Source organism: Mustela nivalis (assembly GCF_964662115.1).
Source record: "Mustela nivalis genome assembly, contig: HAP1_SCAFFOLD_1103, whole genome shotgun sequence".
In the NCBI taxonomy this organism is placed as follows: Eukaryota; Metazoa; Chordata; class Mammalia; order Carnivora; family Mustelidae; genus Mustela; species Mustela nivalis.
In genome coordinates, this window is record NW_028135561.1 from 639 (window position 1) to 72,727 (window position 72,089).

The 72,089-nt window shown below is 38.6% G+C and overlaps 2 protein-coding genes and 2 pseudogenes across 4 annotated transcripts; 1 reads left to right on the forward strand and 3 right to left on the reverse strand.

The window, feature by feature from the left end:
* Positions 1–2,898: 2,898 nt before the first annotated feature.
* LOC309857710 (ankyrin repeat domain-containing protein 26-like) lies at positions 2,899–38,300 on the reverse strand. Its single transcript, XM_082750441.1, has 11 exons — positions 38,138–38,300; positions 35,476–35,582; positions 33,654–33,791; positions 31,495–31,562; positions 20,987–21,023; positions 15,489–15,564; positions 12,924–12,981; positions 12,617–12,816; positions 7,729–7,852; positions 7,369–7,427; positions 2,899–3,976 (listed from the first exon to the last, which is right to left on the reverse strand). The coding sequence occupies exons 2-11, from the start codon at positions 35,532–35,534 to the stop codon at positions 3,746–3,748; spliced, it is 1,050 nt and encodes a 349-aa protein (XP_082606567.1). The 5' UTR covers positions 35,535–35,582; positions 38,138–38,300; the 3' UTR covers positions 2,899–3,745.
* LOC309857708 (RAD51-associated protein 1 pseudogene) lies at positions 19,553–20,937 on the reverse strand (annotated as a pseudogene). The gene is made up of 2 exons: positions 20,913–20,937; positions 19,553–20,646 (listed from the first exon to the last, which is right to left on the reverse strand). The product of its transcript is annotated as an RAD51-associated protein 1 pseudogene (transcript).
* Positions 38,301–38,423: 123 nt separating the features above from the next.
* On the reverse strand, positions 38,424–40,861 carry LOC309857711 (ankyrin repeat domain-containing protein 7-like; the record flags this gene model as incomplete). Its single annotated transcript, XM_082750442.1, has 2 exons — positions 40,542–40,861; positions 38,424–38,577 (listed from the first exon to the last, which is right to left on the reverse strand). Exons 1-2 carry the CDS (start codon positions 40,784–40,786, stop codon positions 38,424–38,426), a joined length of 399 nt encoding a protein of 132 aa, XP_082606568.1. The 5' UTR covers positions 40,787–40,861.
* A 29,729-nt stretch (positions 40,862–70,590) lies between these two features.
* Positions 70,591–70,939, forward strand: LOC309857707 (H/ACA ribonucleoprotein complex subunit 3 pseudogene; annotated as a pseudogene). Its single transcript has one exon. The product of its transcript is annotated as an H/ACA ribonucleoprotein complex subunit 3 pseudogene (transcript).
* The last annotated feature ends 1,150 nt before the right edge of the window (positions 70,940–72,089 follow it).

Below are 72,089 nucleotides of genomic sequence, written 5' to 3' on the forward strand. Positions count from 1 at the left end.
CAGTCAGTTAAACGGCTGCTTTCAGCTCAGGGCATGACTGGGTCCTGGGATGGAGTCCTGCATCGGGCTCACACGTCAGTGAGGAGTCTGCTTCTCCCACTTTTTCTCTCAATCTCTTTCAAATCAATAAAATAATTAAAAATAATAACAACAACAACAACAACAATAATAAAGGGGCATCTGGGTGGCTCAGTGAGTTAAGTGTTTGACTCTGGATGTCAGCTCAGGTCATGATCTCAGGGTCATGAGATCGAGCCCCGCATCAGACCTCATGATAAGCATGAAGCCTGCTGCTTAGGGTTCTCTCACTCCCTCTCTTTCTGCCTTCCCTCCCTGCCTCCCCAATTTCTTGCTCTCTAAAAAAAAAAAATAAAAATAATAAAACAAGGAGATAGACAATGCGTACATAGTTGAGAAGATGGTACTGTATACTAAATTCTCAGTGATTCCCATTATTGCTGGGAAAGCCAACTCTAAATAAAGTTGTAGAGAATATAGGAAATATTTTAATATTTGGCTTGGGAAGATGCTTTTTCTAGTAACATTGAATATAATTTGACCAATACTTGTAAATTTAAAGCTATAAATATAAGGCTAAGAAACTTTATTTTCAATAAGCAATCTTTAGACCTCTACCTAGTATTCCCAGCTGGGCACAAACATCTAAATATAATCCTGCCACCCACTCTCAAGTGAATGCTAAAAAAAGCCTAAAAGAAATTATTTTCTCCTAATTCTTTTCTTAAAAAATATTCTATTTATTAAAATTTAAAAAATAGGTATTTCAGAATTAGTGTCACACTTACTGATAATAAAAATTTTAACATTTAGGGAATAATCCTGTAATTCTATAGTTTCCAAAAGGAGTTTGGTTTGGTAGATCATATCAGTCTTTCAAGGTTTTTTGGAAACAGCTATCCTATCAAAAAATTAAATATCTTTACAGAAAAAAAGCCATAGCTTCCAAATCGCAATGAATAATAAATACCAACATAACCTCTATCTTTGATGTCCAATAGACCTGAGGAGGATGAATATGTGGCTATGATTTACCCCATGTCTAGCACTCCATCTGCTTTCAGTATTCTTTGTGGTGCTGCTGTGATTAAATCTGTTCTAGTGCAAATACCCTGAGGCCATCACAAGTGAATTCTCTGGCGTTTCCTGCTCAACTCCAAAACTTCTCAGCTAACGTGCCTTTCTTTTTCCCTTTTCCCATCACTGTCCCCTTCCTCAAAAATAATTTCTGAAAAAAAGAAAAAAAAAGTAGTTTCTGAGGACACGTGAATCGAGCCTCAGATTGCACATCCGGCTCTTGATTTCAGCTCCCATCATGATCGAAAGGTCCCTGGATACAGTCGCACATCTGCCTCCAGGCTTGGAAGCCAGTCTCCTTGAGGAATCCCTACCCTTCTCATTGCCCCTCCCCTGATCACTCTCTGCCTTTCTCATTCTCTCTCCATAGAATAAATACAGAAATCCTTACAACAGAGTTACTGCTGGAACTATGGTATTGATTTTTCTGCTTTTACACCCCTTTTATTATGGATTACTTCCACCATTTCTCTCCTCCTTATTTAGCACTGATATTTTACATTTATGACAACTCCTTCTACATCCCCTTGCTCCTCTCAAGCTGAAAACATGCTTACAAATAAAAAGAAAATAATGATTTCCTTCATCCTGTGGTGCTTTGAAGTATCCAGGGCCTTTCCAGGTGTCTGTAGGTGGTAGTCTACACCCTTGCGATGCAGCACATGGCCCAAGGACCACTGGCATTCGCATCACCTGACAGGTCAGAATGCAGGATCCCAGACCTGTGGTCATACTGTTCATTATTTTTTGAAAGATTTTATTTATTTCTTTGACAGACAGAGATCTCAAGTAGTCAGAAAGGCAGGCAGAGAGAGAGGTGGAAGCAGGCTCCCTGTGGAGCAGAGAGCCAGATGTGGGGCTCAATCCCAGGATCCTGAGATTATGACCTGAGCCCAAGGCAGAGGATTAAGCCACTGAGCCACACACGCGCCCCTCACCATGTGCATTTTTAATAAGGTCTCCGAGGATTCAGTAAAATTGGAGAAATTCTGGCCCATACTGAGTCACTGCCACATTCTGTTACCTTAACTTCAACTTCTAGAGCAAGCCTCATGTTCGTCACTATCAATTCTTCAAAAGTGGAAATGTATTAAAAGTCATTAACTTTCTAAGCTTCCCTGATCCCCACGAACTGACCCTGCTCTCTTTCTCCTTCCAATTCTCTTACTTTGCACTCAATGATACTACTTAGGAAGTACCACTGTTTTATAAGCCATTAAGTAAAGTAATTCAGGGGGCGCCTGGGTGGAGCAGCGAATTGGTCATCCAGCTGTTGATTTTGGCTCAAGTCATGATGGCACCATCTTGGGATTGAGCCCCGCATCGGGCTCTAGTCTCAGAAGTGAACCTGTTTGAGGCATCTCTCTCCCTCTCCCTTTGCCCGTCCCCCTAATCACTCACTGTCTCTCTCATTCTCTCTCCCTAAAATAAATCTTTAAAACAGAGTTATTTCTGGATCTATGGTCTTGATTGTTCTGCTTTTACACCCATTTTACTAGGGTTTATCTTCACCACTTCTTTCCTCTTTATTCAGCACTAGTATCTCACATCTATTACCTCTCTTTCTGCATCTCCTTGCTCCCCCCTAGCTAAAAACATGCTCACAAATAAAAACAAAATAATGCTTTTCCTTGATCCCATGGTGTCTTGAACTATCCACTGGCCCTTCCAGACTTTTCTGCAGAAACCCCTTGCTACAGAGCACATGACACAGGGACCACAGACACTGGCATCACCTGAGAGGTCAGAATGCAGAATCCCAGACCTTTTGCTCACAATCTGCATTTTTAGCAATGTCTCTGATTACTAAAGTTGGAGAAATTCTAGTCCATACTGTATCTGCTACCACATTCCTTTACCTTAACTTCACCTTCTAGAAGCAAGCCTTATGTGCATCACTATCAATTCTTCGAAACTGGAAATGTCTTAAAAGTCGTAAGCTTTCTAATGGACTTCTTATCATGGCTAAAGTTTCCTTGATTTCCCCCGAACTGACCCTCCTCCCTTCTTCCTTCCAATACTCTTACTTTGCACTCAATGATACTATTTATGAAGTACCACCATTTTTATGCCATTAAGATACACACACTTATTGGTGACTAGAACATCGCTCTGCATCATCAACTAGGGCAGTCCTGAATGTCTTCCCAACCATGAGGAAAGCAGTAAGAGCAGGAAAATTTCGGTATCCTACTCTGACAGGTTTTGGTACTGGAAGCTCACCTGATATTATTCCTGCATTTCAAATAGTCTGCTCCTCATTTAAAAGAATTATTTTGGTGGGGTTATGGACATTGGGGAGAATATGTGCTTTGGCCAATGCTGTGCAGTGTGTAAACCTGGAGATTCACAGACCTGTACCCCTGTAGCTAAGAACATATTATATGTTAATAAAAAATAAAAAAATTTTAAAAAGAAAATAAAAAATAAAGAATTGTTCTACTTTACCACCTTCCACTCTGACAGCTGCTTATTGTCCTTCATTTACTCCCCGTATTCTTGACTTTCTCGTCAGTCACCCTTTTTATCCTTTCCACTTATTTCCTGGCGTTCCTTTGGTCTTAGAGTACCTTGACATGGAACCACTAAGTAAGCTCCTTTGTGGCACCCTCAATTTCATGTGTTACCGACACTGACACCTGATAAGACTTCAACTTATCACCTTTTCAATCTTTCTCTTTATCTCTAATTCAATAGATGATTTTCTTTGGATATTGAAATATGTCAGTGCTCCCATTTTACACCAATATTTTATCAAATGACTTTTTAATAAAATACAAGTCTTACCTTCTACTTGCTCATTTAATGTACTTTCCCCTTTCTGATCTGCATGCCCAGATAAATGATCAAGGTATGTCTCTGGGAGACTCTCAGAATTACTCTGTTAAAATGAACAACAAAAATGAGTTGCATAAAGATTTCCTAATCCTTTTCTAAGAAAATATCTGAACTTCCTACTTTCATAGTAATCAGACTCACAAATAAGAAAAGCATATACTGAAAACCAAAACATTTTAAAAACTCATATATGCTTTCTAAATTAAATATAATGTTTAATCTTCATTTGGCCACTGGCTGTAAACTGAGCATCAAATGCTAGAGTAAATATTTTCTTGGACAGAACACTGACTTATATGTACATTTCCACAGGAACTAACAAAACACCTAACTCTCCTTTGCATTCCCCACCAAATTAAAGGATATTAAAAATATGTATTTAAATAAATTCTTTAGTAAGTATATTTGCTACAAATTTAAGCTGTTCCGAACAGCAGAACCTTTTTCCATGTAAAAATAGGACACCTGACATAAGAAACCTTGGAGTAGATCATGTTGAGTATAAAGAATACAGTGTGGTAACTGCTGCTTCATTTGTATAAACAAAGGCTTGGAAACTTTATTGACAGGATAATGGTTAAATGCAATGCCAAAGTAGGAAGAAAAACTTTTCATGAAATTATGTTTAAATAATAGTAAAAAGTTTTAGATATAGGTATGAAACTCTCCAAAAAGTATAATAAGCTTTCATAAGGGAATAATAAGAACATTTATTTATTAATTACCTAAAAGGTACCAGGCACTTATTTTAGTATACCCATTTTCTTTTCTACAAACAACAATAATACCAATGGTTATGACAATGGGGTGGATCTTCCTGCTTCCTGGTCATTCCAAGACATTAGAGTGAAATGATGAACAGGTGTGATCCACGGTTCTGTCTGTCTAGAATGTCTAGAAGGTCTCCAAGACCTTCACACAACTGGTCCTTCTCATCCTTTACTTGACAGCTCTTGCCACACTCAGAGAGATTGTTTCTGACCAACAAAATTCTGCTTGTATTCTCATCCCCATTCTAACTGCAAACTCCCCCACTGTTCCCTAACCTAACATTCCTATTTTCTTATATGAACCACTAACAGTGACTTACAGTGGGTTGTTATTCTTCATTTTTCTGCATCAACCACTACAGCCTAACCCCTCAACTTGTACAGCCTGGTATATAGCTGGTATTCAATAACAAATATATTTAAGTTCAAAACACCTAAAATAATCTCACTGAGGAGTCACCTATATGGCTCAGTCAGTTAAGCAACTGACTGTTGATTTCAGTTCAGTTCATGATCTCTGGGTTGGGAGATTAAGCCCCATGTTGGGCTCCATCATGTGCACAAAGCCTACTTGGGAATCTTTCTGTTTCTCTTCTTCTGCCCCTCCTCACCCCTCTCACATGCTCTCTCTTTCTTTTTCTCTAAAAGTAACAACAACAAGCTCACTGAGGAGGTCTCAAGTACCAAGTCACTATACTAGGTATCGACCCTAGCACAATGCAAGGGTTAAGGGCATTGATAGCCGTGCAGTCCAAACTTCACATATAACTTTGGATTCCCCCAAAACTTTACTCATCTCCTATTGAACTTCCTACTTCAAAAGCAATTAGACTTAAAAATAGCAAAAGTGTATATTAAAAACCAAAATATTTAAATAGAAGACCTTAGATCTCTAGAGTAGAGATCATTAGATCTGTAGATCTCATCTACTTCTTAATCCTCATTTGAATATTGACTCTGTAAACTAAGCACGGAAGGTCAGAGTAAATTATAACCTAATGCTGACCTTATCAATAACGTAAAGTCAATTAACACATTTTGTATGTCCTATATATTATATACTGTACTCCTACAATATAAACTAAAGAAGAGGTTATGAAGAAAATCATAAGGAAGAGGAAAATACATTAACAGTACTGTACTGTATCAAAAAAATCTGAGTGTAAGTGGACAAACAATTCAAACCCATCTTGTTCAAGGGTCAACTGTATACCTAACACAATGTCACTGAAATTTAACATAGCCCAAATTAGAAATCCACCTGCCCATTCTAACTTTCCCCTTCTTTTCTTAACACTACTGCTATTTATTTTATTGCCCTTCAGAAATCTTCACATTTCAAAAAAGGGTCCTCGATATTTAGTAAATCACTAATACTGCTGTGATCATTTTTGTCTCATGTTTCTATAGTGCCCTTAACAGTTTACAAAGTGTTTCCATACTTGTTCATTACACATACCTGAGAGGTAGGTATTAGAACCATTTTTATGAATGAGGTCTGTGACATTCAAACAGGTTAAACAAGTTTTTCTGGGATACCACAGCTACCAAGTGACAGAATCTGGATGCCACTGTATCTTTTGACTTCAAACACAGTGCTTGCCGTACTGTATAGCACCTACCTGTCCTAAGAGATCAGGCCCTTTTAAGCTCCCTCCATACTCTGTCACCTTAGAAAAGGTCATCGTTACCTTACACTTACGTTTCTGTAAGTAAGGCTGCCACAAAGATACTCAAGGCATACTATTTTAACTATCTGAAATAGTTTTTACCTATTGAAAGCACCACTAAACCAGGGATGCCTAGGCATTTCTGGGATAGAGCCCCAGAAATGGGGAGTGGAGAGCCTGCTTCTCCCTTGCCCTCTGCCCCTCCCCCACTCATGCTCCCTTTCTCTCTCTCTCTCTCAAATAAATAAATAAAATCTTTTAAAAAATAAAAAAACACCACTAAACCAGTGGTAATAATACCACTAATACCATTATATTACTATAATTTTTATTATAATCACAATGCTCCTTGTAAATCTACTTAACAATCCAAATATAATAGTTTCAGGGGCCCCCCATGGTTCAGTTGAGCTCTGTGCTCAGACTGGAGTCTGCTTCAGATTCTCCCTCTCCCTCCCACTCACTAACTCTCTCTCTCAACTACATAGATACACACATATGCATATACATACATACAGATAGATAGATAGACAGACAGATAGATAGATACACTTTCAAGTCCCAGGTATCATCTTTTCAAATTCCAACTTGTGAAAAACTAAAATCTAAACTCTTTCTAGATCTCATTAGGAGTTTTGCACATCCATATACACCACAGAATCATATATCTGGCCATAAGCTGGCCTGGAGTAATTCTTTGGTTATTTAGATAACTTAATTTCAAAACACAAACTAATTCCTAATCATGTCTAAGCCTCCGTTTTCTGCAATACTACTACTACACAGTTTTCATTAGGTTAAGTTTGTAAATTAATAGAACTATATTTGCTGGATTATTATATTTAGCACAGAAATATTTTATCAATTACAGGTAAAAAGTATAAGGAAATAGTTTTTATAGGCAAATGCAGAGATGAGAGTGTAAAGTCTAAGCATCCCTTTTACGTTTGAAAATCACTCCTTGCTTTTATTTTAAAATAATAATAAAACGGTACCTCAGAATCCCAAGGTGATTCTTCATTTTGTTCTGCAAATCCTAATGCTGACAGCATAACTATAAAATACAGTCACAGATACATTAATGAGAACGTGTATTATGAATTTTAAACGTATATACAAGCCTATGCCCCCTTCATGAATACTTCAATAAAATAAAAGTAAAAGCAGTAAAGATTTTCAGAGGGTTGAAGAATTTTCAGGAACCAAAAGCTGGTATACTTAAAAAGTAAGACAGCAAAAAGAAAAAGAAAAATATCTTAATGAAATGGGGGAACATAACTGGATCTACATACTGTGATATTTCTTATACTAGCATTTAGGCCTAGAAAAAAATGTGGAGATGTTCACTAACTTACCATGTCTATCATTTTTACCTGCCCTGTCAGCAGAAGTCAAACAGTCATTAATTGTTTGTGCTTGTGGAACACTTTCAGTGATACCATCGTCCTTTGTTCCAATCCCTGGCCGCTCCTCTCCTTCCTATAAAAACAATACAAAACAAAAGCCCGACTTCAGAAAACATCACATCAATTCACGTGCTCACCCACTCACTCAGAAAGACAAATGCGTCCATCAAGTCATAGGCACTATCCTGGGAGAAGCTGGAAATATAAATAAAAGAGACTGTCATGTATCCTAGTAGGGGTAGAGATGGACAAAAACGAGAACAGAAGAGTATCATTTACTAGTTCTACAGGTGAAGTGAATAAAGCACAGTGAAGGCACAAAGGGGAAAACAGTTGTATATGGGAAGCTCAGGAAATGCTGCAAAGGTAGGGCTGTATCTGGAGAGAGAGACTACACAAAGACAGTGTGAAGGGCATTCTAGAAAAGGTAGAATGAGCAAAAGGATGACGTATGGAATAACACAGTAAGTGACTATAGCTACAGAAGGTGGCAAAACTGGAACACAATTTTTGGGAGTGGGATAGAGAGACAGAATTGGAAAACCAGGACTGAAACAAAAAAGGCAAGTGTGATGCTGGAATATAAACTTTCTCCTTCAGGTAATGGGCATCCACTAAAGAAGCAGAGGAGTTACATCACCACAAATATATTCTAGAAAGGTCACTCTCATAGCAATGTAGAGATGAACATAAAGGAACCCAAGGGGCACTTGGGTGGCTCAGTGGGTTAAAGCCTCTGCCTTTGGCTCAGGGATCATCAGGTCATGATCCCTGATGCGGGTGATCGAACCCCGCATCAGGCTTTCTGCTCAGCGAGGAGCCTGCTTTCTCTTCTTCGCTCTGCCTACTTGTGATCTGTCTGTCAAGTAAATAAATAAAATCTTTGAATTAAAAAAAAGGAACCCAAGCCAGAAGAGGATTTCAAATTATAGGACAGAGAGAGAGGGAATTATATTAAGATATGAAAAATGGGAAGCAGATACAAAATAGTGCATGCAGAGAGTGACTGAATGTGGTGATTTTTTCTTTTTTTGCTTTTTAATATTTTTTAAAGGTTTTATATTTATTTGTCAGAGAGAGAGAGCACAAGCAGGAAGAGAAGCAGGCAGAGAGAGAAGCAGACTCCTCGCTGAGCAAGGAGCCCAATGAGGGACTCAAGCCCAGAGCCCTGAGATCCTGACCTGAGCTGAAGGCAGATGCTTAACTGACTAAGCCACCCAGGTGCCCCTTTTTCTAATTTAAATTCAATTAATTAACATATAATGTATTATTGGATTCAAAGGTAGAGATGTGATGTTTTTTTCTAAAAGATTTAATTTATTTATATTTAGAAGGAGAGGGTGTGCATGCAGGTGGAGGGGCAGAGGAAGAGAAACACAGAGAAACCTCAAGTAGACTCCCTACTCAGTATGGGGGCCGACCAGGGGCTTCATACCAGGACCCTGAGATCATGACCAGAGCAACACCAACAGTCAGATGCTTAACCAAGCAAGCCACCGAAGTGTCCCTGGATGTAGTAATTTCAGGGAAGTTTGGAGTCCAGGATTTTTCCTACTTCAGTGTTTCAGTGGTGCTATCTACTAGGAAGGGGAAAACAAATGACAGAGCAAATTACAGAAAGCCAGGGAAGAAGAAAGCATCAGAAACAATGTCTTCAATCTGGGACATACCAAATTTGAAGCACCCCAGAGCCTTTTTTTTTTAAAGATTTTATTTATTTGTTTGTTGGAGACAGGGAGTACAAGTAGAGGGAGGGGCAGGCAGAGAGAGAAGCAGGCTACCCGCTGAACAAGAAGCCCAATGCAGGACTCAATCCCAGCACCCTGGGATCAAAACTTGAACCAAAGATAGATGCTTAACTAACTGAGCCACCCAGACATCCTGAAGCACCCAGAAGACTTATGAAGAAATTTCTAGACAAATACATTTGGAGTAGGAAAAATGACATTACTCATGATGTTAAAAAGATAAATATCGGGTGCCTGGGTAGCTCAGTGGGTTGAGCCTCTGCCTTCAGCTCAGGTCACGATCCCAGGGTTCTGGGATCGAGCCTCGCATTGGGCTCTCTGCTCAGCAGAGAGCCTGCCTCCACTCTCTCTCTGCCTGCCTCTCTGCCTACTTGTGATCTCTGTCTGTCAAATAAATAAATAAAATTTTATTAAAAAGATTAATAAAGATTTAACTGCAAAACACCAAGATTTTGTAGGAATACTCATTTTTGAAAATTAATCTTAAAAGATTTCTATTATATAAAAGAAATAATAGGATTTTAAAATTCTGAGGCATTTTTAAGTACTACTATGATATATGAGAAAAATATAAAACTCTATTTTAAAATTCACATCATTTTCTTATTCCACTGTGAACAGCATATTTCACCAGTAGGTAATGACCAGAGAAAGAATCTAATATTAAAAAAAATCATGATCGGGGCGCCTGGGTGGTTCAGTGGGTTAAGCCTCTGCCTTTGGCTCAGGTCATGGTCTCAGGGTCCTGGGATAGAGCCCCGCATCGGGCTCTCTGCTCGGCAGGGAGCATGGTTCCCTTCCTCTCTCTCTCTCTGCCTGCTTCTCTGTGATCTCCATCTGTCAAATAAATAAATAAAATCTTTAACAAATAATAATAATTATGATCATCCAAGTTGAAGGTTTTAAAGTCTCCAAATACATGTGTCATTATCAAGCAGGACCCAATATTCACATGAGGAAAGAAGAAAGGGACATAAATAAATTAAAAAAAAAATCACCAGCATTTCTGGATTTCAGATATGAAAGAATTCACATGATAAATTTAACAAATATGGAGCTCCTGGCTGGCTCAGTGGGAAGAGAGTGTGACTCTTGATCTCCATGCTGGGTATAGAGATTACTTAAAATTTTTTAAATTTAAAAAGAACCCCCCAAAACTAATAGCTATGAATACTAACGTTTCCTGATAATATAAAATGTATCCACTGTTGGAGATATTTGAAAAAGTAAAAATCATCTTCCAGAAATAATTCTGTATACTCTGTTAGCAACCTTTGCTTCCTTATGATTCTATAATGACAACTAGTTCATATTAGGAAAAAAACTATAAATTGTTAGTTTATTCATTTGATCTGTGTGCATGTGTCTATTGCAGATACAATTAAAAATAAATCAGAATCAAAAAACAAGATGTTAGGGGCACCTGGGTGGCTTAGTGGGTTAAAGCCTATGCCTTCAACTAAGCTCATGATCCCAGGGTCCTGGGATTGAGCCCCACTTCAGGCTCTCTGCTGAGCAGGGAGCCTGCTTCCCCCCGCTACTCTCTCTGCCTGCCTCTCTGCCTACTTGTGATCTCTGTCTGTCAAATAAATAAATAAAATCTTTAAAAAATTATATTTTTTCTTTAAGAGTGTTGCACCTTAAAATTTATTTCATTTAATGGATAAAGATTAAGAACCTCACTTACATAGTCATAAATTTCAGTTTTGCGTAATGAAAAGACTACGTAAGGTGTTTACTTCTCTCCTCTCTTTATTCTCAAAAAGATCTAAAACTTTCCAAGATTACACCACACAGTACATAAATTAGAAGCCACAAGAAAGAGCACCTGGTTGGCTCAGTTGGTTAAGCATCTGCCCTCAGCTCATGAAGGTCATGATCCCAGGCTCATGGGATCAAGTCCTTCATCAGGCTCCCTACTCAGTAGGGAGTCTGCTTCTCCACTTCCCCTCCCCCTGCTCTTGTACTCTCTCTCACACACACAGAAAAATAAATAAAATCCAAGATGCCCTTCAACGGATGAATGGATAAGGAAGTTGTGGTCCATATACATTATGGAGTATTATGCCTCCATCAGAAAGGATGAATACCCGACTTTTGTAGCAACATGGACAGGACTGGAAGAGATTATGCTGAGTGAAATAAATCAAGCAGAGAGAGTCAATTATCATATGGTTTCACTTATTTGTGGAGCATAACAAATATCATGGAGGACAAGGAGTGTTAGAGAGGAGAAGGGAGTTGGGGTAAATTGGAAGGGGAGGTGAATCATGAGAGACTATGGACTCTGAAAAACAATCTGAGGGATTAAAGTGGCAGGGGGGTGTGGGAGGTTGGGGTACCAGGTGGTGGGTATTATAGAGGGCACGGATTGCATAGAGCACTGGGTTGGTAAAAAAAATAATGAATACTGTTTTTCTGAAAATAAATAAATTGAAAAAATTTTTTAAAAAAGGATAATGGCCAAAATTCAAAATTCATAATAAGTCTGATTAAGGCCTAAAACAGATTTCACTTTGCATTATCTATAAACACAGGTTTTGCTAAATTACATATACAATATCACACTTTATCAACTTAAAAGAATAAAATTTTCTTCCACTTCTTCATAGAAATAAGCTGTAATCATTCAGATGAGTGAGCATTTTTTTTAATTACCTGACTCCGTTTTCTTAATTCGCACTTAAAATAATTTCTACCATATTTTATAATGTAGAGTATCTGCTGTCCCGTAGCCCCACAACTGCTATTGTGTTTTTATAATAATCTCTCTCAACTCTGCAAGCTTTACAGTCATATAGCCCTTCTTAAATGAATTCTTTCCCTTCACCTCCTCCCTCATCTTCATATTCCATCTATAGCTGTTCTTTCCAGTTGCTCTGTAATTCTTTCCTCCCATAATGGCATACCTAAGAACTGTTCACTCCCACCAGACTTTATAAATCTCAATCCAATTACCTCTCTTCCAGTATGACACTGCTTTCTCTTATGATCTTGAGGACTTCCCTTTCTTCCTAAGATTCTTTTCATTAGAAGGATCAAGACGATAAAATATGAACGGGGAAAAAGTTTAAAATGAAACAACTTACCTTTGTAAGACCAAGGCCTAACGATGTGAAAGGAGGTTTTAGAATAGAATCAGGCGATGGCAAAGCAGGAGGAGAAGAGTCACAGATGTCAGCAGATGGTTTGGAAAAAACACCAACTGTATCTTCACATTTGTTTTCAGAATTATCATGCTCAGATAAAGTTTTATCTCCTGGTGATAGAAGGCCAAGTTCTATTTCCACTTAGTAAAAAAACAAAATAAAGAGTATATGAAAATATCTGTAATTTCAAGTTACTAACACAAGAATGGACAAAAATCAGTGCATAACAAGTCTTCAAACAGCTTACATTTCTTGAAAAGCTGAGAAGCATTCATTAATTTTCTTAAGTTTGGTTTTGAGGTGTTCTAGAAAAGAAATTAATAGTATTAAGGATTACAAATAACACATTTGGTAAAATAATTATAATATTCACCATTGTCAAATGAGCACCATTACACAAAGAACATGGGTTTTGGAATCATTCAAATGTAGATTCAAATCTCAGTTCTGCCATTTACTAGCCTACATTTTCTCCTGGGGTTAGGATTATGAGAGATGCGTGTGTTCCAAAATTCATTGTTTATGCACCACACCCAGTGCTCCATGCAATACGTGCCCTCTTTAAAACCCACCACCAAGCTCAACCAACCTCCCATGCCAGCCCCTACAAAACCCTCCAATTGTTTTTCAGAGTCCATAGTCTCTCATGGTTCTTCTCCCCTTCCAATTTCTCTCAACTCCCTTCTCCTCTCCATCTCTCTATGTCCTCCATGTTAGTTCTTATGCTCCACAAGTAAGTGAAACCATATGATAATTGACTCTCTCTGCTTGATTTATTTCATGCAGAATAATCTCCTCTAGTCCCATCCATGTTCATACAAAAGTTGGGTACACATCCTTTCTGATGGAGGCATAATACTCCATCTTGTATATGGACCACATCTTCTTTATCCATTCAACCGTTGAAGGGCATCTTGGTTCTTTCCACAGTTTGGCGACTGTGGCCATTGCTGCTATGAACATTGGGGTACAGATGGCCCTTCTGTTCACTACATCTGTATCTTTGGGGTAAATATCCAGCAGTGCAACTGCAGGGTCATTGGGTAGCACAGTTTTCCAATGTGGCTGCACCAACTTGCATTCCCACCAACACTGTAAGAAGTTTCCCCTTTCTCCACATCTTCTCCAACACTTGTTGTTTACTGTCTTCTTGATTTTGGCCATTCTAACTGGTGGAAGGTGGTATCTCAATGTGTTTTTGCTTTGAATCTCTCTGATGTCTAATGATGATGAACACATGGAACTGGCACAAAAAGAGACACATAGACCAGTGGAACAGAATAGAGTCCATATATGGACCCTCGACTCTATGGTCAAATAATCTTCAACAAAGCAGGAAAAAAAAATACAGGAGAAAAAAGACTCTCTATCTAAAATTCTAAGCTCACAATTAAAGAATAGTAAAAAATAGATTGTAACCTTCTTTCTCATTTATTTCCTCAACATAATTCATTTGCACTTATAAATCCTAAACATGAAGAGGGAATATAAATTTTTAAATTATGTATTTCAAAAATTTTTTATATTTAATTATGACATATTATGCACATTACATTATTTATATAACATTCCATTATACAGAATTCCATCTGTCTGCTCATTAATTCACATTCAAAAAATATTAAAATTAATTCTTCAAGCAAGCTTTTACTCTAGGTGTTCCAGGAGATGCACAATTATGTTTCCTAAAATCCAATAGCTTATAATGATGCAGGAGCTTTTTATTTTATTTTATTTTATTTTAAAGATTTTATTTATTTATTTGTCAGAGAGAGAGAGAGAGGGCGAGAGCGAGCACAGGCAGACAGCGTGGCAGGCAGAGTCAGAGGGAGAAGCAGGCTCCCTGCAGAGCAAGGAGCCCGATGTGGGACTCGATCCCAGGACGCTGGGATCATGACCTGAGCTGAAAGCAGCTGCTTAACCAACTGAGCCACCCAGGCGTCCCATGATGCAGGAGCTTTATCATGAATATTTAAATAAATATAAAGTGACTAAAAGTTTGAATCTTAGAATCTGATACAAAGATTATGAGTAGATATTTTTGAAAAACTGTAATATAAAAGATTTGTGAAATTAGACATTTTACCATATGGGTATGAAAAGCCTCTGCTTCTAGTGTTAATTATTTTTTTAGGCAAAACGTGTATTCTTCACTTAGATAAAGAGTTTTAACTAAACTCTTTATGGAATTATTTTGAAAACACAGTAGAATGTGTTAAGTAGAATTTAAATTTCTAAATTTCCACAATTTCCAATCTTATTTTGGTCTAAATGTAGAACAAGGGAAAGAAATAGCAAAAAAAAAAAAAAAAAAAAAAAAAACCTTTCATAAAACTGTATGCTACCAAAATAAAAAATGTCCAAGAAAAAACAATCTGTAATAAATAACTGGGTCCACTAAAGATTCATTTAGGAATGAGTATTATAAAAGTCATGTTAGAAGAAAAGAGAAAGAGAGATAAAGAGAAAAAGAGAAAGGAAAAGAAAGAAAAGTCATGATAAGATAATTTAAAACTCACAGTAAGAATCCTTATCCTTGACCAAATGTCATATTTCCTCCATCATGGGAAAGCTTTTCCCAATATAATTTTCCTGTCATTATATATTTCCAGCCCATTTTTTCTAACTTTGATATTTAACAGAGTTAAAAAAAATTCAACTTGTCATATTTCTATAAAGTGGTTTGTTCTGACCAACTTTCCACTTCAAACATAAAATGATGATAGGCAGGCCACTGCTAAGTTTTAAGAGAAAATAATACACAAAACTAAATTCAGAGCAGAAAAATTAATTTCACAAGAGAGTATATTACCTTCATATTGAAACTTAAGTCTTCATCATCTGATGTAGGCCATGAAGCATTATCATCACCAGGTTTAACAGAAATACTTTAGAGCAAAAATATACAACAAAAACAAGTTAATGAAAAAGAAAAATCAAGTGAAAGGTCATCTATTTATTTATTGAATAAAGTTTCTTGATGTAATTGAACTTTAGCCTCTGTTTTTGTTATTAAGTTTTTATTTTAATTCCAGTATCACACAGTGCTGTATTAGTTTCATGTATACAATATAATGATTTGGTAATTCCATCACCCAGCGCTCAGCACGACAAGTGCATTCCTTAACCCTTAGCTCCTATTTCACCTGTTTCCCTACCCATCTCCCCTCTGGTAACCATCAACTTGTTCACTATGGTTAAGAGTCAGTTTCTTCGTTGTCTGTCTCTCGCTTTTTGTTGTTTTATTTTTCTTTGCTCATTTCTATTGTTTCTTAAATTCCACATATGAGTAAAATCATATGGTATTTGTCTTTCTCTGACTTAACTCCACTTAGCACAATACTCTCTAGTTCCCTCTATTTCACTGAAATGGCAAAACTTCATTCTTTTCTATGGCTGAATATTCCATTGTATATATATGTGCCACTTCTTTATCCATTCATCTCTCAATGGACACTCGGGCTGACTATTATAACTAATGCTGTAGTAACCATAGGGGTACATGTATCCATTCAAATTGGTATTTTCCTATTTTGGGGCATAAATACCCAATAGTGTGATTACTGGATTGTAGGGTAGTTCAGTTTTTACCTTTTGGAGGAAACGCCATACTGTTTCCACAGTGGCTGCATTAGTTTGCATTCGCACCGATAATCCAAGGGGATACCTTTTTCTCCACATACATGCCAACATTGTTATTTATGTTTTTTATTTTAGCCATTCTGACAGGTAGGCAGTGCTATCTCGTTGTAGTTTTGATTTCCATTTCCCTGATGCTGAGTGATGCTGAGAATCTTCTTAGGTGCCTGTTGGTCATTGTGTGTTTTCTTTGGAAAAATGTCTGTTCATGTCTTCTGATAATTTTTAAATTGGGTTGTGTTTTTGGTGCTGAGTTCTATCAGTTCTTTTTATTTGTATACTAACCCTTTATTGGCTATGTCATTGGCAAATATCTGCTCCTATTCCATAGGTTGCCTTTTCATTGTGTGGACTGATCCCTTCACTGTGTAAAAGCTTTTGATTTTGATGTAGTCCCCACAGTTTGCTTTGCTTTTACTGCTCCTGAGGCAAGAGCAGTAAAAGCAAAAATAAACAGAAACAGACCCAGAAATACAGAGAATTCTGTATCACCAGAAGAGAATGGGGTGGGAAGATGGACAAAATGGGTAAAGGGGAATGGAAGGTTCAGGATTCCAGTTACAGTAAGTCACAGGGATACAAGTACAGCATAGCCCTACAACAAGTGCAGGGCTCAGTGGTACCCTCCAAACTTTTAAATCTTTAGCCTATGAAAGCAGATTCCCAAAACAAGCACAGCATCAAATGATCAAGAGTAGAAGCCATTTCCTGCTAAACTGAAAGTCATCCTTGTAATCATCGCAATGTAGACATGTTACCAACTACCCAAATGAAGCTCTGTTACTGATTTGACAGCCAGTCTTAGCCCACCAAACTGTACAAGTACATGGGAAGGACATCAGAGTATTAGAAAAAGAGGTGGAGTGAGGAGACCCCTACCTTGGGCCATATATCTGTGTGGTTCAGAATCTCCATTCCCCCATTACTCGAGAGGATCTAATCCAAGATTGGGCTGGAAGTAGTAGTAGTACAGCATTCCTATATGCTGTAAAAAGCCTTCCCTGTGGCTCAAATGATTTTAATACCTCTCAACAGAAAACCTGAAGTATGCTAGTTCATTCAATTCAACCAACCAACAAAAAAACTGCTCATGACTCTCTTGAACCCTCTATTTTAATGTGCTTTTCTAAACTCCCAATATCCCATATCCTTCATTCCTTTCTGTGTGTGTGTGTCCCTCATTTCTGTAAGCCATCTTGATCTAACTTATAAGCCCAAATATTCTGACATCTTTTCTAAAACTCTTATTCCCATCCAACCCAGTGTCGTTATTCTTGAAACTCGACCTCTCCTGCCAATTCCTTCCTTACGCACCTTCACTGTGTTCACTAGACCCACTCCCCATCTTTCTATTATTAAAACATTCACCTATTAAGATGAGGAAAAAAGGAAAAAACCTGAATGTAAATATCATTTCTGTCACTTATCATATCCAAGTAAGTCACTTTAGTCTCTTCTGCATTTCAAATTCTCCATTTAAATAATCACTTGGTGAGGATGTTAAACACAGGTTGTAGAACCAGAGGGTATTTTGATTAATTCATCTCTAAGATGCCCTAAAATCATGAAATTCTATGTGCTTTTGATTTTGTCTACAGAAAAACAGAGAATACTTAGCTGGCAGAAAGGGAAAAAATTAATGGAATAAAAGAAACACCAAGAAAAGCAGAGAAGAAAGAAAAAAGAAAAATACAAGAAAAGATTATAGAAAAGTCAAGAGAGAAAAGGAAAAAAATCTACAAAAAAAGAAAAGGCTTCAAGGAACTGGTCAAGGGACTAGTCTAAAGGGAAAACTAGACGGGGAAGTCAGTAAACAGGAATCATTTAGAAATATCCTCTAAATAGATGATAAAATTAATTAACGTATCATGGCCTACACCTAGATTACATATCCATCACTTCTGGAAAAAGCATTCATCTCAAGGAGAGCAGACATCTCTTTATCTAAGAACTTGCCTGATTAGGTCATGCTTATGTAAAAGCTATGTACTATGGCCATAGGTAATGAGAGCCATTCTAAAATCTTGGACAGTAAAAACAAGAGACTAGTTGCCACTGCACTAATTACCCCTAGTTATCACTAGTTGTCAAATATAATAGAACAAATGCTTGGACTAACCTGGTTTCTTAGGAAAACTCTAAATCAGCAAACACATAACTAAATCTGACTTTCTGAGCTGATCTGACTGGGATCTGTTCCTTAACCTCAGTGCTGCTGAGGGACAAAAGAATTGATGTGGGAGTCATGCAGGCTGACAGTCAATTCGTGGGTCTACTACTCTTTTTTTTTTTTAACATTAAATGATTTGTTTATATTATGATACTTCTTTTTTGTTTGTTTGCTTTTTTATTTTTTTACTTTTTTAATTTTTTTTAATTTTTTATTTTTTATAAACATATATTTTTATCCCCAGGGGTACAGGTCTGTGAATCACCAGGTTTACACACTTCACAGCACTCACCAAAGCACATACCCTCCCCAATGTCCATAATCCTACCCCCTTCTCACAACCCCCCCCCCCCAGCAACCCTCAGTTTGTTTTGTGAGATTAAGAGTCACTTATGGTTTGTCTCCCTCCCAATCCCATCTTGTTTCATTGATTCTTCTCCTACCCACTTAAGCCCCCATGTTGCATCACCACTTCCTCATATCAGCGAGATCATATGATAGTTGTCTTTCTCTGCTTGACTTATTTCGCTAAGCATGATACGCTCTAGTTCCATCCATGTTGTCGCAAATGGCAAGATTTCATTTCTTTTGATGGCTGCATAGTATTCCATTGTGTATATATACCACTTCTTCTTGATCCATTCATCTGTTGATGGACATCTAGGTTCTTTCCATAGTTTGGCTATTGTGGACATTGCTGCTATAAACATTCGGGTGAACGTGCCCCTTTGGATCACTACGTTTGTATCTTTAGGGTAAATACCCAATAGTGCAATTGCTGGGTCATAGGGCAGTTCTATTTTCAACATTTTGAGGAACCTCCATGCTGTTTTCCAGAGTGGCTGCACCAGCTTGCATTCCCACCAACAGTGTAGGAGTGTTCCCCTTTCTCCGCATCCTCGCCAGCATCTATCATTTCCTGACTTGTTTATTTTAGCCATTCTGACTGGTGTGAGGTGATATCGCATTGTGGTTTTGATTTGTATTTCCCTGATGCCGAGTGATATGGAGCACTTTTTCATGTGTCTGTTGGCCATCTGGATGTCTTCTTTGCAGAAATGTTATGATACTTCTTCAACAGAAACACAATTCAAATATAAACACACTTGTAAAACTCTTATTCTCTTAATCAAACCTTTGTTGACTACCACACTTAGCTACTAGCAGCATTTGGATGCAAAGGTTTCACTTGTTTTAATCTAGACAAGCCAAAGCAGAGACTCTGATTTGGAGACTTAACAGACACCCCTGCCAGTGGGCTCCTGCTGCTGTTGCTGCTGCTGTTGCTACTTCCAGACAGCGCTGGTGGCATCTACTTAGGTTTTCTGCTTCCAGCTGAAGGTTTGCATATTTGTAATGGTTTCCGAGTGGCCTCTTCACTGATAAAGCCTTTTTTGGTGAAGGCTGAGATTCTGATTTCAGGGCAACTGGAGCACAGTCTCTTGAAGTCACTTCCAAAGTGACTTTGGATCATGTTTGGATTGAGGTTTCTTCTCCTTTTTTTCAAGTGGGGATTTTACTTTCACTTCTTTCTTTTTAATTTCTTCCACTTTATTTTCTCCCACAGTGAAGTTTGCATCATCATCTTCACTCTCCCTAAAATCAGACTCATCCTCAGACTCTCCACCAGGGGGTTGGTTCAGAGTCGTCAGCACTACCGCCATGACTGCCTTCCTAAAGACTCTTCCTCTGCTGTACCACAGCTTTTGATGCTGCTTTTCTTTTCCCTTGAGCACCGCACACATCATCTCCCTCGGTAAGCTTATCTCAATCTAAATCATCACTGGCTACACTGCAATCGGAGAGATGGGGAGCCTTAGTCATTATCCCAATTTCGCTGCTGCCACATTTTTTGGTGCTTGTATCTCGAGCCTCTCCCACATCAATGGTGACCCCTGGAAGTTCCTTCACTGATAAAGCTAGCGCCACTTCTAAGTCTCGCTGGTAAAGTTCGTCACGTAAAGCCATCCTTTTTTAGGTGTTTTCTCTTGTAGTGGGATATCTTCTTTCTGGACATTCTTCAGTTTAGGTTTTCTTGTTTCTAGTATTAACTCTTTTGGTATTGTTCTGGGCTTCTAATTCAAAGGTGTGGTTGCAGAAACAAAGTCATCATCACATTTGAAAATTTGAAGAATTTTCAAACTGAGTAACTGACTAGTTTCTTAGGCCTCATGGGGGGGCACCATGGCCCCCTCCAAGACCAAAAATTCACAGTGTTCAAGCTCTTGTTAGCAGCAGTGGCGGTTTCTGGGTCTGCTACTCTTTAACTATAGAATCATAGGTCAATTAATCAATGTTCCTGAACCACAGCTGACTAAATAATAAAAAAATAGGCTGTAACAGCACATTTACTTTGTGATGCTATTGTAATGACTATATAATAATAAATGTCAAGCACATAATATAGTGCCTAACACACAGTAGGACTCTCAACAAATGCTTTTCTCTGCATTCCCTTGTTAACACAGAATTTGTTAAAAAAAAATCCACAAAAATCCTACCTGCTTAAAGAGTCTTCTTCAGAAGTCTTATTCGCCACTAAAGAAAAAAGCAAAGTACATTTTAAATCAACAACAGAAAAATACAGAATATTCAAATTGCGAGACTGATGTTGTATTAAAAAGTATTCTTCGGGACCAAACCTGGCAACCACACTGGAGTGAATATTAATTATACTATTGGTAGGCAGTAAACTCGCTAAAAAATGTTACTTTCTCCTCTACATTTACCAAATGGAAGAAAAGAATGGTATTTATTGGAATTTGATACCTACAAGTGGATGTTTATAATGACCACAATTTTAACCAAACCCTTGAGACTAACAGAAAATGGTGTCATTAGCAGAATCATCCTCATAGACTGACAAAGTCAGGATTCTTCTGGATTCTTCAGGACTTTCACTATGAGGTACAGTTAAAAGAGACTATAATTATTTTGCTGTAACACAACAGAACTTCTCCAGATCTCCAGCAGGGGCTGTTAAGTTTAGGGTGAAACACCTCATCACAAAGTTTGGTCTACAGACACTCTACTTTGCAGCATGGCAAAACATAGCAAACAGACTCTCTCTGGCCTTATTTCCAATTGCAAGGTAAGTATGAAAGCTTTTAGTGATTATAGTGATTCTGGTTCTATAAAGTATAACCTCTTGAGTCGACCTACTTTCATTGCTGGAGAGTCTATCTGGATCCAACTCTTAGACCAGAATGGTACCAAAGATTAGTGCTAGGTAGCAGGATATGATGTCATTGTTCTCAACCTTCCCCACTATGTGACAAACATCTGTAGAAATCACACTTTTTCAGTCTGTAAGGCATATGTCATCAGATCCTACACTGATGAACATAACAAAGGACAAAGATTATCTTGAATCACTATATTCAATTACCTCGGAATTTTAATTTTTTAAACATTCGAGAAGATATCCACTGTATGATTGCAACTATATGACATTCTGGTAAAAGTAAAACTTTTTAAGTTAGGAGACAAGGGTTGTGACAAGGGGAACAGGCACAGCACAGAGAACTTTTAAGGCAGTGAAACTATTCTATGTGATACCACATGGTAGATACATGTCATCACACATTTGTTAAAACCCATAGAATGTACAACACCAAGAATGAACCCTGATGTAAATTATGGACTGTGGATGATAAAGATGACCTAATATAAATATAACAATGTACCACTGTGGTTCAGGATGTTGACAACAAGAAGGCTACGCGTGTAGAGGAACATGCGGTAAATGGAAACTCTCTGTACTTTCTGCGATATTTTGCAATGGACTTGAAAATGCTGTAAAAAATAAGGTCTATTTACTGTGAAGGAAAAAAAGAAAAGGTATCCATTGAGACTGTTAAGTGTTGGTACAAACCAGGTGATTTATCAAGCATTTACTATTTGATTTCCTTCCGGGAACCATAATTTTGATATATGCTAGGGAGAAGATGCCTACATGATTATCACTTAAAGAAAACTTCAGGCACTGAGTATCTATGAGATTCTTGTATTGGCAGACGACATCTCACACGAGTTGTCGTGATTTAATGCTGGAGGAATTAAGCACACCCATAGGCCGAGGATTCATAGAAGCCTGCACTTGGCTTCCTCTAGACTTCACTCCATGCACCTTTTCTCTGCTGATTTTGCTTTGTATCATTTCACTGTAATAACCGCAGGCATGCGTACAAATATATTGAGACGTGCGAGTTCCTCCAGTGAATAACCAAACCTGGGTGTCATTTTGGGAGCCTCTAATACCAATGCATCATATGCAATTTTTATGATTAAGTTTGATGTTTTAAGACATGATTACAGTTAGAAGGTTATTTCACAGAATACCTTTCCTTGAATCTGTTTTTCTTAGAATTTGCCTGGGGGACTACTGTATTTCTATATCCATTTGAATAAAGGCATAAAAGGAATAGATGAAATAATGTCAGAAAATAATGTGAAACAAGCAACAATCGTATTTTAATTGGGGAAAAAAAGAGAATTCTGCTGATTTCCAATATGTCCTACAGTATAAAAGTTCCTATAAAAAAACTAAAAGGTCACATAAATTTTCTGCAACTAAATAGGGCTTAATTCACTTCTATTGTAGTTATGAATCGATAAGGGATAATTATAGAAAAAAATATATATATTATATATATATAAAATATATAAAAATATATAGAAAAATATATCATACACAGTATAATAACACACTATTGGTTCTAGAGGTTTTTTGTTTCCACTCATTTTATTAATTTCTTATAGAATTAGAAACAGTTCACCTATTAAAGGCAGTTGTTGACAATCTGCTCAAAAACTCAGAAATACTACATTCGAAATGTAGGATGAGTTATCCACTCCAGCCTGAAAATAGTGGATTTGATCGTTAGAGATCAACAGAATTCATTTGGGGGAAAACAAAGTGAGTTATCTTATATACATAGATGGTTAAAAACTTGTCAATCTATTTGGCCACATATTCTTGTTAAGCCATAGTTTACCAATTTCTGAAAAAGTACAAAAGCATGTCACATTAAAACTGTTATAAGGTAAAAATTTCCGATAATCCAGAAAATGCTTTCAATCTTGGCTAAACATCATCACTAACTCTGTCACTGTGGTACAGGTACAAAGAAGTTAAGCACAAGAAACAACAAAATATGAAATACATTTTAGATGGGGTAGCCTGTTACCTTAGGAGGAAATATACATATAGTAGAAATGTGTTCCAATAGTGATAGATTCCAAGACAGTTTTCCTTAGTGCTTTCTTTACAGATGAAATTCAGAAAGAAGCAGTAAAAGTAAAGATATAAGAAGAAGGCAAATTAAAGAGGATGGAGAGAGACAGCACTAACAAAAATAGTCCAGTACTGACGTTTTTTACTGACACAGAATCCCTAGCAAGTGACAACTGGTTTATTCAGCATATCACCTTATATTTCCTCCTTGATATTATACTAGTTTTCTGCAATAAAATACTTAACAGAGGTCAGTTTCTCCCAAACTGCAGGTCTGTATAAAGTATTTCTGATCAAATTTAAAACTGTCAAAAGACAGCTGCATCGTGATTCCATTTCAGAGATAGGGCCTGACAGCGGCTTCCTGCCTATTGCTTCCAGATTTTTGTCCTAGTATTCATCCACGAGAGTGTATCAGGGACTTGAAGAAAAGCTCAAGTATCTCTACACAAAACAGGTAAGAAAGACAACACTTTTCCTCACACTTGACCCCTAGGTTTTGACAATTATGGAAAAATGTTGGCCAGTCTACTCACCAGGCCAGACCATATCCCCTTGACCCTGTCCAGGTAGATACTGCAGTTAGAAAAAATAACACTTGTTGTGTTATTTTTTCATATTTGAACACAGAATAGACCAGTCACATAAATAACAGACCTTACAACTCAAAAATGGTTCTTTTGAAAAGGTTACCACCAAAGAACTTTTAAAAGTTAAATCCAACTTTTTTTAGTGATTTTGATACAATTAATACTCCATGAAATATTTTTTTTCAAAATTTTCAACAACATTTCCTCTAATTCCTCTCCTAAGTTTCCCCAGCCACTTCTCAGTCTTCTCTACCAAGTCTTACACCTCCATCCACACTTTATATACTGGTATTGCCAGGCTTTGTTCACTGGCCTTCGTCTATTTCTATATGTTTTCCATCATGGACAAGCTCAATCTTTGTCCAAGCTATGACTTAGCCTAATAATTCTAATCAATTTATTTCAAATCAGCACCTACAAACTTGAGGCTCTGTCTCCAGCTAGAAACTCCTAGTATTCAATTATCCAGTTACTAAAAATATTCTACATGGATAGTCCATCAAATTCAACATATACAGAAAATCCCTGGTCTTCCCTATTCCCACTGCACTCCGATAAAGTCCTACTCATTCTTCATGGGCAAGTTTAAATGTTAGTGCACAACCTGGAAAGATATGACTCTTCTACGATTTCTTCCTCCCCCTCCCCTTTTTAAAGATTTTATTTGACAGAGAGACAGCGAGAGGGGGAACACAAGCAGGGGGAGTGGGAGAGGGAGAAGCAAGTTTCCCATGGAACAGGGACCCCAATGTGGGGCTTCATCCCAGGACCTTGGGATCATGACCTGAGCTGAAGGCAGCTACTTAATGACTGAGCCACCCAGGCATCCCCCTCTCTCCTCTTTCTACATTCAATAATCATGAAACTGTATTAACTATACTTCTTTTCTATCATTGATTTATATTTCCCCTGCCACTGCCCTACACAAACATGAGCTCTTAATTGAGGACTTCCAGAAGGGGAAAAAAAATAACCCCACCAACTAGTATTGCTATTTATTAAATGAATAAAAAGTTTTTAAGCAAAACAAATGGGAAAGGCAGCACCTGGGTGACTCAGTTAAGCATCTGCCTTCCCCTCAAGTCACGGTCTCAGGGTCCTGGGATCAAGCCCCATTCCAGGCTCCCTGCTCAATGGGGAGTCTGCTTCTCCCTCTCCCTCTGCCCCTCTGCCCCACTTGTGCTCTCTCTCAAATAAATAAAATCTTTTGAAAAGTTTTAAATTTTTAAAAAATGAGAAAGATATAAGGCCTAGAAAAGAACAACATTGTAAATTGAATAAATTGAGCCTCCTGACTTTTTGAGTATAGAGGAGTGAACATTTCATAATGGACTGATACTAGACTAAGGAAATATAAGCGTCCTTTATCTTCCAGTCTCTTTACATGGTTTTTTTCCAATCTATCCTCCACATGAGGGTTGACCAAACTATGGCCACAGGCCAAGTCAGACCAGTCATGTGCCTGTGCCCCCATAAAACTTTATTTACAGAACCAGATGGTTGGCTCTTGCTATTCACCTACGTGTTGCTACAGCTGCTTTCACACTATAGTGGTAGTTGTAGTTGAAAAACCACAGGGCCTAAAATATTCACTATCTGGACCTTTAGAGAAAAATCTTGGTGATCACTATTTTGTGCCACAACCAGAAGACCCTAATTCAAATCTAATCTTGTTACCCTTCTGCTTCACATTCTCCAGTGAAGTACTGCTCCATCAAGTACTGCTGGCTCCCTCCCCAATAACCATGCCATATTCTTCATTCTTGCTGGAAAACCACAACTTTATTTGGATATTTATTGTCCCAAACACGAAGCCGCCATACCGTAGCTTCAAAAGAAAAAAAGATTATTCTAAGCTAATCACTGTACCTGGTTTACCAGTGGCTGGTTTAGGAACAAGCATGTGATATAACCTAGCTTATAAGATGTTAGAGGAAAGTTGCTGCAAGCCTCGGAGTTTTCTTCCTATTTTAAGAAACATATAGCGGAGCCTGGGTGGTTCAGTTGTTAAGCGTCAGCCTTCAGCTCGGGTCATGATTTCAGGGTCCTTGGATCCAGCCCCACATCAGGCTCCCTGCTCAGAAAGAGGCCTGCTTCTCCCTCTGCGACTTCCCCCTGCTTGTATTCCCTCTCTGTCTGTCTCTCTCTGTCAAATAAATAAAAAAAATCTTAAAAAAAAAAAAAGAAAAGAAACATATAAAGAAAAACAGTCCTTCCAGTCACTGGATATTGTTGCTAATTAGCCAATCAGGAAAGGACATATAAAATACTGCCAACCTCAAAGCTAAAAAGAGACAACTGGCATCCTGGAGACATCACTGAACCATCAAAAGAATTCTGGTTCTGACCGTTTTAGTCACTGTTTGGTTTGGTTTGCTTTTTTTAGATTTGTTTATTTGACAGAGAGTGAACGCATGCAAGAGAGAGTGCACAAATGGGAGGAATGGCAGAGGAAGAGAATCGTCAAGCAGACTCCATGCTGAGCATGGAGCCCTGTGGGATGTGGGGCTTGATCTCATGACCCATGAGACTGTGACCTGAGCTAAAACTAAGAGTCAACGTGTAACTGACTAAGCCATCCAGGTGGCCCTGTTTTAGTCACTATTATAAGTCACCTGTTATTTGCAGCTTAAAGCATTCAACCTGATAAATTTCCCAAGGTCTACATGGTAAGATCTACACCTTTCTATGGTACTGAAAAACTTTCATTAGCTTGCCTTAGCTAAGTATTCACTCATTCCAACCATTCCCATAGCACACTTTTTGCACCAGCAAAACTGAACTGCTCATAAGTGCTCCAAAGTTCACTCATACATCTGAGCGTCTGCACTGCTGTTCCCTCTGCAAAACATGTAATCTTGATGGACGTTCCTCCTGTTAAACATGGTTCTTCTGCTTATTTACCTGGCAAACTTACTACTCAGTCTGCATACTATTGACTTACATATTAAATACGAATAAAAACCTAACAATGAGAATTATAAACACGAAGGGGCTCTGGCACATAGTAAGCACGGAATAAACTAAATAATTAAAATAAAGTAGTAAAAATGGAGTAGATAATAAAAATGACAATGATAATAACAAACTCCTGGAGGGCAAGGATTGTGTTTTTTGAATGTCTGTATTCTACATCAGAGTGACAGTAGCTAAAATACACTTGATAGTTATTTGCTAAGTGAACAAATGAAAATGAGTAAATTGCAAAACCGAACCAACCTACAGATTTTCTTTGATAAAAGTCTACTAAATTAAATGTTTCTTCATGCATTTCAGATTGTACAACACTAGGTGCCATATGTAGGGACAAATGGTAGCATTTTTGTTATTGTGAATCATTTTTCTGCTTTTAGTATAATCTGTTGAGCCTCAGCTGCCCCATTTGAATTTTTATTATGATAATCTCTTTACTAATGGCAACAGAGTATCATGTTCTAACAAAATTACACTATCCCGGGGTGCCTGGGTGGCTCAGTGGGTTAAAGCCTCTGCCTTCGGCTCGGGTCATGATTCCAGGGTCCTGGTATTGCTGCATACTAGCTAAGTTTTCCAGTTCATATTTTTTGCCATTTGTTTATGGTACCACGAATGTATTGTAGAGTTCCCAGTTTTAAGTTCTCCTTTTTTAATGAGACAAATCACTATGTAATAATATTTACTAAATGTAATCCACTTGAAAAAATTAAAAGATCCATTTACATAACAAGTTCAATTTGTTTTAATATGCCTAAAGAGGAAGTATAAAACATACTAACTTAAAAATCTTTCTCTTATTGACACAAAGATATAAGGGATTTTAGGGGTCATGACTATAATAATGAATTTCTTTTCAAACAATAATGTCTTGTATTTTAAATTGCCTAAAGTTAACTTCCTTTTTTGTTGTTGTCCACACTGAGATACTTTTTAAAAAAATTATGTTCAGTAGCCAGCATATACTACATCGTAAGTTTCGGATGTAGTGTTCAATGATTAATTAGCTGCGTATAACACCCAGTGCTCATCACGATACGTGCCCTCCTTAATACTCATCACCCAGTACCCGCATACCCCAATCCCCTCCCTTCCGTAACCCTCAGTTTATTTCCTGGAGTCCAGTCTCTCTCATGGATTTGTTCTTATTGTTCATGACAGTATTTAAATTCTTAAATAATTCTGAATACTGGATTATTAAGAAAGATATTAAGGAGGTGGGAGGTTGGGGTACCAGGTGGTGGGTATTATAGAGGGCACGGATTACATGGAACACTGGATGTGGTGAAAAAATAATGAATACTGTTTTTCTGAAAATAAACTAAAAAAATTTTTAAAAAAAGAGTGTCTTTTTTCCACTGTGTATTTTTTCCTGCTTTGTCGAAGATTAATTGACCATAGAGTTGAGGGTCCATATCTGGGCTCTCTACTCTGTTCTACTGGTCTATGTGTCTGTTTTTATGCCAGTACCATGCTGCCTTGGTGATCACAGCTTTGTAGTAAAGCTTGAAATCAAATGTGATGCAGCCAGTTTTGTTTTTCTTTTTCAACATTTCCTTAGCAATTTGGGGTCTCTTCTGATTCCATACAAATTTTAGGATTATTTGCTTCAGCTCTTTGAAAAATACTGATGGAATTTTGATCAGAATGGCCTTCTGATTGCTCTAGACAGTATACACATTTTAACAATGTTTATTCTTCTGATCCAAGAGCATGGAATGGTCTTCCATCTTTCTGTGTCTTCGAGTTCTTTCATGAGTGTTCTGCAGTTCCTTGAGTACAGATCCTTTGCCTTTTTGGTTAGGTTTATTCCCAGGTATCTTATGGTTCTTGGTGCTATAGTAAATGCAATTGATTCTCTAATTTCCCTTTCTGTGTTTTCATTGTTAGTGTATAAGAAAGCCCCTGATTTCTGTACATTAACTTTGTATCCTGCCATGTTACAGAATTGCCGAATGAGTTCTAGTAGTTTGGGGATGGAGTCTTTTGGGTTTTCCATATAAAGTATTATGTCATCTGCGAAGAGAGAGAGTTTGACTTCCTCACTGCCAATTTGGATACCTTTTATTTCTCTTTGTTGTCTGATTGCTGTTGCTAGGACTTCTAATACTATGTTGTACATGAGTGGGGAGAGTGGGCCTCCTTTTCATGTTCCTGATCTCAACGGGAAGGCTGCAAGCTTTTTCCCATTGAGGATGATATCTACTGTGGGTTTTCCATAGACAGATTTTATGAAGTTGAGGAATGTTCCCTCTCTCCCTATACTTTAAGCGTCTTAATCAGGAATGGATGCTGAGTTTTTTCAAATGCTTTTTCCTGCATCAACTGTGAGGACCTCTTCTATTATTGATTTGCTCTATCACATTGATTGATTTGCAAATGATGAATCATCCTTCCAACCCAGGGATGAATCCCACCTGGTCATGGTAGATAATCTTTTTAATGTGCTGTTGGATCCTATTTGCTAGGATCTTGTTGAGAATCTTAGCACCCATAATCATCAGTGATATCAGTCTGAAATTCTCCTTTTTGGTGGGGTCTTTGCTGGCTTTGGGGATCTGGTTAATGCTGGCTTAGAGACAGTCTCTTCAATAAATGGTGCTGGGAAAATTGGACAGCTATATGTAGAAGAATGAAACTCAACCATTCTCTTACATCGTACACAAAGATAAACTCAAAGTGGACAAAAGACCTCAACATGAGACAGGAATCCATCAGAATCCTAGAGGAGAACATAAGCAGTAATGTCTTCAACATTGGCCACAGCAACTTCTTTCAAGATGTCTCCAAAGGCAAAGGAAACAAAAGTGCAAATGAAATTTTGGGACTTCATCAAGATCAAAAGCTTCTGCACAGCAAAGAAAAGAGTCAACAAAACAGAGAGGCAACCCATGGAATGGGAGAAGATATTTGCAAATGACAGTACCCAGGATCTATAAAGAACTTCTCAAACTCAGCACAGACAAAACAGATAACCATGTCAAAAAATGTGCAGAAGATATAAACACACTTCTCCGATGAAGACATACAGATGGCTATCATACACATGAAAAAATATTCATCAGCACTAGCCATCAGGGAGATGCAAATTAAAACCACATTGTGATACCACCTTACACCAGTTAGAATGGCCAAAATTAGCAAGACAAGAAACAACATGTGTTGGAGAGCATGTGGAGGAAGGGGAACCTTCTTACACTGTTGGTGGGAATGCAAGTTGGTGCAGCCACTTTGGAAAATGGTGTGGAGTTTACTTAAGAAATCAAAAATAGAGCCTCCCCATGACCCTGCAATTGCACTCCTGGGTATTTACCCCAAAGATATAGGTGTAGTGAAAAGAAGGGCCATCTATACCCCAATGTTCATAGCACAAATGGCCACAGTCACCAAACACTGGAAACAACCAAGATGCCCTTCAATGGATGAATGGATAAAGAAGAAGCGGTCCATATTCACTATGGAGTATTATGCCTCCATCAGAAAGGATGAATACCCACCTTTTGTAGCAACATGGACGGGACTAGAAGAGATTATGCTAAGTGAAATAAGTCAAGCAGAGAGAGTCAATTATCATATGGTTTCACTTATTTCTAGAGCATAACAAATAACATGGAAGACATGGGGATACAGAGAGGAGAAGGGAGTTGAGGGAAATTGGAGGGGGAAATGAACCATGAGAGACTATGGACTCTGAAAAACAATCTGAGGCTTTTGAAGGGGTGGGGAGTAGGAGGTTGGGGGATCCAGGTGGTGGGTATTATAGAAGGCACGTATTACATGAAGCACTGGGTAGAGTGCATACACAATGAATTCTGTTACACTGAAAAGAAATTTAAAAAACAATAGAAAGATATTAAAAAAGAAAAAAAAATAGGGGCTCCTGGGTGGCTCAGTTGGGTAAGCATCCTCCTTCAGCTCAGGTCAAAATCCCTGGACCCTGGGATTGAGCCCCCCATTGCGCTCCCTGCTCAGTGGGAAACCTGCTTCTCCCTGTCCCTCTGCCTGTGCTCTCTCACTTTTCTCTCTCTCTGTCAAATAAGTAAAATTGAGAGGTGAGGGAGAGAAAGAGAAAGAAAGCAAGAAAGTGAACTTATACAATTTACACATTCAGGTTTTTTTTTTTCCCCCACTGTTCTTTCTTTATCAAAACTTTTTTACTCTGACTTCATCTATGTGACCACCAAAAGTACTTCACTCTGAAAAGTCTTACCTGGGTTGTTATTTTGCGAAAAATTTTTAAGTCTTTCTTCTGTATGTTTGGCAATTGTTTGGTGATTGCTACATATAAAAAGGGTGATAGACAACGTTACTATTTTAATACTGATATGAAAAATATTTACCAAATATATCAAATTCATAAGTGTATTTGAAATAATATCAGAGCTAATATCAAAACTTAAAATACCCCATATACTTCAAAGTAAGGTGAACTAGTCATGAAGTAGTAATTTAGCAATTAGTAGTGTTAGCTTGCCATAATGGAACGTGTTTTGAACTCAGTGGTCCTAACTCTCTAACCACAGCTATTTGCTCTTGGAGGAGCCACTTCTCTCTATCTCAAGTCTTCCTCTATAAAACAGGCATCTTACTGCCTTATTTCACAATGTTGTTAAGAGGATTTAATGAAATATTTTACCCAAAACATGGCCTCTTGGGAAAGATGATGCCCACCACTCCAAGAAGGTCAGTATGACACCTTTCATCACCTCATAAGAAAAGGCGCTCTGCAGGATTTAAATCAGGCTTGAGATACAGGCCTAGTAACAAAGGAGAAAGGAAAGCCCAGGCTCTTCCTGTAGCATTATTTGAACCTCTTTAACAGCTTAGAAGGGTCCCAACTATCATCTGCTAGCAGGATAGACAAGCAAAATCCTCAAGTGGTACTTCATTATGAAGGTCAGCACAAACATATGGGCTTCACGTAAGACTTTTGAGTGTGAAGGGAAGGGTGTTTGTGGCTAAAGCCAGGGGGCCCGGCAGCCAGAACAGGGTGCTGGTGCCTTGGAATAACAGCTGAGCATATAAGCATATGTCGTAAACTAAAAAATGTTGTGACTTTGAAGTCTCATTGTGGGTCACCATGGAGACTGGGGAATGTGGATCAGCAAGGGCTTCCTGGGAGCAAAGGTCAATCATAACCAGACTGCAGGGGGAAAAAATTGCCTTCTAGAGAACAGGTCTGTATAAAAAGTTATTTGCAGGGGTGCCAGGGTGGCTCAGTCATTTAAGTGTCTGCCTTCAGCTCCATCATGATCTTGGGGTCCTGGAATTGAGCCCCACATCTGGCTCCCTACTCAACCTCTCCCCCTGCTCATGCTCATGCTCTTGTTCTCTCTCTCTCACAAATAATTAATTCTATATTTTTCTTTCTTTCTTTTTTTAAGATATTTATTTATTTATTTATTTATTTGAGAGAGAAAATGAGAGAGGGAGAGAGAGAAGATGAGAGGGGGGAGGGTCAGGAGGAGAAGCAGACTCCCCTCTGAGCAGGGAGCCCACCTGGGGGGACTCAATCCTGGGACTTCAGGATCATGACCTGAGCCAAAGACAGTCGCTTAACCAACTGAGTCAAGAAGGCACCACACAGCAATATTGCAGCAATAGAATCAAAGGAAACAAGGCAATGATAAGAATGTCCTTTTTTCCCTCCAAATGACTTGAAGAAAGAGGATGGTCTCTTTGGTCTTTGGGAACTCTTTAGGTTCTTGGAAAATTCAAAGGGGAAAGAATAGGAGATAACCCTCAAGGAAAAGGATAGGGCTTTCTACTAAACTGAGCATCTCAGGACCCAAGTAACTAGTTGGGGGGGCGTGATGTTGGGGTACCTAGGTGGCTCACTTGGCACTTGGTTAAGCATTTGCATTCAGCTCGGGTCACAGTCTTGGGGTCCTGGGATTGAGACCCACATCAGGCTCCCTGCGCAGCAGGAAATCTGCTTCTTCCTCTGTCCCTACTCTGCCCCTCTCTGAAATAATTATAACTGAAATCTACAAAGAAAGGAAAGGAGGAGAGGGAGGGAGGAGAGGGAGGAAGGGAGGGAGGCAGGAAGGAGTAAACACACAAATGTAACATTCTTTGTACCCCATGCATAACAGTTATCCTTGGAATGAAACAGATACAGTTAGGGTCCCTAAAGATAAAGGTCTCGATAGTCCTGAGATTAAAAAAAAAAAAAATCCCACACTCATTTTTAATGCTGACTAGTCTAGCCTTTGTCTTGGTTTCTGGCAAGTGACATGGGCTAACTCACTACAGTCCCCAAATTGCCGGAATCAAACTACGAACGCTCATCTGTTACATAAGAACTAAGAGTTCAATTATTTTAAACTTCACTTTAGTAATAACTAACATTTTAATGTAAACACTTACCCATCAAATCCACTAAAAAGAGCATAGTCTCCTGCCGTCCATCCACGTTCATCTCGAGAAGAGGTATTAACACCTTGCTGAAGAAGAAGCCTGACTACATCTGGAGATGTAGAGGGTGCAGCAAGCATGAGGGCTGTTCTAAAATAACAGAGACATAACTTCACCCTTAGGAACTTAGGGTTATCTAAACAGCAAATTTCATATACTTTACCAGGTTAATATCTTTCCTGTCAGTACAGAATTGACCATTAACAACTTCAAGTGTTTATCTTTGTAAATTACCTCCATGGCTAAAATTAAAAGGCAAAAGAGAAGCCTCTTGTCCCACCTGGGTATGACAGTAGAAGTTGCTAGTTTAAAGTCATTTGATGAACAAGAAACTATGCTGAGGTCACTTAACTGAACGAGTGAAGATTTTAAAAAAGAATTCCCCATTTTTTTTTCCTTAAGCTGATTCGGTGTATTTCCAAGTCTTCTAGAGGACAGGTCTGTATAAAAAGTTATTTGCAGGGGTGCCTGGGTGGCTCAGTGGGTTAAGCCTCTGCCTTCAGTTCAGGTCATGATCTTAGGGTCCTGGGATCGAGCCCCACATTGGCCTCTCTGCTCAGTGTGGAGCCTGCTTTCCCTCCCTCTCTGCCTGCCTCTCTGGCTACCTATGATCCCTGCCTGTCAGATAAATAAATAAAATCTTTTTTAAAAAAAGTTATATGCAGGGGTGATTGGGTGGTTCAGTCATTTAAACGTCTGCCTTCAGCTCAGTCATGAACTTGGGGTCCTAGAAGTGAGCCCCATGTCTGGCTCCCTGCTCTAACCCCTTCCCCTGCTCATATTATCTCTCTCTCTCTCAAAAAAAAAAAAATATTTAAAAATAAAAAAAACAAAAACGCTACTTGAAGGCTTAAAATAACAGCATTCATACTAACAGTAATAAAAGAGTCATAGTTGCAGTTAATGGTACTAAAATAAGCATGGTTAGGCAGTAAATTAAATACTATATATATAAAATATTATTTACACACAACCCTTGAAGGATATATTATCCTTCTTTTCATATCAGAGAACGTATCAGAGTCACATATCCAGCAAGTAGGAAAGGAATTAAACCTAGTCTTGTGTCTATCTAAAGTCCATCTCTTTTCTCTTTATCATCAACCTATGATTTGTACTCACAAAAAGAAAAATCTATTTGATGAAAGTTATCTTTCATCCTTCTACCCTTACCAATGAAAACTCTCTCTCTCTCTCTCTCTGTATATATATATATATATATATATATATATATATATGACATGAAAAAGGATGATAAGCCCACCCTATCTGGTAATAGTAATTAATAATCACTTAGGGATCACCTAACATCAGTATTCTTTAAAAAAAAAATTTAAAGCAAGGAGTCATCCAAAAGATAAAACAACTCCTATTTATGTTTAATATGCATCTTTTAAGGAGAATTTATATTAAGTAGAAGTTTCTAAAAAATACTATAAAAGGGTTAAGAAGTTTAATATTGTGTCATAAAATAAAAGGAGTGCACACTTTATAATAAAACTAATATGAAACCCTTTTAGGTAACATAAAATCATATGGCAGAAAAAAAAGGACTACAGATCACATCAGTCAATAATAGGAAGGAATATAAATTCTGTGTATACTGTTCTTCATGTTGCCCCATCAGAATAATTGCTTTCTGCCTAACTGATGACATGTTGACATTTTCACTATATAATTATAAATTAATCCTCTTCTTATTATGTTACTCTTTCTGACTTAATTATACCACCCTAGGACAATATACGGTTAAAAAAAAACACAACTACTGTACCTTTTAAACTTATCAACCACATGTACATCTGCTTTTTTTCTAATTAACAATTCCACCATTTCATGATTGTTTTCAATTACAGCAAGTAAAAATGGTGTGAATTCGACCTGTAAAAGTGAAAAAAACAATTTGTAATTTACAAAATTACATACTTCCATACTGAATTTTAAAACCTATAAAGTATCCTCTAACCTTAAACACATATATAAGTACTCTCAACCCCCCAACTTCCCCAGCCCTCCATCTTCCCCACCCCCTGCGACTACCCCTACCCTCCCCCCCCACCCCTCACCACCCCCTTTCATCAGCTGCTCCTTCTCTTTGCAATAGCCCTCCACAGGGGACCTGGGTGGCTCAATCTGAGGGTCTGCCTTCAGGTCAGGTCATGAGCCCAGGGTTCTGGGATCCAGCCTCACGTCAGGCTCCCTGTTCAGTGGGGAGTCAGCTTCTCCTTCTCCCTCTGCCCCACCCCTATGCTCACTTCTCTCTCCCACTCTCACTCTTTCAAATAAATAAATATTTTTGAGAAAAATAAAATAAATTCAGTTAAATAGTCCTCCTCTACCTCTTCAACAGATTAACTGTAGTCATTCTCCAAATCTTACTTCAAACATTGACCGGTTCCAAGAATCTCGGCTTCTCTCACAGTATTTATCACTGTATACACTACTTATTTTATTGCACCCATCGAAACCAAGAGCTTATTGAAGGAAGGGACTATTTTTTATCTCTATATCTCCAAACTCTAAAACATAGCTGTAAAAGCTTAAAGTATTTTTACTGAGTTAACAGCCTAAATGATTATCTCTGGTGTAGTGTTTCTTAAATTATATTCCAAAGAACATATACTTTGCAGGAAGGTGAGGATTGTGCCTCAATAGAAAGATTCAATGTTCCTTTATGTTTGAGAAATATTACAGAACTGCACATTATCTCTAGTGCAAAAGAAACCGGTTTAAATTTGCTTATCCCCATTTGACAATACTTTCATGGCAAACATTAACATTTCAGAAATTAGTTTCAGGGATACAGTGTCGAGAGCTTTCCAATAAAGGTGAAGCTTTTTTCCAGGTTATACCAACATGCTTGATTCTCTTCTATCAATGGTATCAGGATCCCAGATGTCAACATAAGGCTCTCTTGCTCCAAATGGGTCACTAAGGAGATGGGCTCTAAATTAAAAGAGCAGCTCTTGGGCATCTGGGTGGATCAGTCAGTTAAGCATCTGCCTTTGGCTCAGGTCATGTTCTTGGGGTTCTGGGATCCAGCGCTGCATCAGGCTCCCCTACTTTTCCCTCTCCCTATGCCCTTCCTCCCTACTCATGTGTGTTTGCTCTCATGCTCTCTCTCAAATACATAAAATCTTTCTTTAAAAAAAAGTTCGTTAAAGTGAAATCTTAAAACTTCGAATAATTGACTGACAGTTTACAGCACTGTTAGCCAAAGCCGGCCTCTTTCAAAACTTGAAGAAAACCAACACTTGGGTCAACAAAAACTTAATAACTATAATCAATTGTAGATAATTGCTGCATTTAAGAATGAAAATGTATCAAAGACTAGTATGAATATCAACTGAATGATAGAAACATAGATCACTTCTCTATCCCTATAACTAGATCATAGTCTTAGAGCAGAATAAGGCATATTCCATGTAAAATTACTCAGAATTACTACTTGGGTTAGAAGCATAGAGGCATAAAAATTCTTGCTATGTGAAGAACATGCTTCTCTTCTTATAAGTCTGTATATGTGCTTTCTTCCTGCTTTCTTTCTTTACAGTCCCTACAAAAATGTATTTCCAAAAAGTGCACTCAAGAAAAAAAAATCAAAAAATAAAAATAAAGTGAAATCTTAGACAATGAAGTTATTTCAAAATATTTTCATTGAGGGAATGCTTGAGCTTGTACGTATGAAAAATTGACCCTATGTCAACCAACAGTGCTTCCTTAAGGGCAGTGGTAGGAGGTAAGGCATGTCAAAGAAATAACAAATGGAAGAGTGAGTGTGGTCCCCCTCGACTCCCCATGCACAGCTACTAACCCTGAAAACCTACACAATGCTGAGCAGGAACTACTCTGTGAAATGGGAGACCCCAGTGCGGGACATGGCAGGCAGAGTGGCTATGAGCACAAGTAGATGCCCCTGGAGGATGTCAGGACCCGATCCCCGTGCTCTCATCTTCAGAACCTTGGGGCCTGGAGTGCCCGGGGATTGCAACCTGCTGCTTTCTCCTCCCACTCGCACTCACCCAAGTTACCCCACTAGGTCATGGTCTCCCACCCCTTCCCAGCAGCACCCATTTCCTAAGCCCCTGCACAGCACCCAGCCTCCATCATCATCTCATTCCCCATCAGGCCTTCAAGCCTTTGTGGGCTCTGAGCCCACCATCCACTCCCAAGCACTAATGGGAAGATTCTCCTCCTGGGGTGGAAGGGCGGCTGGGAAACAGAACTCTGCCCTTTCCGTGGGCTTCATCGTTCTCTAGTCCTCCCTGCCCTGGCTTTGGAGTTGTTTCCCTGGTACAGGACTTGATGTATAGAATTCAGTATTTATTATTTATTACATATACGAATAAATATGTAAATAAATGTTTTGTAGCTAAAAAATTTATATATATATATGTTTTAAAATTTCAAATACTTTATAAATAATGTTGATGTACCTTGTTTCTTGCTTCAATATTTGCATGGAATAAAATCAGCTTCTCTACTATTGATGTGTTCTCACCAGCAACAGCATAGTGGAGGGCAGTATTGCCAAACTTATCCGTAAGATGTGGATTAGCACCATGTTCTAAAAGAATAGTTACACATGCCTCTTCCTGGTATTGTATAGCCTGTCAGTAGTATCCCAAGAAACAGAGTGTAAATTCTGGGAATTTAAAGCAAGCATGCTACAAACAATTAGTTACACTTAATTGCAATAGATTTTCATACTAAGTAATTAAATCAAATCCATCTCAGGCAGACACAGCTGCTACCACACACCTTCATTAGAGGAGTCCTACAGTCTCCATCATAGAGGTCAAGCTTGCATTTCCTCTCTACAAGAAAATCTACCATGTCAGCATGGCCGATGGTACAGGCCAGATGGAGAGGCGTCCTATGAGAGTGAAAGAATGTTTTAGGAAATTATAGTGCACGATTTCAAAACATGCAATTAATTCATGTAATTGTAAACTTTAAGTAGCATCTTATTCCTTTGACTCAAAAACAAAGATTTCATTTTCTTTTGAAGAAAGTACAGTATTTATTAGTGATCATTCACCATACTAATAAAAGAGCAGGCTATCTGACGAGGTAGAGCTTGACCTCAGGATTCAGCTCAACCTGGGTTTAATAGGATTTAAACTTAATAGTTATGGCTCAGCCTTATCCTCAATTTCCTCATCAAAATAGTGGAGAGAAAAACAGTTATCTCATGTTCCCTGCCTTGCTCAGTTTGAAGGTCATGTGACTCTTGACCTCAAGGGTCATGAATTCAAGCCTCACGTTGGCTACAGAGATTACTAAAAACTAATAAAAATAAAGTAAAGGATAGTTATCTCACAAGACCTCATCACCATGCTTAAATGAGGATCTATGCAAAGTTTGTTTCATATTATTTTTATGACTGTTACTATTGCTACTATTGTACAAAGACAACACTCCCATTAGGTAAAGTGATACAATTATGCCTATTTCTCAGGTATGTTTTAAATATTCACAAGAATACTATATATCAATGATTCTAGGAGGCTCATTTTGTCGCCTTTTAGTATCTCTGACACTGGAATGGGATTTATAATTCAAACTGTCTTACAACTATAATTGGCAGAATTTTTAAAGATTTCTTATTGGTATACAATATGGTGGGGCATCACACAATCAATGTGCCTTACGTTAAATGAAATAATGGTATATACATACAACAGCTCTACTGCAGTTCTAGTCACATGGTTGGCATTTAAATAAATTTTAGTTCTTGAAAGCACTATGGGAAAAGAGGACTAAAATAACGAAGAATTCTTTTTAAGTAAATCTACAATCTGATGTTCAAGAAACTTTAAGCCAAAGGAAGCTCAGGATTCAAATAAACAGGAACAGTTTTATTTTTGTACACTATGTATTTTATATATATTTTATATATGAAATAATATATATTTTATATATCTTATACATAAATATATATTTATATATGACATATTTTCATATACATTATATTAAATAATAAACGAAATTATTTTTCATTTTATTAGATATTTAGATTTATAGATCATATGAAAATCAAGAATTACCAATTATCAATATTAGTATTTAATACCATTATAAATAAATAAATAAATAGCAGATATTTCTGCTACTGCAACAACAACAACAAAACAAGACAAAAAGACAACTGCAGGCCTGTGGTCCTGACACAGGTGGGTATTTTCTAGGGGGACTTGAAGCCCCTGGACACCTAGGGGGACTCAAACCCCCTGGCTGCCTATGGGGACACAAACCCCCTGGCGACCTACCAGTGGAGGGAAGGGGCGTCCCCGCATCCACTCTAGCCCTGGGGAGCGTGGCTGCTCCAGCTTCTCCCCGGTGGGCCATACCCTGGAGCTCCACAACCAGATAGACAGGATCAAACTGACCGCTCAGGGCTATCTCTTGCAAAGAGAAGACCCCTCCCAGCCTGACAGACTTTTCTAGAGATCGTTTAGCCGGGCTATACACAGGTGACCAATGAGATTGTGATACACAGAGAAAACTGAACAATCATGCTAGGTCTGCCACACACAGAGAAAACTGCCCGGGCTTTCTATGTGTGACCAATTGAATTTCAATTTACCCTAGTAAATATACGGATGGCCAACTGAATTTCAATTTACCCTAGTAGATATATGGATGACCAACTGAATTTCAATTTACCCTAGTAGATATATGCGCACCCTACTGATTGGATGTCTTCACCTGGCCAGACCTGCCCCTGTATCTAGCCTTTGCAAGTAATTTCCTCTGGGAGGGGCGGGGTCAATCTAAGTTCACTACATAAACACAAAATGACTCCCTCTGGCTAAGCAGGCCCTTAATGCCTATTACCTTTTCCTCTTGTCTCTTTTATTCACGTTCTTCCCACGCAAGAGCAACCGCTGCATTTTGAATATGTTGTCCATGACAGCAACTTTGTGGATCTTTTTGAGCTCTTTCACGCGGATGTTATACCGGGGCTGGGTCTCCGTGACTTCCTCCTTGTGAACCGATGCCCTCAAGTCATTCATCAGCTCCATGTCTAAGGTCGGGGATGAACGCACCTTCGCAGTCCGGAAACCAAAAAACTTCTTCATTGCAAAGCCTACAGGCTTAACCAACACTCCACTTTCCGCTCGGCTCTTCGCCGCTTCTAGACACCAGCACCAGTGCTAGAGGTAAGCCAAACGTAGGGAGCAACAGTTAGGAATCTTGGAGCACCTAACAACCGTAACCATGACGCCAAGCACAAATGCGCTTGCGCACCTCTGAATCCCGCGTGTCTGCGCCTGCGCATAAAGGGCAGCGCCTAAAGGTGCCCAAAGCGCATGTGCGAAGCCCAAGCCTCTAAGATCACATAGTGGCAGGGCCTCCGCTTGGCTCGCGGCTAGGGGCGGCGGGGCCTCCGCTCGGCTCACGGCTTGGGGCGGCGGGGCCTCCGCCCGGCTGGCGGCTAGGGGCGGCGGGGCCTCCGCCCGGCTCGCGGCTAGGGGCGGCGGGGCCTCCGCCCTGCTCGCGGCTTGGGGCGGCGGGGCCGCCGCTCGGCTCGCCGCTAGGGGCGGCGGGGCCGCCGCTCGGCTCGCCGCTAGGGGCGGCGGGGCCGCCGCTCGGCTCGCCGCTAGGGGCGGCGGGGCCGCCGCTCGGCTCGCCGCTTGGGGCGGCGGGGCCGCCGCTCGGCTCGCCGCTTGGGGCGGCGGGGCCGCCACCGGCTCGCCGCTCAGGGGCTATAAATCTGGATAATAATATTTTAAAGACTCTGAACACCTACAACAAACTAAGAAGTGTTTATTCATGAAAATTACTGAAGTTTGATTAGAGTTTTGTGAGTCTGTGCTGCGCTCTCAGTTCCCATGCCAGAAACCTGTCACTTAGAGAAGGGACTTTCCTGACCTGAGGCAGAGTAAGTCAAAGAGGTGGCCTCCATGCTAAGCAGACAGGGTTCTCTAGCCTGAGGTTGCAATGCTGTTTGGGGAAAACAAGGTAAGAGTAGCAAGGTACTTAACTGTAAGCTCTGAGAGGTCAGAGAGCCATCTGAATGTGATAAGCACTTGACAGAAGCTCCAGGTTTACCCAGGGCATGCAGTGGAAACTGAAGCTGGTTCAAGCCACCCACATACCCATGGTTGCCAAGCCATGCGCATACACGCAAAGAAGCAAAACGCTTGTTAGTAAGCAAAAACCAGGGAGCCTTGAAAATGACCCAAATGTTGAATGGACTTAGAAGCCCACACAGATCCATCAGCAGAGGAGAAAGCATGAATAATGGGGTGTGCAAACAACATCTGCCCAATCTTTGGCTAAATGTGAAAGGATGCAGGCACAGCAGCAACATGTAGGAAGCAAGACTTAAAAATTTAAGAAATGAACAGAGACATCAATGGCTGCACACTGCAGGAGAGACAGACTTCATAAATTTCCTGGAGGCAAGTTATTAAGCAAAACAAGACAACCCCCTGGGGTGGAAATCAGAACCCCTAATTGCTACATCACCTGAAATTTAACAAGATTATAAAAAGACAAGAAAGGTGGCCCTTCCTACAAAAAGCATTAAGGAGAAACCCATCTAAGTATTTCCAGATGGTAGATTCAGCAAAGATTTAAAAGATTGAAAAGCAGCTACATGGACATGGTCAAAGACTAATGGAAATAGTTTGAAAACCATGATGAAAATGACACAACACATGAAGAGTCTCAATAAAAAGATATACAGGGGTGCCTGGGTGGCTCAGTGGGTTAAGCCTCTGCCTTCAGCTCAGGTCATGATCTCAGGATCCTGGGATCCAGGCCCACATTCAGCCTCCTGCTCCGCAGGGAGCCTGCTTCCCCCTCTCTCTCTGCCTGTTTATATGCCTACTTATGATCTTTCTGTCAAATAAAAAAAAAGTTATAAAAAAAATAAAAAGATACAAAGTAAAGAATTGAATGGGAATTATAGCTGAAAAATACAGCACCTGCAATCAAAAATTCAACTGATTTGAGATGACAGAAGAATCAGTGAACTTGAAGAATCAGAAATTAATCTCAAGCAGAGAGGGAGGTAAAAAACAATGAATAAAATGAACAAAGCCTGAGACCAGATCAACGATAAGTGTACCAACACATATGTAAGGAGACCCCCAGAAGGAAGACAGAAAAGGATTAATATATTTGAAGAAGTAATTGCCAAAAATTGCTTAAATTTGATGAAAATCTAATTTGCAGATCCTTGAAGCCCAGTAAATCTGAACTAGGAAATAGAAAAGCACATCCACACCTAAACATGTCATCATGGGTTCAAACTGCTAAAATCAAGGATAAGTAAACAAAAACAAAACCTTGAAATCTGCAAGAGAAAAAAACCAATCTATCACAAAAGGAGACCAAAATTATGATTAACAGCTGACTTCTTACAAAAAAATAAGGGGAGCTAGGAGTCTATGGGATAACATAAATCAAAATTAAAAAAAAATAATGGAAGCTAGGAGTCTATGGGATAACATAATCTAAATGATTAAAGATTTTAAAAAGGTAACCATGTATTCTATATCCAGTAAAACTATTCTTAAAAAAACAAAGGCAAAAATAAATGACATTTCCAGAGAAAGACTGTGGAAATAAGAGTCTATAAAGCACTAGTTATGTCACTGTATTATTGAGCTGCTGTAACATGCACAGATATAACATATGGCACTAGGAGCACAGAGAAGAAAATGAGATCTACTGAAACAAAGTTCCTACATTTGACCAGAATTAGAGTAGACTAACAAGATGCACATAGTCATACCTAGATCAATCACTAAGACGTAACTCAAAAAAGGAGGAACAGAAGGATCTCTTGAGATATGAGAAAAACAGGAAAGAAAAAGCAAAATGGGAAGTGTAGAAACAAGTATATCAAAACTAAATCTGATTAACTAAACACTCCACTCAACAGAGATTGTCAATTGGATTTAAAAAAAACCAAGATTGATAAAGAACTTGTGTTCAGAATATATGATCTCTCACACCACATAATAAGACAACCCAAAAGGTATGTGTTTTGGTGAGTGCTGTGAAGTGTGTAAACCTGGTGATTCACAGACCTGTACCCCTGGGGATAAAAATATATGTTTATAATTTTCAAAAAAAAAAAAAGGCAACCCAAAAGGGACAGTGAGGGTGCTCTGAGTGGATGTTTCTCCAAAGAAAATATACACACGGCCAATAAAACAGGAGAGGATATCACTAGTGTAGATAACCGTATGTTAATCCATGAGATATTATTTCATTCACACCAGAATGACTCTAAGAATGACATTTTTATCAAAATGACTCTAAGAATATGCTGTAGAAGATACGGAGAATGATGCATTTCATCAGGTCCGTAAAAAGGTAAACAGAAACTTACTACATGACCCAGCAATTTCTACCTGAGAAGTCTGTCTAGGAAAAATAAAAACATGCATCCACACAAAGACATGTATACACACAGGGAGAAGGAAGGAAGGAGAGAGGGACAGGGAAGGATGAAAGAGGAGAGAAAGGGGAAAGGGAAGTGGCCAATTAAAAAATGGGATAATGAATCTGGACCAAAGTTTGGAATTTAGATCAAGTTTGAAATTAGATCAACATTTAAAGCTACCCCCCCCCCAAAAAAAAGAGGCAAGATACGGTATAGCAAACTCCCTCTATCAACTTCTTCAATGAAGACCATATACAGCTTAAAAGTTATTAGAAAACTGTAGGTTATTTTAATAAAATCACTTCAAGAATATAATCTGGTTGTAAGGCCAATACAATGAGCTCTAAAATAATTCTCTTCAGTTAAATAAAGTCATCTGTAAATCCTGTAACAACATGTTCATATTCACAAAATCTGAATGAAAAGCAAATATGACTTTCCATAACCAGGAGGGTAATTCAAAGTTCACTTTGAAAGGATTGAGATTTGGGGTTAATCTTTCTTTTAATACTAAGCATACTTTTATAGTTATTCAGATTTTGAAGTGACTCACTTTTTATTTAACAAAATATTTGCTGCTCTGAAATAAAGTTCATTAGTAAGAATGATGGTGTTTAAAACAAACAAACAAAAAGACCATGAAAATGCAAGCTGCATTTCTAATAAATAAAATATTTAAAAATAAATAAATAAAAATAAAATTGTGATCTTTCCCTCAAAACTCCCAGTCTTCTTCATGCTGCTCCATATTTTTCCTATAATGCTTCATCACATTTGAGCACACTCTATTATTATTTCCTCATATGCAATATCATGGTTTAGTTTCTGTTATAAATGACAGCAGAGACTTATTTCTTCTGCCCCAATACCTAAAAGAGGGCTGGAGTATATGCAGCGAAGCTAAAACTTCCAAGGTTCTAATCACGGCTTCATTTTTTCTAGGGTCCAGCCCTACCCAGGAGTCCACCAGAGTGGCCTCATACAAATGACACTGCCATCACCCAGGAAGCCCTGTGTCAGACATCAGCATCAAAGACCAAACTGCAGAAGCAAAGATGCACTTAGTACTCTTGTCATTTAGGGAATAACAAGAGTTTTAGTGCCTCAAACTGGAGGTAGAGACCAATAAATATATTTTCTATTTTATACCTTTAAAATCAAATATTGGTCTTATATAATTAGATAATATTTGAAGAGTGCAGGGTAAACATTTTAACTGACTCCTTTAATATGTTCAAAGGTGACATGTTTCATGTGGACGGGATCTACTGCAGAATCAATCCCTGTTATCCAGAAGCAGACTAAAGAGAACAAAAGTAATTCTTTATATATTTGTTAGTTTCCTAAAATTTCAACCACCCTATTATTCAGATGTAAGAAAGTACAGAAAATTATATCTAAGTTTACATACATTAATTCATAGTGAAGAAAAGAAACTACATCTTCCAGATTTCTAGACCATGTTGAAGGAACAAATGACTCACATTAAAGTTACATCTTTTTTTTTAAGATTTTATTTATTTGACAGAGAGAGACACAGCAAGAGAGAGAACACAAGTAGGGGGAGTGGGAGAGGAGGAACAGGCTTCCGCCAAGCAGGGCTTCTGATGTGGGCTCCATCCCAGGACTCTGGGATCATGACCTGAGCTGAAGGCAGACACTTAACAACTGAGCCACCCAGGGACCCCTTAAATAACATCTTTACACCTTCCAATCAAAAATTTGAGGCACCTGTGTGGCTCAGTGGGTTAAGCCTCTGCCTTCGGCTCAGGTCATGATCTCAGGGTCCTAGGATTGAGACCCGCATCAGGCTCTCTGCCCAGAAAGGGAGCCTGCCTCCCCTCCCCCTCTGCCTGCCTCTCTGTCTACTTGTGATCTCTCTCTCTCTGTCAAATAAATAAATATTTTAAAATGAAAAATTATTTCCCTCTTCCCTCATCATATCTAACAAGAGAAATTTAAACCAATCATTCTCAGACTCAACTCTGCATAAAAATCACTTGAGAAATGTATAAATGCAAGTTCCCAGGCCATGGCCTAGAATTCTGGTTTGTAGTTCTAGAAAAAGGTCCAGGACTGTTTGCATTTTTAACCGTCACCCTAAATTATCCTGATACAACTGGTCAGGGATGTACACCACGAGATACACTGCCTTAAACCCAATATAAAAGCTAGCACTAGCGTATTTTTTTAAGTGTATACCTTAAAAGATTATTTCACTTTTCATGCAGCCTCCTCCTCTAGCAACTGTTATTACTTGCCCTCATATGATATATATCAGTAATAATATCATTAAGAATGACAGTGAAAACTTGGAAAGACAGTAAAACACTTCAGATCAACTACAGGGAACTATTACAAAACTATCTTAAAACCTCTCCCCTTTGGTTAAACTTCCCTACTGAACAGATGTAAGTGAGTAAATAGAGCAATTTCTAATTTCCTGAGAAAAAGACAAAAATATTGTCTTTAAGACAGAAATTTAGATGCAAAAAAAAAAAAAAAAAGATCAGTAAGCAAAACTAGAGTTTTGCTGAAAACACTTAACATACCAAAATTACACAAGTTGTCAGAGCAAATATACACTGGACACTAACAGTTTTAGCCCACTACATTGTTTATTTAAGGATCTACACAGTGAGACTTTATAAGTTATGCAAATTAAATTTATAGCCAAACCACGTGAACCTTATAAGAAATTATAAGGCAGTGCACTTCATATTTTGATATATATTTTGATTTAATATAAGATATTAAGAAACATAAAACAATAGCCAGAACTAACCCCACCCCTCCAATATCGATCATATGGTGTCCCTACACTGGTTGTGTTTTGAAAATGAGGAGACAAAAGGTGACTAGCTATGAAAAGAATATTCTTGGGGTGCCTGGATGGCTCAGTCAGTTAAGCATGACCTCAGGATCCTGAAACTGAGCCCCACATCCGGCTCCCTGCTCAATAGGGATCCTGCTTCTCCCTGTTCCTGGTGCTCCCCATGTTTGCACTCACTCTCTGTCAAATAAATAAAATCTTAAGAAAAAAAAAGAATATTCCTGGATGTTAAAATCTCATCTAAGTTTTGATGCCACAAAAACTTAAAATATCTGGGGTAACATGCAAGTTCTGGGATGAAGTCCTGATCCAGACCAACTGTTATTCTTTAATTGTTATCAGTTTTTTCTCTCAAGGTAACCAATCATAAAGAACATAGAAAACACGAGGTAAAAACTGAATAGCTGAGAAAGCAACAGGAACTACTTCGGATGGGCATTATTACTTCATTTTAGACTGGTAAAGTGAGAACTAGGAGAATCACTTGAGGCAATTCTTAATTATATACTAAATTTATATATGTGTGTGTGTGTATATATATAGATACATATTTTTTTTAAGATTTTATTTGAGATGGGGAGAGAGAAAGCACACAAGTGGGGGAAGGTGCAGACATCTCGATCCAAGACCCTGAGATCATGACCTGAACTGAAGGCAGATGCTTAACCAACAGAGCCACCGAGGAGCCCCAAATTTTTATATACTTATGTATTATATATAAATTTTTCATAAATTTATTAGTATGTCTTTGTATTCTTATTATACAATTATTCTACATGTTTTTAAGTTTTATAATTGGACAGGTTTAACTTTCTAGAAGTCTGGAAAACCAACCACTAAGCTAACATTTTTGCTCTAACATAATCCTTGGAACATTAACAAAATATTAATTATTTTCTCAAAATAAAACTTGAAATTCGTACAGTGTCTAAAGGAACTTTTCTTGTAACCCACAAAGCAATGTAAATATAATGAGCCCTAATAATGCACTTGGCATGTAACCATAACAGATTAAAACTTTTCTACTTCAATGCAAAAATCACCTCAATTTGAACCAATCTGTGAAGTGTTGACTTAGGAAAGAAAGGCCTAGACACCAGAACAGTAAATGCTGGGGCACACGGGTGGCACCAGAACAGTAAATGTTGGGGCACCCAGGTGCTGGGACACCTGAAGCCTTTGCCTTCAGCTCAAGTCATGATTTCAGGGTCCTGGGATCAAGCCCCACATCAGGCTCAAGTCATGGTCTCAGGGCTCTGAGATCAAGGCTATCAGGCTCTCCGCTTAGCAGGGAGACTGCTTTCCCCGCTACCTCTGCCTGCCTCTCTGACTACTTGTGATCTTTCTCTCTCTTTGTCAAATAAATAAATAAAATCTTTAAAAAACAAAAACAAAACAGAAAATACTTCTTCTCTCCTGTCTCAGGCAGAAAATGAAAAAAAAAATGTTGAGTATTTAAAAGATTAAAAATAAAAGTCAGATAAATAAAAAGAGACTTTACCAGATAAAAATGGATTTTTTAAGAGTCCATAAATGCCAAACAGCAGCAGAACGAAGAGAATCGGATGAATTCATCTCAGAGAATCTGGAGGAGGAAAAGAAAAAAAAATTAAATCAAATAACAACAATGACAAATGACACCTTGACGAAAAGCAAGAATATGGTTATTGATGGTAATCATATTCCATCATATGCAATTTTGGAACCTGACATTCTTTTATATAGTTGCCATGATTTCCTTTCAGCACCCTGTTATCAAAAACCTCATGAAGGAACTCATGCTTCTGTCCTTGACTCTGGTTCTCATTTGAGAAAAGGGAGAGTGTCAACAGGTATTTCCATTTTGACACAGCTTAAGTTACAAATATAATGGAATATAACCAATGAAAAGGTACATATGTGTTGGAAAAAGTATGTGTAACCATTTAAAGGTAGGACTCTGACTTCCTTTTAGGTATTCTTCCCCAATATGGATGGTGTCTAATCAACTTACCATTGGTTTTTTCCTTAGGGCTTGAGCTTTCAGAAAACCCTCTGCAAAACCAGTTTTAAATGCATCTTGGTGAGCTTCAGGTATATTTTTGGTTTTCATGAGTTTGTCCAAACTTTCAACACCTGATCCCCTGTCCAACAGTAGGAACCCCTAAATACACAAACAAGGCATCAGTACTGACTTACTATATAAATAACACTGCCCTATAATATAATGATCACTTGCAATAAAAATCCCTTCAAAAAATCTAGAATTTCTAGTTTTTGTTGACCATCAGAAGAATTACACTAAGAGTTAAAAATAAATTACCTAATCAACGGCAAGGAAACTAACCCTGGAACTTACCCTTCCATCAGTCAATTAAGAAAGAAACTCTCTGTAAGAAAACGATATTGAAAACAATAGGTCACCTGTGGACTCAGGGTTCCAATGGTTTGATGTTCACACTCCTTTATCTCTACTAGAGGAAAAGCCTCATTAATTTATTAAATGTTTATTGAGTACCTTTTACAAACTTGGACTTGTATAGGTTGTGAAAATGTAAAGATAAATAACCAATGATCAGAATGTTTTCAGTCTACTGGGGAGAGATAAACAAATAACTAATTTTTTGAAATCATTTTCATATTATGTTAGAAATTCTAGGTCTAAAAAACAGAAAAAAAAAAAAAGAAAAGAAATTCTAGGTCTGGGAGCACCTGGGTGGCTCAGTCAGTTAAGCATTCGACTTTTGGTTTTAGGTCAGGTCATCATCTAAGAGTCATGGGGTCAAGCCCAACATTAGGCTCTGAGCTCTCAGCAAGGAGTCTGCTGAAGTTTCTTTCCCTTCTCTTTCCCTCCCCCACTTTGCTCCTCCTCTGATTGCATGCATTCCCTCTCTCAAGTAAAGAAGATCTTAAAAAGAAAAGAAAAAAGAGGTTCTAGGTCTGGTGGTAAAGTAAATGCTACCTCAGAAGTCAAGAGAGGCATCACAGAGAATAGGATTTCTAAACCACAGGGAACACAAAGCATAAACACTGTGACAGAGTCATGAAATAACAGGCCTTAGCAGTCAGGAATGGCAAGCGATCTTGTATGACAGGACTTTAAATGCCAAGAAACAAGCGGAGCAGAGGATCAGAGGGGGTGCCATATTTAAAGATGAGAACAGAAAAATGTTTGGCAGAGGCCAAATGGATACTACAGCAAGAAACTGACAAGAAAGCAGGGAAGGGGCTAGGAGAAGAATAAATGAAACAAGATGGGATTGGGAGGGAGACAAAACACAAGTGACTCATAATCTCACAAAACAAACTCCTTTGCTTTGGGGGGAGGGGAGTTGGGAGAAGGGAAGTGAGGTTATGAATATTAGGGAGGTATGTGCTATGGTGAGTGCTGTGAAGTGTGTAAATCTGGCGATTCACAGACCTGTACCCCTGGGGATAAAAATATATTATATGTTTATAAAAAATAAAAAAGAAAAAGAAAGCAGAAGAATACAATTATTACATTAAAACATTTTAGACAGATGGTGGGTTGGTGGCAGTCTGGAGGCTGGAGTCTGGAGAACTAGGCTGCAGCTCAGAGCTTTTTACCCTGCCTCTCTGCCATGCTCAGCATGTCTCTCATCTGCAGACTATTTCCCACGTCACAAGCTGGATGTAGCCTTCTCAGGACCCCATTCACACACAACAGCATTGAGCAGAAGGAGGGGGACTGCTTATCCAGGTGCCTCTGATAACAAGTGAAGAGCCTTTTCTCCAAGAACACGAAGGCCTCTCACATGCAGTGGCATGCCCGCATCAGATTCAATAACTGACAAGGAAACCGGGTCACAGTGACTGGCTTAGATCGATTAGAATTTCTTGCTGGGATCTGGATACTGTATCTTTCTCAAGGCACATGAGTTAGGGTTACACACTGGAATGCAATAAAGGCTCTACATCCCCAGAAAAGGTGGGAACAGCTTTTAAGTAGGCAAACAAGATTTTTATTTTGGGTAACACTTCTGGAAACTTAGACATGCTTCCCAATGTGTATGGAAAGAACACTAATTGCAACTGTCCACAGCCCATCTCAGACCACCTTGACTATCCTATAATGCTATCCCATCCCAGGAATAGTGTGAGGCTTCATCTAAAACTATGCTAAATTAACTTGCTCCATTTAGTCTGCTTTTTACATGGCTAGAGAGGAAATAAGGTGGGAGCAACATCTATTTCTTCTGAGAAATTGGGCTACTCTACCCACAACCTCTTCTGGAAGAACATACCCAGTAGCCTGCTACATCCCTTTCATGTATGCCATTGAAGGTTCTGCTGACCACTTCACAACAATGCTCAAGACAGCCCAAACCTAACAGTAATCACACACTGCTTTCTTTTAGATAGAAAAGTAAGTGTAAAGCAATATAAGAAATCTTTCATCTAACTATTTATTGAGCTCCTATTACATTCTCTTGCCTGGGACTATGGAATTAATGATTGGCAGACATAAGTCATGACCTTGTAGAGCTTGAATTGAGTAGGGAAGACAGGCATTATTGGCCAACAACAATAATAGAAGCAAATGTAAAATTATCAGTGATAAGCACCAAGAAAGAGCTGCAAGGCAAGTCCACAAAGGCAGACTTGAGGAGCTAAAGCTTGAGCTTATATCACGGAAGATAGGAATCCACCTGGTAAGTAGTGGAGAGGTAGAAGAGTGATCCAGACAGAAAAGCCTCATATGAGAAGACTCTCTGGGAAGAGAGAGCATGGCCAGAGAGGTTGGAACATAGAGGAGTGAGGGAGGTGGTGCCGGAGAAAGCCAGAGTGTAAGGGAGGGGCCAGATCATATAGCCACTGGTGACTTATGTTTAGAAACTGAGTCTTTATCTTCAATGTAAAGGGGAAATTCTAAGCGGTGGTATCAACAGATTCATATTTGAAAGGGTTATTCTGCCAGGGTGAAGGTCAGATTGCATCCAAGAAAGCCATTTTTAAGGCTAATAATGCAGTATTCCACATTAAAAAAAATTGTTATTCAGACTATGGTAGAAACTGACAGAAGAATTCCAAAGATGTTTCGAAAGTAAAAATTATAGAATTAAGTCGTCGATAGGATGAGTGAAAAACTAGCCTGTCCAAATGAATGGTGGTGCCAGTCAATGAAAAGGGAACATAGAAACAGGACTTGGAGTAGAGCGGATATCAAAAATACATGAAGATCTCATACAACTCAATAGACAAACAAAACAAAACACAGTCTGATTTTACAATGAGTAGAGGCTCTGAATAGGCATTTTTCCAAAGAAGACATACAGATGGCCAACAGGTACTTGAAAAGATGTTGGACATCATTCCTAATGAAGGAATTTCTAATATACATGCCAACTTTTCAGACATTGTGCCTTCTTAGTCCACTAAAAATGGATGATTGTCTATCTCATTTCCTTAAGACCAATAGGACAATTAACAGGGTAGAAATTAGTCCTTAAAGTCAGGCTTCTTACCTGCTTTTTGGTTCATACCACTCAGATAGAAGCTTTCCACAGCTTTGCTGTCAGAGTAAATGTTAAATACTCTGAGAATGCTGTGTAAAATAGTGTAGAAACTATCATTGTAAGACTATGATCAATTCTTTCAAACTAAGCAATCTAGTTTTCATAGTGAGGGGGAGGCAGGGGGACATTTTATTATAAGTCTGTTTCCAAGTTTTCCACAAGAAAACACAGTCATCATGTTAATATAATGGGTCAACCCATTATAAAATAAAATTAACCTAAAATATATGACTATATAATTAAACGTCTAAGTATTCTGTTGAGCTCTACAAAAGCTTCTAATACCCGGCACTAAGAATGTTTACCCAGAAGAACACTTCTTTTCTTATATTCTCCAGATTTGGCAGGAGCCATCTTCCCAGACACTCACTACAGAACACTTACTACACAACTTTGTGAGATAGAAATTAATGAAAGTAACTACATCTAGAGCTTTCATTATTGACACAATGACCACACATCAGCATAAGGAAACATCTCCAATTCCCTGCTTTGAACACAAAAATTTTAGTCCCAAGATTTCTGTTGGATGTCTCATTCCAGGATTCCGAACGAGTCCTACATACAATGGGTCAAAGGAAATCCAGTCACATTTGGTGATGGGGTGGGAAGGTACAGAGGGAGGGATAGAAGGAGGGAGAGGGGAAAAGACTGATTTTAGTTCAGGAGACTCTGAGACCAGAAATTCTTCTCAAGTCAACCTGCCCACCGTTACGCTTACCAGAGAAGTAAATGACTAAAAAGAACAGGAAATACTAGAGGGTAACAACAGATCAAACCTTTAATTCTCTCTAAGAGACTTTCCTCCTAGGTTGAAGATCTCCAAACTTAGATCTAGTCCTTATCCATAATTATAAGCTGTGCGTTTTCCCTGCATTTAGTAGATTAGTTCTTACTACATTGGGAACATTGGCCTGGGGCCATGTACCTATCCAGATACTTTCTTAGGACGATATAATGGGCATGGGTTACATTTATAATCTGTCCATAAACCTTTTCTTTTGAGTATTGCACCTTGTGTGGTCCATATAATTCTTGTGCTAAGTGGACACACAACCCAGACCCATCAATGAGGGTCTTTGTAGGAATACTGGGAGAGAAACTAATGGCTTCTGAGATTGATGGCTATGAAAATCGTGAACGTCTAGTGCAGTTGGGGCAGTCTATCCTGTAACCTGGACAGATGTGAGGAAGAATGAAGACAACAGGGGATAAACAACAACAACAGAACCAACAGTGGAACATCTACATGCAGCTGTTGGAAGTTATTCAAACCCTGAACTTTTAAGTCTCATGTGTGGATAAATTCCCTTGTGTTTAAGCTACTTTGCACTGGGTTTCTACGACTTATATCCAAAAGAAATTGGACTGATGAAGAGAAGGAAAACAGGGAATGAAGGGACGGTGAGGACAGGAAGGTCTTAGAACTATAGCTAGACAACAGCCTTACAACAGCATTTATGACAGGAAGGTAGCTGGTTCCCCATTGGTTCCCTTCATTTGTCTTTTGTAGGCCCAGGACAATTTGCTAAACCAGAATATGTTAACAGAGTTAGGTCAGAGCTGAAAAGTGAGTGGAATTGCCTTCTACTTTTTGCTTCTGCTTTAGGCACGCTTAGGCACACTGATCTCTTCCTTCTTCTTCCTCAAACACAACCTCAGTACTCCCCTCACTTCAAAATATCATTTCTAGGAGAGTTCAACTCTCAGCACAGCTGACATTCTTAGCCTCCTTCTCCTCCTGCCTATATTCTCTGCCAGCTCATACCCTTGGATCAGACAGGGAACTCCTGGCCAAGACCACTTTACATCTGACTTCTCGTGGTGTAACCCAGTTTAAGTTTCCCAATGCCCTTTCACTTACAAAACCCCCAGAGAAACTCCTTTCCCTTGGGCTGAGATTTCAACCATTTAAACCAATCAATCCCATGCATATGCGATGCATATTATAAACCTTATTCTACCTACAAATTCTTATTTAATACCGTAACTTTAGCCTTATAGTCTATGAGCCCGTATTTGAGGGAAAGTTATAACCAAATGTCCCTAAACAGCTTGTAATCTTTAAAAAATGTAAAAAAAAAAAAAAATGAAAAATAGCAATGCCAAGCGTTTAAAAATAGAAAACTGGTGCCATCTTGTGGTTACAAAGAAGTAAAAATAAAAATTTTATCTCACTTTTTCAATATATTAAAGAAGCATTGCCAAAATCAGACCCACCTTAAACAATCATTTCTCTCAGTGTTCTGAAATTCCCAGATAAAACCTCATACTCCTCCTTTAGAATATTGTTCATGTGGAGAGTTTTCCTTGTCAATCAGACTTATTGCTATCTCAGCCAGGAAAATCTAATTTCCTGAAAAAATAGTTTCCATGATTCTACTCTACGACATTTTTTAGGCATTAAAATGGTAATCAGCAAATGTCTTTGAGAGATGATTCCAAGCACTGGAAACAACACATGACTGGATTTTTTAAGAGTCCATGAAAGTATAGGTTGACTTCCAGAAAACGTAATGCTATAAAAAGTGTTAAAATCCTTCTTCCCAGAAATGTCTGGGTTGACCAAAGGCATAAGATGAGCATGAGCTAAGACGTCCTCCCAAATGCTGCACATCTTATAGACTAAAGGAAAATGCCATGAGCTAACTAACAAGCATCCTTACTTTGAATACAAAATGTGCCATGGAAAGCAGAAGCAGACCTTTTGCATTGTAAAGGCATTCTGCTACTTCACATCTGTCCATGAAGACTAAAGGGATATGCCCATAAGCAATAATATTTGGGTGGTCTGCATTTAAACTTATAGGACCTCCTAGTATAAGTTGATACAGTAATTTAAATAGTTCATGTTTAAATTTAATAATATACCTCAACATGTTCGTGGGTGCCCGGGTGGCTCAGTCATTAAGCATCTGACTTTGGCTCAGGTCATGAATCCAGGGTCCTGGAATGGAGTCCCTCTTAGGGCTCCCTGCTCTTTGGGAAGCCTGCTTCTCCCTCTCCTACTTTGCCTGCTTGTGTTCCTGCTCTTGCTGTCTCTCTCCGTCAAATAAATAAATAAATAAAATCTTAAAAAAAAAAAAAAAGAAGAAACACATTTTTACGTTATAGGACTAGCTTCTATAAAGTACAGGAGCCTGCTTCTCCCTCTCCCTTGAACCAACCCCCACCACTCATGTGCTCTCTTTCTCTCTCTCAAATAAATAAATAGAATCTTTTTTTTAAGTAAACACACAAATCTGCACTATTTGCCTGATGGGAGTTATTGACAGGAACAATGAGAATAGAAATAGTAGCAGACTTAGAGGATGATTGTGGAACTGACCAGAGCAAGAAGAAAAGAAAAAAAGTGAAGAATGAAAGAGCCAGGTTGGGGAGAGTGAAGCAAAGCAAAAAAGTATTACATAAGCATAGGGTAAAATTGTTGTGTGATGATCACATGTGTCTGAGCAAATTAAAGAGTAGTAACAATAAAAGCCAACATTTGTTGAACACTCACCATATGCCAGGTAGAATGTGAAATTCTGACTGTGTTATATTTAATCATCTTTGAAAAAGAAAAAAAAAAGTAGGTGAGCTTCCTAACACTACTTGAATTAGACAGCTACGTGGGATATTTTGCAGAATTTTTCTCTAACTTCAAAATTCCAGAGATGGCTTTTAATGTATATGACATTCTGCTTCAGAACCTTGCATGGTGTCCATACATTAACTAAACAAATATTCCAGACTTTTTTTAAAGGAGATTTGAAACATTTTTAAGTGTCCTAAGTTCAGGATAAAATGGCCATATACGCATACATTTTTGAAATCTCTCTCTTTCTTTAAAATTTATTTATTTAATAATAAATAGAGAGAGAGCAAGCAGGCATGCAAGGGGGGGGGCAGAAGGAGAGGGAAGGAGAGAGTGAATCTCAAGAAGACTTCCCACTGAGCATGGAGCCTGACATGGGGTCCAATTCCACAACCCATGAGATCATGATCCATGTGATGACCACCTGAGCCGAAATCAAGAGTCAGATGCTTAACCAGCTGAGCCACCCAGGTGCCCTTCTTGAAATCCCTTTTGAAATCACTCTCAAAAGTGAATGACATGAAGTTAAAAAATAAAAACAGTAAAGAACAGGTCTTTCATGATGAAACAAACAAACAAACAAAAGGTCCAATCTTATACCACAACCTTGCACCAAATTAAGATATAATGTCAGGAATGGAAAACTGACTTCCTTTCCAGAGAAGAGTATGCAAAGGAGCAGTAAATGGGTAAATTCTGGAAAACCCACAGTGCTAAAGCTCAGGGGCAGAAAGAGCATAGCTGGTTTCCATCCTCTTTCCCATGCTGGCAGGAAAGGGCTCAAGGCCTATGCTTGTAAGAATGGCCAAATTTACCTTCCACTTTGGCCCAAGGAGAAAAAACTGAAGGGCCAAAGTCCAATCACTGTTTTTACACTCCTGGCAGTGGAAGTAGCAGTGATTCAGCTAGGAGAGGAAAATCCAGAACTATTTTTTTCACATTTGAATGTCTCTGTAATCTAACTGCTTAAAAAACTACAGCAAAAGAAATTTTCCATTTCCCAGATGGAAGAGTAAGTGATAATACAATCATCATTCCTTGTAGTTTTCCTTTACCTTTGGATAGAAGAGTTAACTTCGCTGTGTTTTTTAAAAATTGTATTCTAAATGTAGTTCTCTGTTTTTTTTTTTTTTTAGATTTCTTCTAAAAATTAGTCAATGAGTTATTATTAGCATAGAACTAATACGCAGTTATCATAGTGAAGAAAATCTTTGTTATAAGAAAATAACTGCCCTTCCATACTCATTTGTGGATCTCTCTGGGACTTTCTAGGACCTTTCTTACTGCTAATAGAATTGGATTTTTCTCTAGGCTCTGAAATGGGACAGAATGGTATATTAATTGAATGATCTCAGTGGCTGTTCTGAATTTAAACATGAATGTTCACTTCTTTTCTATTTCCCATTCCAAATTTTGCCCAGCTATATGGTCCAACGTAGCCTCTCAGAGTTTCTGCAATGAGGTCAGATAACAGCACTAAAACATTAAAATGAAATCAAATATTCCAAATTGAATTAAAATATTCCAAAAATCATATATCAACATACCGTGATACTCCTAAATTCAATTTAAAAAAAACCTCCCATTGTTAATTTCACAGTGATATAATTAAAAGATATAAATCTTAAAAAATTAAAATCCAAAATCTTTTAGTTGAAGTCCCAAAGGGGTAAAGTGTGAAAAAATTCTGCTGTCCATGTGCATTACGAATCCAAAAATTAAAGTCCCCAATTTCAGTTTAAAGTCTAAGTAATCATTCTCTTTAACTGCTCATTTGCTCAATTTCGGTTAGATGAATTTTCCATGTCTTCATTCTTTAAGCCGCTGCAGCCTGGACTGTCCTTCTCTAGACTGGCTGCACTTCAGGACCTCAGATTTTGTGTCTGTTTGCTTGCCACACAGCTCAGCAGCCTCACTATGAAGGATCTAAAGCATATAAAATTACACAGCAATTGTTTTTCATACCTACACATTAACAAAAACAATCCAGGGGTACCTGGGTGGCTCAGTTGAGTACCCAACTCTTGCTTTCACCTAAGGTCCTGGTCTCAGGGTCACTACACTGAGCTCAGCTAGGCTCAGTGCTCAGCAGGGAGTCTGCTTCTCTCCTTCCCCTTTGCCCTCTGTACCTCCCCACTGCAGTCTCTCTTTTTCTCAAATAAATAAATAAATAAATAAATGTCTAAAAATAAATGTAAAGAATCCAATGCCATCGACTGATGAATGGATAAACAAATGTGGCTCATCTATGCAACGAAAAATTATTCTTCTAAAAACCAATGGGAGTTGCTACATGTTACAGTATGGATGAACTTTGAAAACATTATGCTGAAGTGAAAGAAGTCAGTCACAAAGGCTACACCCTATATGATTCCTTTTATATGAACTATCCAGAATTGGCAAATCTGTAGAGATAAAAAGTAGACTAATGATTACCAGGTGGTGGAGGTAGAGAGAAATATGACGGACTGCTAATAGATGTGGGGTTTCTTTTTGGTGTGATGGAAATATTCTGGAATTTGTTACTGGTTTTAGTTAATGGTAAACTGGCAATAGTGATAGTTAATATACTAAAAATTACTGATATGTGCATTTTTAAACCATGAATTTTATTTATATTTATTTATTTATTCATTCATTCATTTTTAATTGGGGCGCAGTCATTTTTAATTTCAATCATTTTATTGTTTTAATTTTAATTCCAGTGTAATTAACATAGTGTTAAATTAGTTTCAGGTGTATAAGATAATGATTCAACACTTCCATACATTACTCAGTGCTCATCATAAGTGCACTCTCTCTTTTCTTTTTTTGTTTAATTTTATAAATGTATTCGTATCCCCTTCATCTATTTCACCCATGCCCCCACCCATCCCCCCTCTGGTAACCATCTGCTCTCTACAGTTCAGAGCCTGGTTTTTGTAAACGAGTCCTTTTATATCTCAATTTTTAAAACTCTTGAGAGAATATCTCAAAAGAGGTTAGATTTGATACTATGAGATTTACCACTTTTGTGGGACAAGGATGTGGTAGGGGCTGGGAGTCACTCATTTCTTTTCTCAGGGATTGTCATTTGAGATAATCCTCTCTCTCTCTCTCTTTTTCCTTTAAACTGGCAAGGGAAGCAGTTGGCATCAGACCCTGAGAAGCAGCTCTTCCCGTTCAGTTTCCACTTTCCCTTGAGGGCCATCTTTCTGCATCAGTGTGGGCTCCCACGTGGTGACAGGGCCTGCACTCTCTCCCAGGAACCGGTGTTTTTAGTCCCGAGCCACAGTGGAGACTGCCCCTTGGTATGGAACATCTTAGGTCTGTGAACTCAGCTTCCCAGGGAATGTTCATGGCCAGAACTATTTCAGCAGGAGAACCACTTTCAGCAAGTTCCTGAAATAAAGGGGCTATTGGTGAAGTGTGCCTCTAGAGGCCTTGTGGGACAAATCCCTGTGTCATTTCTACGGGAGACCCCGCATTCTAGGGTTTGAGATGTTACAGGCTCTGGATGTCAAAGTGGGGAATGAATCTTAAAGGCTTTTATAAACCATGCATATCCATGGCTTAGTCCCTCCATAGATTCCTCCCTTGGCTCTGAATTCAGTTCAAACACTATTAACTGGGGCGCCTGGGTGGCTCAGTTGGTTATGCATTTTGCCTTTGGCTCAGGTCAGGATCCCAGGGTCCTGAGCTTGAGTCCCTGCTCAGCTGAGGGCCAGCTTCTCCCCGTCCCTTCCCCTCTGCCTGCAGCTCCACCTGCTTGTGCTCTCCATCTGTCAGATAAATAAAATCTTAGCAAATACAATCTAAAGGGGATAAAAAAGCACAAAAGGAGAGCAGACAACCCACACCTGCACAAGCCCTTTGCTTGCTAGTTATCAAGCTCATACACTTGATTAGCTGCATTAAATTCTTGGCCTGTGGTCCTGGTTGAAGATCAGATTGTAAAAGCAGCAAATAATTATCCCCAATCAAGATGCTCTTGTCCTTTTGAGTGAATCCTTGCCTCAGATGCACTTGTTACTGAGGTTCTGATGGCCCCCTGTCTGCAGGCAGTGAGACCATGTAAAGCTATTAAATACCAGTGTCATTCAAAATAAAGCTGTCATAATTCAAATTCTAAAGCCAGCCCCTGCTAGGCACCATGACCACCCACCAGTTAGTTCAAGACCAACATCTAAAACAACCACTTCCCTGTGGTCAGAGTGGCCATAAATCACAGTGACTCATCAAAGTCAAAATCTCAGGTTGCCTAAGACTTTAAGTGTTTGCCAGGGTCCATGAGAAGTTAGAAAGCAAAAACTTATTACAATCTCACTGCACAAAATAGGCCACTGCAAACTCCTAAGGATATGAATCCTCATGGCCTGGCTTTAGAGAAACCAGTCTGAATATCATTGTGTTCCTGATTCACAAACAGAAATGGATAGATTATCTCTAACTTCCTACATAACCTCAAAGCCCTCAAACCTTAATCAAACACATAGCTCTCTCTATATAATGATCTCAATGGCTTTAAAAATAAGCACCAAAATCCTATGCTCCAAAACAGAATATACAAAAATGATAATAACAACTGTCTTCAAGTGATTGGATGGTGAATGATTTCTATTTTCTAATTTTAATCTCTAAAATTTTTCTATAAAAGTTTCAATCATTTACACAATCAGAAAATTCCCTAACTGACTGTGTCATGGAAGGGCCACACCTCCTGCTTCTACCTTCAGAAACCAAGGGATGATTAGAATTCTGACACTTCCTAGAAACTGCTACAGCCTCCTGACATTGGAATGAGTCTGGATTTCACACTGTATCACTGTTAGCTCAGGAGTCTCTATTTCTCCCACAAAATTATGGGTTTAACATAGAATCACTGAAATTATAAGCCAAACAAAAATAAAGCAAAGTGGCCAAATGTTTGGATTTGTCTTCATTTACCAGATAGCCAGTAAGCTCACTAAAGCCTTGACTGTCTTCCAGAGAGAGTGATAGAGAACAGAGAACAGGACACAGTTGTACCTTCACTCGCTAAACAAGTTCACAAGATGGGGCTATGATCAATTTCAATTTAGAGCATTAGCTGAACTAGAAGAAATCTCAGCAGGCACTAAATAGATGTTTACTGTCATGGTGAAGTCTATAAAGATACATTTTAAAGTTAAAAGAATATTTGGTCAAACTAAATCAAACTCAGCATGATGTACAACATGCCGTATATGCACATACACAGCCCCATTCAATGTTTATCAATGTATGGATTAAAAAAAAAATTGAGTCATCTCCCCATCACCTAGTAAGAAAAGCAGTTGAAGTAATAATTTGAAATTCCCTTCCCTCCACTGATGGGTAAACCAGCCCTCCCTCTTCTGTAAGCGTCCTGAAGGAGAGGAGAGAGGCACGGGCCTGCCTCCAACCCCACTGTCTCTTCTTCATCTCCCTTGTCGCTCCTTAGCTTTCCCCAACAAGCCACTGAAACTGCTTTTACCCTCCTGGTTACCAGATTCAATGGGGACTTTCTTGCCCTCAACTGTATTCAATGTTGACCCCACTGTCTTTCTGCCACCACATAGTCCTGGTTTCCTCCTCCCTTTTGGAAAATTTCTTCCTGGCTCCTTGGCTGGCTTCCCTACTGCTGAAACAATGAATGTTTCGGGGCTTCAGGGATTCAGGGCTCAGGTCGGGTCCTCTTCCCTATACAAATTCTCTGCAAATGACTTCATCTAGTTGCATAGCTTGGAAGACCATATACAGACGCTGACTTATATTTCTGGGTCAGACTTTCATCCAAGTTCCAGTCTCATGGACCAAACTACTCAACACCCCCAACTGGCTGTCTATCGAGCATTTCAAATTTCCTACGTCCCTAATGGAACACTCCCTTTCTTTTTCCCTTTCCCATTTCAATATGTTCCTTTCTATTCCTCACCACCTCAGCAAATGATACCATTACATATTCAGCTATTCAAGCCCCAACCTAGGAGTCATCTTTGATTCCCCCTTTCCTGGGCCTCCCAGTCCAATCTAGCACTGTCTAGTTGACTCAGACCTGAAAAGATATCTTATCTCTACCCTAGTCCAAGCTATCAACATACCTTACCTGGAAAATTCCAATTGTCTTCTAAAAGATCTTTCACTTTACATTCTGGCCTCCTTATGTTCCAAAAGGCAAAGTTTGAAAACATAAATTCATATAATGCCACTCTATTGCTTAAAATCTTTCAATGACAGGCGACTGGGTGGCTTAGTCAATTAAGAGTGTAACTTCAGCTCAAGTCATGATCCCAGGGTCCTGGGATGGAGCCACACTTCTGGCTTCCTGCTTCTCACTCTCCTTTCTGCTTGTGCTCTCATGATCTCTCTCTCTCTCTCCCTCTCAAATAAATAAATAAAATCTTAAAATAATCTTTGAGTGATGTCCTATCATACTTAAAACACAAATTTTTAAAGATAGTCTACAAAGCACCCTGTATGATCTAGTTTACAATTTCATTTTCTACTATATATCCATATATTTGATTTTTTTAAATATATTTCTTTGTTACCTCAGATCTTTGCACTTTCCCCTTTTACTTTTGTGCTACAACTGAAGAATTTTTAAATAAGTCTTGAGATTCTTTTGACCAAACCAATACTTTAGATAACCTATGGGAGTTGTTTTCAAACCTTCATAAAAGTATGGCCAATTAAGGATCTATCCAAATTCTTTGGCCATGTCTTCCATTGGGAGCTATGGGGACTTCCTTGAACCTATAGATGGTAGAAATGTTTCATTTAGCTTCGTAAGATTACTGCTTCAACCATCTAATGACAACATGAACATTGGTTCCCCCCAAATCTAAAATTGTTAACCCTAGCTCCCCTGATAAATTCTTGGGACTCTTTGCAAGCCTCCAGTCTTGCTGGAATGGACAGATTCAAACTCTTAGTGTTTATGCTGCTGGCACTGTCTAAATAGTGCAAATATGGAAGGATCTTTAAATAGTGTAGCTTAATGAGGCCCACTATTCCCAATGCAGATTCGGTGTGGCCACTGCTGCCTTTCACTGACCCACCTTCAGAACAGGAGTCCTCTGTTGCTTATTTCTTCCAATGGTGTTTGCCAAGGTCTCCACTTTAGTGGGATCTCCAGCAGACATCCCCATGCTGTGAGTCTTGTACTGTACTCTTAATGGGTCAACATGAGTCAAATAGATGCTCTGCAGGGGCCTCTCTTGCTCTTCTGAGATGGTCTGGTGATAAGCTAGCTGACTTTGATGGACAGCGATGCCACTGATGACTCCTCAGACTGTGGTATGGCCTTCTAGAGCTTGATAAAGGAAATAATAAAAATAGTATAGCTTTAATTTCCAAAATTAATTATAATGGTAACAGTGATAATAAGTAAATAATGTAAATTTTTAATGACTGTCAATATAAGGAATTGTGCTAACTATGGATCAATAAAACATGGTTCTTGACTTCTCCCTCTGTTACTATGTAGCACAATGATTCACAAATTTTGGACTGAATTTAAAAATCTGGGAAAGTTGGGAGTGACATCACCAAAATATCAATGTAGGAGACCTCCATCCCTGCACAAAGATCAATAATCAGAAAGCTATCCATGAATATAAATGGCTCTGGGAGAGCTCAGGAGTCCTCTTAAGAAATTTTAGTAACACAGTAAAGCAAAAACACTTGAGAAAATTACACAAGAAAAGAAGAACGTTTCATTTTGCCTGCATCATCTCACCCCTCAAGTTGGAACTGCTCAGTGCCAAGGGCCCCAGCCAGAGAGAGTTCCACTTACCAAAAAAGGAAAAGCAGAGTGAGTGACCAGCTTCTCCAGGCTTTCAGGGTACTACACAAAGATCCCGATTCAGTTTTACCCCACCCAGAGACCAACAAAAGTAAGATATACAGAGCTGAGTAGGAACAAGAAAAAACACAGTAGCTACTAATAGCAGCCACATAGCAGGACCCACTGCAGAGAAGCCAGGCAGGTTTAGCCAGTGAAAAAATCAATTGCCAGCTTAGCCTCCATGGAAGTAATGTCTCTTCCCATTAATTCTCCTCTTTGGCTGTGAAAAGAGCCTGGAAACTGCACCAGCAGGCAGCCCAGGCCTCTGTTGTTGCACAAGTGTAAGATGCCAGTCTAGACCCCCGACACTGACCCCACCAACATGTGTGCACTTAGGGCCAGCCTATCTAGCTGTGCACTTGCACACTGCAACCCTGACAAGCCTGATAATTGTCACTGGCCTCTGCTGACGTTTTCAGGCCTTGGAGTATGATTGTGGAGGCATAGGGGTGCACACCAAAAGCCAGGGATTCTATAATTGCTTGTGGGCCTGGATTAGGCCCTGTCTTCTGTCACTAGCCCCACCAGCTGTGCACCCACACATCCCAGGTTTGAATCCTGTCAAGAGTCTACATTGCTGTACACCCATGGTAATACCCAACAGCCACAGTAGTGCATGCCAGTGAGCCTGTAGCTGGGCCTGTCCTTTGCTGCCTTCCATGACCTCACCACTGCATGACATGCCCAACTGATACATGACATGACACAGGCACCTGCATCTGGACTCTGCAGCCAAGTATGCCACCACAAGTTCTGGCCACCACCACTACATGCCTGGTCCCTAACCATTGTACCAGGAAGTGTCACTGAGGACCCCAGGTGCCCTTGAAACCACTATGGATCCCTTCAAGGCTTACCAAGGACAACAGTGTTGTCAATGCTGTGGACCCTCGTGGCCTTAGCCAAAGAGAACCATGCCACCCACACCCCAACTTGGTGCCCTGCATCAGCATGCCCCCCTCTGAGGTCAAAGTCCTATATTACCCAAGTCAGGCCATAAAGTTCAGGTGACTACTTCAAAAGGCTATTGAAATCACAAAAAATTAGGAAAACATGACTCCACCAAAGGAATAGAGTAAATGTCCTGTAACCGGTCCCAAAGAAATGGAGATCCAAGAATTGCACAACAAATAATTCAAAACAGTTGTTCTAAAGATGTTCAGGAAACTATTAAAAAAAAACACATATAAACAACAAAATTGGGAAGACAATACAAGAAAAAAATGGAAAGCTCAGAAACGAGAAAACATTTTTTAAAAACACCAAGGAGAAATTTTGGACCTGAAGAATACAGTAACTGAATAGTTCAATAGAGAGCTACAATATCAGACTTGACAAAGCAGCATAAGGTCATCAGTGACATAAAAGAGAGATTAACTGAAATTATCCAAATAGGGGAGCAAAAAGGAAAAGAATGAAAAAGAATAAAGAAAACCTATGAAAATTATGGGGCACCATCAAAACAAAACAAAGCAAAAAACAATGTAAGGATCACTGGAGTCCCAGAAGGAGGAGAGAGAAATGTGGTAAAGAGCTTAGTTAAAGAAATAATGGCTGAGAACTTCCCAAACCTGGGAGGAGAGATTTGGAGATCCAAGTTAATGAAGGTAATAATAAGTCACCACAAAATTTCAACCCAAAATGATCTACAAGATGTGTTATAATGTAACTCACTAAATCAAAGACAAAGAAAGAAATTTCAAAAGCAAGAAGAGGAAAAAACTCTATCATACATGGTAAGCCGCATAAGGCTACAGCAGATTTCTGAGCAGGGACCTTGCAGGCCAGGAGAGAATGGGATGATATATTCAAAATCCTGTGAGAAAGAAACTGCTAACCAATAATACTTAACCTGGCAAAGTTGCCTTCAGAAAGGAAGGCAAAATGAAGACTTAGCCTAAAAAACAAAAGCTGATGGAGCTCACTACCACTAGAACTGCCTTAGAAGAAATGCTGAAAGGAGTACTTGAAACTGAAGTGAATGTATGATCATTAGTAGCATGAAAGCACATAAATACACAACACTGGTATGTTAACCATTTAACTCTAGTTTAACAGTTAAAGGACAAAAGTTTTTAAAAATAACTAGAGCTACGTATTGCCTGGAGCACTGGGTATGGTGCATAAACCATGAATTTTGGGACACTAAAAAAATAAAATGAAATGAAATTAAAAACTACAGCTACAATGATTTATTAATGGATACACAATATAAAAAGAAGTAAACTGTGACCTTAAAAATACAAAAGGGGAGCAAAAGTGTAGAGTTTTCACATGTGATTGAAGTTTAATTGTTATCAGTATGAAATAGACTGCTATACATATAGAAGTTTCTTGTAAGCCCAATGGTAAGCAAAAAGCAGAAACCTATTATAAATTCACAAATGATACGTAAAAGAGAATCAAAGCTTCCACTATTGGGGCGCCTGGGTGGCACAGTGGTTTAAGCCTCTGCCTTCGGCTCAGGTCATGATCTCAGGGTCCTGGGATCAAGCCCCACATCGGACTCTCTGCTCAGCGGGGAGCCTGCTTCCCCCTCTCTCTCTGCCTGCCTCTCTGCCTACTTGTGATCTCTCTCTGTCTATCAAATAAATAAATAAAAATCTTAAAAAAAAAAAGCTTCCACTATAGAAAATTATCAATTCAGAAAGGAAGGAAGTCAAAGACAAGGAAAAGTATAAGGGAACTATAAAACAGCTAGGAAACAATGAGATGGCATAAGTAAGTCTTTACCTATCAATAATTACTGTAAATGAAAATGCACTGAATTCTTCCAGGAACAAAACACAGAGTGGCTGAACAGATAAAATATATAAGAACCACATATATGCTTCCTACAAAAGACTCACCTCAGCTTTAATACACATACGCTAAAAGTGAATGGATGGAAAAAGATATTCCATGCAAGTGGAAACCAAAAGAGAGCAGGAGTAGCTTTACTTACATTAGTCAAAAGAGACTTTAAGCCAAAAATAGTAACAAAAGACAAAGAAGGCCATCATAGAATGATGCAAGAATCTACTGATCAAGAAGATACAACAATCATAAATACATATATGCATCCAACATGAGAGCACTGAAATATATTAAGCAAATACTACTAGATCTGAAGAGAGGGGCACCTGGCTGGCACAGTTGGTAGAGCATCCAGATTTGGGTTTTGGCATAGGTCATGATCAGGGTCATGAGATGGAGCCCCGCATCAGGATCTGTACTCAATGCAGAGCCTGCTTAAGACCCCCGTCCCCTCTGCCTTTGCCCCTACCCCATGCAATCTCTCTAAAATAAATAAATCTTGGGGCACCTGGGTGACTCAGTGGGTTAAAGCCTCTGCCTTCAGCTCAGGTCATGATCTCAGGTCCTGGGATAGAGCCTCGCATCAGGCTGTCTGCTCAGCAGGGAGCCTGCTTCCTCCTCTCTCTGTCTGCCTCTCTGCCTACTTGTAATCTCTGTCTGTAAAATAAATAAGTAAATAAAATCTTAAAAAAATAAATAAATCTTTTTTAAAAAGTCTGAAGAGAGAAACAGACAATACCATAAGAGTGGAAGACTTTAATACCCTATTTTCAATAGTAGATAAACCATCCAGACAGAAAACCAACAAGTGAATAAATGTTGGGGTAAAATGGGCAATAGTAAATACCAGAGCAGAAATAAATAAAACAGAGACAAGAAATATAATAAAGAAAATTAACAAAACTAAAATAGGGGCACCTCGGTGGCTCAGTGGGTTAGACATCTGCCTTCCACTCAGATCATGATCCTAAGGTCCTGGGATCAAGCCTTGCATCCAGCCCTCTGCTCAGCAGGGAGTCTGCTCCTGTCCCCCCTGCCCCCACCACTGCTCTCTGACTGCCTCTCTGCCTGCTTGTCATCTTTCTCTGTAAAAAAAAAAAAAAAAAAAAACTGGGTTCCTGGGTGGCTCAGTGGGTTGGGCCACTGCCTTCAGCTCAGGTCATGATCTCAGGGTCCTGGGATCGAGTCCAGCATCAGGCTCTCTGCTTGGCATGGAGCCTGCTTCCCTCTCTCTCTCTCTGCCTGCATCTCTGTATACTTCTGATCTCTCTCTGTAAAATAAGTTAAATCTTTCAAAAAAAAAAAACAAGAATAAAAAATCTAAACAAAACTTCAGCTACATTAGAAGAAAAGAGAAGAAGACTCAAATAAATAAAATCAGAAATGATCTTCTATTCCTTCCTGATCCAGTTTTGGAAGATTATATGTTCCTAGGATTTTATCCATTTCCAAATTGTTGGCATATTATTTTTCACAGTATTCTTTTATAATACTTTGTATTTATGTGGTATCAGTTGTTACTTTTCCTCTTCCATTTCTGTTTTTGTTTATTTGGGTCCTTTCTCTTTTTTTCTTGGTCACAAAATATCTCAAATAGACATAGCAATCTTGAGAAAGAAAAACAAAGCTGGAGATATCACCATACCAGATTTCCATAATCAAAACATTATGGTACTGTCACAAAAACATCAGTGGAACAGAAGAGAGCTAAGAAATAGGCCTATACTCATTAGCTCAATTAAAGGAGGCAAGACTACAAAATGGGGAAAAGACAGTCTCTTAAATAAATGGTATAGGAAAACAGGACAGCCATATAAGAGAATAAAAATGGACCACCTTCCAAAACCATACATAAAAATAAACTCAGAATGGCTTAAAGACCTAGATATGAAACCTGAAACCATAAAAATCCTAGAAAAAACACAGGCAGTTACTTCTCTGATATCAGTCATATCAACATTTTTTTAGATATGTTTTAGATATGTTCCCTAGGGCAAGGGAAACAAAAGCAAAAATAAACTCATGGGACTACATCAAAATAAAGAGCTTTTGTACAGCAAAGTAAACCATAAACAAAGCAAAAAGACAACCTACAGAATAAGAGAAGATATTTCCAAGAGACATATCCAATAAACGGTTAATATCTAAAATACATATTGAACTTCTATAACTCAACACTTAAAAAAATTCCAGTTTCAAAATGGGCAAAAGACTTGAAAAGCAGTTTTTCAAAGAAGACATACAGATGACCAAAGATCATGAAAAGATGCTCAACATCACTCATCATCAGGGAAATGCAAATCAAAATAACAATGACATATCATCTTATACTTGTCAGAATTGCTATAATCAAAACCACAAGCAATACCAAGTGTTGGCAAGGATGTGAAAAAAAAAAAAAAAGGAATTCTTGTGCAGTGTTGGTGAGAGTGCACGCTGCTACAGACACTGTGGAAAACAATATGGAGGTTCCACAAAAAATTATAAATAGAAATACCATATGACCCAGTAATTACACGACTATTTACCCAAGAAAATGAAAATGCTAATTTTGAACATATACATCCCTATATTTATTACAGCACTATTGACAATAGCCAAGATATGAAAGCATCCTACATTTCTATCAGTAGACAAATGGATAGGGAAGAAATAGAAAATGGAACAAACTGAGGGTTTTAGAGGAGAGGAGGGTGAGGGGATGGTGATGGGTATTAAGGAGGACAATGGGTGTTATACACAAACAGTGCATCATGGAACACCAAATCGAAACTAATGATGGACTGCATGGTGACTAACAAAACATAAAAGAAAGGAAGGGATAAAGGAGGGAAGGAAGAAAGAAAGAGAGGGAGGGAGGGAGGGAGGAAAGAAGAGAAGAAGGAAGGAAGGGAGGGAGGAAGAAAGAAAGGGAGGGAGGAAGAAAGAAAGAAAATGGAATTTTATGCAGCCTTAAAAAGGATGAGATCCTGCCATATACAACAAAATGGATGGACCTGGATGGTAATATGCCCAGTGAATTAAGTCATACTGAGAAAGACATATATGGGATCTAAAAATCTCAAATGAATAAACAGAAAAAATGCAGAATTAGACCTATAAATACAGAGAATAACCTGATGGCTGCCAGGGCAGTAGGAGTGAAGGGATGGGCAAAAACGTATGAAGGGGAGTGGAAGATATAAACTTCTAGCTATGGAACAAATAAGTCATGGAAATAAAAGCCACAGCATAGGGAAAATAGAATTTTATGCATTGTATAGTTAAACATGAAAACTACAGGAGCACCAAAGTGACTTGATCAGTTAAGCCTCTGTCTTCACCTCAGATCATGATCTCAGGGTCCTGGGACTGAGACCTGCATTGGGTCCCTTCTCAGCAGGGAATCTCCCTCCCTCTCTCCCTCTGCCCCTTTCTCTTGGCTTGGGTTCTCTCTCTCTCTCTCTCTCTCTCTCTCTCAAATAAATAAATAATCTTTTCTTTTTTGAGTGGTTTAAAAAAAACATGGTAGCGACATTTGTGGTGAGCATAGCATAACGTATAGAGAAATTGAATGACATTGTACACCTGAAACTAATGGAACATTGTGGTAACTCTACTCAAACAGAAAAAAACAATTAAATAAAATCAGAATGAAAAAGGAGACATAACTGACACCACAACTATACAAATATCGTAACAGATTACTATGAACCATTATATGGCAATAATTGGAAACCAAAAAGAAATATATAAATTCATAGAAACATATAACCTATAAAGACTGAATCATGAAGAAATAGAAAATATGAACACACCAAGAATGAATAAAGACACTGAATCATTAATCAAAAACCTCTCAATGACAAGAAGACCAGCACCAGATAATTATATTGGTTGAATTCTACCAAACATTAAAGAAGCATTGGGAACATCTCCTTTCAGCGTTGTCATGTTTCTCCAGTAGTACCTCAATGAGCAGGGAGACCAAGTCTATACTCTGAAGAAGCTTGACCCTGTGAGACAACAGACCTGCTCGGCGCATCCTGCTCTGTTCTCCCCAGATGACAAATATTCTCGACACCGAATCACCATCAAGAAATGCTTCAAGGTGCTCATGACCCAGCAACAGCGCCCTGTCCTCTGAGGGTCTCTTAAGCTTCACGTTTCTTCTGCTACCCCTCAGAGACTTTCCCAAACCAAGCTCTTCAAACTGTGAGCCTTGAAGCCTTCTTACCACCCTTGCTGTTTGGAATCCGGTTTCATCGTTTCCCTTGATCGTGCTTGTGCAGAGCAGTTATGGTAGCCTCCCTCTTAAGGAAACAAGTTTGAATTTTCTTTCCCTAATTTGAATCACTGCTAGGTTATTAAAATGATTTGAAAAAGCTAAAAAAAATTAAAGAAGCATTAACATCAATCCTTATCAAACTCTTCCAAAAAACTGAAGAGGAAAGAACACTCCCAAATTCATTTTCCATGGCCAGCATTGTCCTGATACCAAAGCCAGATAAAGACACTACAAGGTGGGTGCCTGGGTGGCTCAGTGGGTTAAAGCCTCTGTCTTCGGCTCAGGTCATGGTCCGGGGGTTCTGGGATCGAGCCCCGCATTGGGCGCTCTGCTCAGCGGGGAACCTGCTTCCCCTCCTCTCTCTCTGCCTTCCTCTCTGCCTACTTGTGATCTCTCTCTGTCAAATAAATAAATAAAATCTTTTTAAAAAAGAGACACTACAAGGGAAAACAAAACAAAAAGCCACAGGCCAATATCTTCTCTGAACATAGATGAAAAATTCACAATAAATATTAGCAAACAAAATTCAAATCACAATAAAAGTACCATACACTATGATCAGGCAGGATACATCCTTGTGATACAGGGTTGGTTCAATATATACAAATCAATAAAAAACATAATAATAAGAACAATCATAAGAAGAAGGACATAATAATAATAATATATAACATCTATAATAGAATAAAAAATAAAAATCATATGATAATCTCAGTAGATTCATAAAAAGCTATTGACAGAATTCAACATCCATTCATGATAAACGCCCTCAACAAACTAGATAAAGAAACATACCACAACATAATAATAAAAGCCATACTGGATAAGCACCCATATTTCATACTGAATGACAAAAGCTTAACAGCTTGTCCTCTAATATCAGGAACAAGACAAGGATGCCCACTCTTACCACACCAACTCAGTGCAATCTGGCAAGGAAAAAAAAAAAAACTAAAAGTTTTCTAAATCAGAAGGAAAAAGTAAGTTCTGTCTATTTGCAGATGACATGATTTTATACATGGAAAATCCTAAACATTCCACCAAAAAACTGTTAGATGTAATTAACAAATTCAGGAAAGTTGCAGGATACAATATCAACATACTGATATCAGTAGTGTTTCTTTTTTTTTTTTTTTTTAAGATTTTATTTATTTATTTGACAG

Excerpts from the sequence above, each read along its gene's own strand:
- LOC309857710 (XM_082750441.1), bottom strand. The coding sequence starts at position 35,534 with ATGGTGGAATTGTTAATTAGAAAAAAAGCAGATGTACATGTGGTTGAT. Across the intron at positions 21,024-31,494 it reads TTCGCAAAATAACAACCCAG|TGGCGAATAAGACTTCTGAA; the intron begins GTAAGACTTTTC and ends TTTTTTCTTTAG. Across the intron at positions 7,853-12,616 it reads TAGGCCTTGGTCTTACAAAG|GAAGGAGAGGAGCGGCCAGG; the intron begins GTAAGTTGTTTC and ends TTGTTTTTATAG.